The following is a 69392-nucleotide window of genomic DNA, read 5'->3' on the forward strand; positions in this document are numbered from 1 at the left end:
AGGTGATCAAAATGAGCCTTTGTTATAATTTTATATACGATTACAGTATACAGAATTATAATATACAGGTCAGATACTTGAGTTCTGACATGTTGTGTAGGATGCCTTTGAGCTGATATGGGTTTCAGAGTCTAAGCATTGCTTAACAGATAACTTCAAGCTGAAGAGCTTGAACCCCCTGTTCATAACAGCACCACCACTAGGGTTTGCCATACATAAGGTATCACAGACTGCTGTTTGAAGTGTCCATCAACCTGTCTATCTCCTTGCAAAGGAAAGCAGGTTCTCCTCAAAACAGCTAAAGTGGGATTGGAGACTTGAAACAGCATTATGAGTCGGGGGGGAGACAGAGTCATAGGGTTCACAGGTCTCTGAGAAGGCAGAAGGACAAGGATGGTTAGGGATCAAGGGGTTGGCTTCTTTCTTTAGAGAGCTGTAGCAAAGCTTTAGAAGACTAGGAAGGTTACAGCTTTACACCATATTTTAGTACTTGGATTGTAGCGTTAGGAGAAAGAGACCGAGTTCCCACAGTACCGGGGCTGCCAGCACTCCTCAAATTTGTTTGGCATCATCTCAAACTTTTCTTAATCTGTCACTTTCAAACATATCTCCCCAATCCACCTTTGTTTGGTCTTGCTATTCTGGTGCCTGTTTCCCCCACCTGCCCCTCATTTCCATCCCTCATGTACCTTGGTCTGGGCATGCAGAGCATCTCTGGAGTAGTTTTTAGGGAATAGAGAAAAATAAAAGAAGGAGGAGACGTTTTTAGTACATTCTTTCTTTCCTTGTCCTTGAGATGCTACTCAGATCACTTTGACTCCTCTGCCTCGGGTATCCTGGTTATCTTTGGGTCTTGGTTGCTATGACAACTGGTTGCGGCTGTATCCTATTCACTGACATCACACACTGTCAAAATTTGATTGCCACAGCAACACAGTGCCCTTTCTAAACATAGCTCCTCTGTTTATATCAGCACCAGGCACAACAGGGAGGGCTTAAGCAGGGGCAGAGTGGGGGCGACATGAGAAGGAATAACATCTATCTGCTCAATTCGGAAAAAAAAATGACAGAGACCACAGCCAGTGACTCATCAAAGGGCACTATTTTTCAAGGCTGGAGGTTCATGCAGTGACTGATGCAAGTCTCAGCAGACCTTTTTGAGAGGGACTTAACATGCATGTAAGTCTGTCTCTTCCATTCTCCATGAGACTCTGCTTCTTAGGCTCAGGTGTCATTCAGTTTAGGAGCTGAGAGCTCTGTTTCACTGTATTTCACTGCATTTTACTGATTAGTACCTCCAGTGAACCGAGCCATTTTAGGAAGCTGGATGTATATTCCTAGGTAATGTTAGCATCTGGGAAAATGCCAGTCCTGGCCACTGCTTCTGCAGGTCAGACATATGGCCCCACTGCTCTGGAGAAGCAGTCCCTGATTTACACCTTGTGAATTTTGTCTGGCTTCTGGACGTCAGAGGGGCTTTGTTGGAGTCAGGGGGTCTTTGCCTTTAAACACTGCTGAACTGGTCTGACCTAACTGATTATGAGGGACAGGTTGTTTCCAACCTTTCTATTGCTCTTTGGCCAACACAGTACTCCCTACCCATTTTCCTTCAGCTTCCCAGCCTGCTTTGGCCCTTCTACCTTCTTTTCCCTGAGTCCCCATTTTCCCCTCCAAGTTAGACTACCTGACTGATCCTTATGGTCAGCATGTGTCGTCCACAGTATCGGCTTGCTCCAGTCACTCCACACGCCTTTGTAGGTGCTTCTGGCACTTGGCCTTGCACGGACAGCTGCCTCATATTTCGAGTTGGGTGAGAGTCTCTCAAAATTTGCCCACATCTGGTCATGTTCAATGGGCAAGTTCATGGCCTCCTGGGAGTAGGGCAAATTTAGAACATCATCAACACCCTGGTTTACAGCCTCATGTAGTCATCTTTTCCAAAGCCCTCAGAGAAGACCTGTCTCAAATTGCTACACCTTGTGCACTGCTTTTTCACCCTGGAGGAAAATTTTTCTTCACTTTGCTTTTTTTCATCCCTTTCAGGTCTGTCCTGGAACTGTCTGAATTTCTTTGCGACAGCACTGAGTAAAATGGGATCCCCATCTGCCTCCTTGTCATCACCAAACACTGGCAGCAGGTGACAGAGATAAAAGGGTGGGGGTTGTCATCCACTCTCCAGCTTCACTAAAACTGGTTTCATCCTGAAGAGAGGCCCAGGAGCAAGTCTTGGGTGATATAAAGAAGACCAGGATTAGTATGGTAACAGGTCCCAGTATCCCACTCTGTACTCACCTCCCAGGACTGACTCATGTTTCGGTACCGCACTTGGTATTCCCGCTCCCCATTCAAATAGTGAGAGGAAATATTCAGGCTCCATGTTAAGTTGGAGGTGTTTTCAGTTATGTTAACCAGATGAAGATTTCCTGGAGGTCTCAGCTTTACTGGAAAGAGAGAAGGAGTAGGGCTGATATCTCCACTCTGTCCATAGCAGGACTGCACGCCAAGCCCCATGACAGCAAGGCTGGTGTCTTGACTGTGCTCACAGACTCTAGCAAGCTACAGCCACATGAGAGAGTTCATGAATTCCCCCTCTCTGTTCCTCCTTTTCCCCCACTGTCACTAATTGCAAAAGGCCTATTGCCTCTGGGCTATGTTAAAGGCAGCTCCTCCTGTGAGCCTGTGAGAGTGGCCCCTGCAGTCAGTGCAATCAATCCATGGGGCCAAGCATCCTGTCTTATATGGGTGATCTGCATGGCAACTGCATGGATAGGAACAGAACATGGCTGGGGAGACAGTTGCTTCCCAGATGCTTTTTCAGAGAGCTACAGCCACAGGGATGGAGTTACATGGACTGTCTAGGCTGAATCTTCCTGATCCTTGACTCCAGCCGTGCCCTCTTATACCTCATCTCACAGCAGCTCTATTGGACATCTCCTTGAGACAGATAAATTCACATATCCAGCAAAAAAATGTCCCAAGCAGATGTTTTGCTTTTGGATTAGTGAGGGGAATCCTTTCAGCAAAGACTGGTGCGTGCCAAAGCTGGCTTAAAGGAGGGTGGAAGCACACACCTAGTAGGAGAGCAAAGGAAGAGCTGCAAGACTCCTTGCAAAACATTTTTTGGAAGGGGAGCTGAGCTGCCATTGCCTGTTTGAAGCAGAACTTCTAGGGCAAAGCACTCTCATTTAACAGTGTCCCAGACACAGGACAGGACAGGATGGGATTGGCATGAATCTGCATGATAAAGGTGCAAGTGGCAGAAGTCAATGTGTTCCACCTGTACTCATAGCAGGGGACAAGCAAAAGACAGAAACCTAAAATCAGGTATGGGTATTGCATAGGGGTGGATGGGGAAGAAAAATTAACCATCCTTTCATGGGGAAGTTTCAGAAACTGGAAGACAGATGAGTACTCACTATTTGCAAGGGGACTGAAATTTTCTATTCTCGCAGGTACAGACTTATTCTCTCCAATCTGGCAATGGACAGACATGGCAAGACGGTCTGACCTGGTGAAGCATTGAGTCTGTAAGGAAAATTAACCACTAGTGACAATGAAGCCTCATGAATATGCATTCAAATTTCAAAGCATTGCCTGTGTATAAGATATTTAGGAATATTGGACAATAAATATGGAAGATATTTGTGGCTGAAAGGCATAAATCTCAGTGGTGAATGAGGAACCAAAGATTTATACTTTATGTAAGATTTATACTATATGTGGTCAGATTTTTTTTGTGTACTGCAAGAAGGGCACAAACTAATGTGATATGTTAGTTTGCTAAGATTCCTATATGTGCTGACTAAGCAGTAAAAAAAGTTACTTTCTATGAGTGACATTTATTGAGAAAAATTCTTTTTACTAAATCATTTTATGTTCACTGGTAAGATTGAAACCATTTTAGCATTAAATGTTACACTTGAAATGGAATGATACTGAAGGACCATGTGCATCATACACTATTGAATAAGCAATAGGGAAATTAGCTTGATTAGAAAGATAAGATTTTGGAACTATTTACCAACCCTGCAATTTGTCTTTGCGCATGATATGCAAATGTAAGAAAGCTTATCTATCATTAGAACTGGTTGTGGCTTTAACAATAAGGAGAATTAGCTCATATTTGGGTGGGCATTTTCTGAAATCACAGGGACTGCAGTAACTGGGTATGACTGAAGGAAGTACATAATGAGTCTAAAATAAGATTGATCCAAATAAAGAATAATACTTAGAAGGTTGGCATCACCATTAGCTCTAGTGATGTGTTGCTGTTGCATCTTGCAGCTGACACATCTAACCAGACTTCACAGTAGTTAATAATCTGGAAAATGATATTGACTTCTTCAAGGAAAATGAGATCAAGAGAGGACTTCAGAGCTGGTGGTGATGTCCTCCCTCCTCAGAGGAATGGGTTAGGGCCAAACCCAGCAAACTGAGACATGGGATACTGCATATGATCTGTCTGTCCTGCACCTTTTCTGCATAGTCAGGACAGCATGGCCCAGCTAACAATGAAGCCAATCCCTCTTGCAGTGGAACCCACAGGAGCAATGCATGTCAACAACACACAGCACCAAGCCCAACTCCAGAACTGGAGTCAGGGATTAGGTGTGGGCTTTTTATACTGCTCCTGAATGTCACACTCCTTTTACACCCAAAATACACATAGAAATCTTTTCCACCTTGTCATTAGCTAGGCCATCCCAGATGAATTACTCACATTACTGTCTTGGCTGAAGGTCTTGATGCATCTCCTCAGTCCTCTCTTGTGTTCTGCCTTGAGTAATTCACAGTCCTTCTTGTTTTTTCCGGGTAAGGGAGATGACATGAGACTCAAGGTAGAGAACAACAATGAGCTAGGGAGGTTGTTTTGTATTTAGTCAAACATTATGTAACACTAAAGGGCTCTCAAAGCATTTTGCATCCTCATGTATTTGCTCAAAAGGTTGCAGCAAAGATTTAATCCTACTTGCTCTCCCCACTGCACCACTCAAACAAATTTTATGTGCTGGCACATGGAGAGTCAGTGCATCCCAGTTATTTCAGGCCAAAGATAACAGTAGATTTCCAGTTTCAAAGACTTTACAAAACTCTCTTCCTACCCTCGCTGCATCCTGTTGATATCAGAGGGCATGCAGAGCTGCCCACAACCGCACCCTGCAGCCCTGGAAGACAGGTGCCTTTTCCAGCCCCTCTAGGATTTACAGGTCTCCTTCAAACCACTGAAACTCCTGTAGGATCTCAGATACTGAGTAACATGTACCTTCTGAACCAAGTCACATCCCAGTCAGTGAGGACTGTACATCACACATGGCAGCACCACACCATGACCTCTCTTCTGCTCTGACAAGCAGCTGGACAGCCTAAGCTGAGCTATGGCATGGCGGGGGACAGGATGGGAGAGCATCTGTAGGGCTGCAGCTGAAGGGGTATCTGACTGAGGTCCCTGATCCAGCTGTAAGGTCAGATCAGGCCTGAAACTTGCTGAGAGTGGGGAAAGGTGTTGTCCTAGGGCCCCGGTCAAGGATGGTATAGTGACAAATCCAGCCCAAGTTCCAGCCCCAGCCTCTGTGATTCACACCCATGGAACAACATAAATGTTTTAGCTTTCTAGGTCCATGCACCAGGCCACAGGATATACTTGCCCATCTAACCCCATTGGAGGCGTCTCTATGACAGTCACAAGTAACCCACCCCCTGCCAGAATCACACTGAGCCTCTCCTGATGACAGGCACCCAGGGAAGTTCTGGGGTTGGTTGGTAAACCTCTTGACTAGAGATGTCTTATTAGGAAATGACACAGACTCAGCCAGCCTCCACTACAGCACTGGCCACACACCTCCCCTCTGCTGGGAGGCATATGGGAGAGGAAAACATCATGAACTGAGAGAGATAAAAGGGCCAGGAAAGGAAAGGGGGATAGTATTTTTCTTCATTTGTTCTTACCCAGGGTGAAACATTGCAGTTATTTCTGGCAATGGGCAAATGGCCTCTGCATAACTTCAAATCCACCCTTCTCCACCCCCATGTCTATACATCCTCCTTTTCCATTTAAAATGTCTTTCAGTCCAGAGGGTGGCTAACAAGACATGAAAGAGGGATTTTTTTTTTCAATGAAACATGGATAGAGCCGTGGAGCTGGAAGATGGGTCATGCAAGACAGTTTGTGACTGTCAGATGGCAAACATTAAGCACTGGCTGCCAGCATCTTAGCCCACATGGGTTAGAGACAGAGTACAAGACAAAGCACCTCAGCTCTGTGACTCCACTACACCTGGCTTGGGACGGGGTAGCCTACATTTTTGTTAAGTGGCATTGGCTTTCCTCAGCCTCTCCAATCACCTACCTGTCACAAAAACCTTGATTTGATAAAATCTCCAGCTGACACGATGCTTCAACCAGGTCCCTGCCTGGGTCCCAGTCGCAGAAGAGAGCCGCCCGTGAGTCATACCAGCAAGTTAGGCTGGAGGCACCTGCCAGCAGAGAAGAGATGGACAGCAATGTGGTTCAGTTAGCTTGGCATTAGTTAGTCAGCCATCACCCTGAACAATTCTGCCCCATCCCAAACCACAGACTCCTCTGCTGGATAACTCCAACAAAAAAGAAAGGCAGAGCCACTCACTTCTCTGTGTCCTTGGAGGCTGATGTGCTCATAAGAGACCTGTGACTCTTGCAGCCTCCTCTAGCTGTATGTTACAACAAGAACATTGCACAGCAACATACCATGGCACACACATGCCTTCGGCTGACTCCCCTCCCTGCCCACCCAGCCGGCACAGGTCAAAGGAATTGCTTCTTACCTTGTACTGAGTCTGATGCCCACAAGGGATGCGTGAGGCTGAACAGGCAGAGGTGAGACACAAGCAGCAATGAGGGCTTCATCTGTACTGGTGACACACTGAAAGAGAGAAGACACCCCCACAACATAGCTCAGCAGCGTAAGTAAGGAAGATGTCAAGAAGTCATCTCACAGGAGGCATCCACTGTCCTGGGGCAGGGCTCAAAGCCACTACCAGTCTTCTAGGCTCAGAAACCTATATCCCTTCCACTCTGGAGTCTGTGCTCTTCCCTCAGCACCTCACTGTTTTCCAGCCTTGGGTGCTTTTCTCAGCAGTGAAACTGTTCACAGGGCAGCACAGATAGGCTGTTTGCAGGAATCGCGCCTTCTGAAAACGCGTGAGTGAGTGCACAGCAGTCCGTGTGTGTTGTTTCAGGCTGCTTGCTGACTCAGGTAGAGAGTGCTGCCTTGGTTGCGCATGTATTGTGCTTTGAAGAGCTTCTTTTTTTGGTAAGCCCGAAGGCTGAAATAACTAGGTGCTTGATGAGTAAGAGGGGTCTCTGTAACAGATAAAAGTTAGTTGCAGAGCCCATGGCTTAGAAGGCAGATTTTGAACAGCACGTTTGGACCAGCAGGGAAATCAGGAAGAAGAAAGAGTTTTCCAGGTTCTAGAAATTCAAGGCTTTACCATATCAAAAAATATTACAGAGTCATACACAAACTACATACCATCTGAGTAGACCTTGCTTTGCCTTGGAAGGAGTCGTGCTTTCAGGCATATCAGAAAATTTGGGCTTTGTAATAAGGAAACTGCAGCACCCCTCATGCACCCCTGGCACCCAGGGAGCCTCACTGTAATACAAAGCCTGTACAGTCATGCTCCGTATTAGACAGACTGGTATGGACTTCTCTCTCTCTCTCTCTCTCCCCGCATCCACCTGGACACCTGTCTCTTGAGATCTGCCTCTGCCCGCAGGAGAAGGAACTACCCTCACCTCACACCAACCCTGGAGCCCAGGCAGACCTGAGCAAAACAAGCTGGAGTCCCACTAGACCTTGCTGGGACTGCCAGAGGAGCGGGAAGAGAGGGTTTATAAATACCAATTCCCGTTGCGATAAAAGATTAGGTTCAGAGGAAGAAAAACATGATGATGATACATGAGCAGACAAAGTGAAGAGAAAGAGAGAGAAAGCTGGTGGTGTGGTTGTGAGATGTGGGGTATGATTTGAGAAGATTGCGGACAGACAGGGAGATAAATACGTGTTCAGCCCTCCCCAACGGCAAGATTCAGTTTGTCAGACTGAAACTCCTTCAAAGATGCTTTTCAGATCAGCCACCCCCATGTGGGAGAGAGCTGGCATTGCCCCCTTTACCTTCCAGTTCTAGTCACCAAGTGGTCCAGATGAAGGAAGTCGCTGGGGTCGTGATGTTGGATGGAATCAGATGTTGAATGTCAATGGGAATGGTGAGTGCAAAAAGGGAGAGAGATGAAGGCAGATATCCGAGCTCAGTGTAAGTCCATAAGAGGAGAGGTGCCTCCAGCCCAGCAGTTCTACTCCAGAGCTCTTCCTCTCATATGTGCATGGTCTCTGTCTTCTCCCTCTCACCTTTGCACAGGAAGCTGCTGCTTGCTTGCCTTGTCAGACTGAGACAAGGCCCTGAAGTATCGAAAAGGCTAGCGAGGCCAAGAATAAAAAGCCCCAAACCACGTCCTACTTCCTGCTGGTAAAGCAATAGGTGCAGAAACAAGGGTGGAGGGGTCAGGTGTTAGCTTGAAGTGCTCAGATATACTGGGACCAGTTTCAAACCATTGCTGTGAGGCAAAAGAGTGAGTGGAAAGGACTTATCCTCTTGAGACACTGGCAAGTGACCCATAGCTTCCTCTTTCAGACACCCAAACTGATCACTCATATTGCTTTCAGGGTCTGCACAAGTTTACAGATTGCTTTGAAACTGGGGACAGGAGTCTGTATAGAGTAGAAATACCACAGACCACTTTGTGAAAAATAATCTGAGTTGTTGACCTGAGCAATACAGAATGAAACCAGATTCCACATCAGTGTCCCAGTTTCAGAGGATCCATCCTGGGTCAGAGCAGGAGTGGAATGAGGGCAGTGCTGACAAAGATTGAAACACACCCTCACACTTGCAGATGGTGTGACACCACAAGAACACCCATCCCACGGCCTCCCTACCCAGCCAAGCACCCCACTCTCTCCAGAGAAGGAAGAATCAACCCCTCCCACCTGAGACTTGCAGCTAGTCCAGATAGGCAACACTGCCCTGCAGTAGCTGCAGTGCCTGTTCAGCAGACAAGGATGCAAAAAATATTTTCCACCTTCCAAAGCTTCGTGTGCCCTCACCTTTGCAGAAAGACAACCCCTTAATTTGCCTTCACATCCAAAGCTGAGACAGACACACAAATGCAAATCTACAGTCTGATAGCTACCTCATTCGAGGATAGATATGGACCTGCATGTGTCCCCACACCCCTCTCTTTTTTCCATACATGAATACGATTCTCTGAAGTGCAGCATATCACATTTCCTGTTGGTCTGGGCTGCATGATGATGGCCGCTGGTGTGGGGCCAGATGATGAGAATCTCTTACATATACAGTGGTCACCACACTCTGTGCTCCTCATCTTTCTCTCCCAGGGCAGTTCAAAGCCCAAGCTCAGGTCTGGCAAGAAGGTTTAGCTGACCAGAAGTTGCAGGAGGCTAATCTCAAGTTTCCAGGCAGTTTCTTTTTGAGGACTCTATAAACCTGGAGGATGGAACCTCCTTTAACAACAAAGGGATCTTACATTCAGGTAGTGGAAAAAGGGTATGGGAGGAGGATGAGCTTTTAGCCACAAGAAACCCGGCCCAGAGACTGAATCTCAGAAGATATCAGACCTCAAAAAGAAATAGCGTTGGAGGAAAACAGTAGTTTGAACACGTGGGCAGAGCCATTTTGCAGGAGGCTGCAATAGTGGATCCTCATGGCAATTTCTGGGGAAGCACTGCGGTTAATCCAGACCAAGCCCTCACTTAGCCAGCGGTATTGGAACACAACACCTTTTTCTTCACCACATACAACAAGGACTGAGAGTCTGAGAGATGACATCTGGATTCTCTTGCTAGTCATCTGAAGACCCTTGTCGTGGCCAATCTTTGGGAAGACAACCAGGGAATCAGAACCAGTCAGCCTCGGTTGAAGAGGAGCAGGAGAAAGGATGGGCTGCGTACTCCCCTGCTCTGGTAATCACTGCCTGTGTATGTTGGGCCTTGGAGGCTCTACCGGGGTGGAGCAGTAATGGCATAGATCATCAGGCCACAGCCCACCTTTCCCAGGAACTCTTAAAATGAATGCAGCTTATTCTGGCACAAAGTCCTAAACTGAAACCATGAAGTCCTCTGTGAGTAAGTTCTTGGTATCACCAGTGTTGCAGCTGCAAAGGAGCATTCATGTTAACCATATATTTTCCTGTTTATCCTTCAGACTAGAGAAATCTGCAGCTTCCTTAAGACCAGAGATAACTTTGGGAAAGGAAGAGCACAAAGCACCCACTTTTATTGCTCAGTTGATTTGTTTTTAGTGTATAAGAATCAGATTAGGTTGGTTGTGCACTGTGGTACCTGAAATAGCAGAAGAGGAAAACTTACAATGCAGTTACTTCTTATAGAAGATGAGGGGTTGCAGCAGTTGGAAACAAGGATTTATCTGGTCAGCCACTGGAGACTGGTTTTTTATGGATCCATGTCTCTATGATAGATGCTTATGCAGATTTTTTGCTATCTAGTAAGAACTGATGTCACATTGAAGACTTGCCCAATGAGGCTCCCAATGGAGAGCCAGAACTCTTCTATTCAGCCATCCTTGCTTAACAGTAGTAAGGGCAACTTTCTCAAGGGCAACTGGAATTGATTGACTTTTCCAAAATTGTGAAGGGAGAAGGAATGGTCCGATGGATCAGACAGCAGACAGCCAAATCCCAATGTGTGAAGACACAAACTGCCTCAACATATTTTCATTGGAAACACAGTTTACAAGGTACTAAAGCAACAACTCTGTGGCATAAATAATGGTATTAAGTCCAGACCCCATTTGGCACGGATAAATATGCTTGCTGTCAGCACAGTTTTTGGACTTGATTGCCCAAGACATTGTACTACTGAGAATTTGGAAGTTTTTATCTCCTTTACACCAATATTGTTAGGAATTGTGCCATTTGCAATGTGAGAAGCCAAACAAAACCACACTATCAGCAACACATGTGAGGTGTTCTTGTTACCACCTTCCTGTCCCCATAATGGTGACTGAGATGGGTGAACTCCGTAGTCAGCGTTGTTGTTCAGTGTTAAAGTGGCAGGTAAAAGTGTGGTAATGGAGGTTTGGTTAAAGGTGTTGTTTGGGCCAGATCAGTGTTTCAGGGGCAATGTAAGTTTTAAAAATATTCAAGACTGAGGCATGTGCTTACGCACATTTTTTTACACACAAGCTTGTTTTTTCCCCTCACAGAGAGGGGAGCAGTGCTGCTGAAACTGCTCATTTTCAGTTGCGTGTCTACTGAGAGTCTGCACAAAATGGCAGAGGTGAAGACAAGAACAGAGACAGTGAAGAAGTGTGAAGTGCAAAAGTATTGTGTGGTGTCAAACTACCCCACAATTCATCAATTCATCAGGTGTCATCAGGCTGGGCACATCCCTTCCCTTTGCTGGCTCCCAGTTGGAACCAGAGTGCCAGGCTAACTGGGATGCCTTGCCTGTGGTTTGTAAACCACCCAGCTCACCAGGAGTGAGCTCAGTGAAGGGCTCAGTAGATCCATCCTGGTGTCCTGTCTACAGGGCCCTCCGAAGTGGAGCAGTGGAAAGGGTCCAGAACCAGCAGGAGGTGAAGGGATGAGGGCAGAGATGCCCTGATGGACACTAAAATTCACTTCCTGACAGGATACACAGTGAAATCTCTAGAAGCTGTGTTAGTTATTTTTGGTACTTTCCAAATAATGTTGTTTTAACTATAACCTTTACATTGAATTTCCTGCCAATCGTATATGTGCGCTTCTCAAAACTCTGCCATTGTTCTACAACTGCACTTATTTTCCCCTTAAATTGCGGTTCTACTCCGAAAAAAGTCTGTAAAAATGGCCTTGCAGGAAACCACTGTTTAGTGTATCAGTGAGCTCTTTACTGAATTTGTTCACATTACCAATCTAAAAGAGGCTTTGCTTTGTATCAAAATGGCAAATTTGCTCCGATGTTTTTTTCTCCCGCTCCATCATCCCAAGGGATATTGCTGCTACAGGCTAAACACTGCCCTCAGGTTAATCTCCATCATTGTGTTTAAGTGGAGAGGTATTTAAGCAATGGAGTTTAAGTTCTGGAATCAGGTACCACAACAAACGATGCTGGGCAGCAAGTACTAAGCCTAACTATGCAGTGGATGATGTTCCTGCACTTCTTCCCTTTCAGCTTCTGCCCTACAGAGGGTGTCCTGATAGATCTGACCGATAAAAGCAGTAGGCATCAAATATACACATGAATACACAAAATGTTCAAAAGTAGGAATTCCCTAGCCCTGTAGGCTATAGAAGAAAATGGACAAAATTGGTAGGAAGCTGAGGCATTCACAGTCACTCATTTGAGGCAAGTCTGGGGCCACAGGTGGGAGGCAATGGAGGAGGTGTTCACTTTCACTCCTTGACAGTGATGGCCACAGGCCCAGAGAAGTGGGGAAACAAGGGTGGGAGGGAAAGCATGCTACTTTCAAGCAGTTTCACTCTTAGCTTGCCTGGCTGTGAAAATGCTGCTATGACTTCATGAGCAGGGGCATGAGACAGTCACGAGATGCCCCCGCCCAGGATCTGAGCCCTAACTGCTCATAATGTTTGGGTTGAACTAGACAGTGTCAGGACTTTGGTCAGAGAGGCTGGAGCCCAGCAGTAAAGTCAAGCCTTAAGAAAGCTCTTAGGAGCTTCCCTGATGAATGCTTGTGGTGCCACAAGGGCTGCTCAGACCCAGAGTCCCTCCCTAGAGATACTCAGTGAAGACCTGGGCTGTCACCCTGGGCTTGTCACTCTGTGTCTCTCAATACCCTTAAGCATAGCAACATGAAGGCCAGTACCTACACTCTTGTCTGAGCCTGTGGATGTGGTGCATGAGGCACTGCAGGCATTTGAGCCACAGCAGTGTGGCAAGTGTTCTCTGTCAGCATAATCATGGTGCCTGTGTATGCAGATGGTCTTATCCTGGCACACTTGCCATGGAAAACTCAGCAGTGTGAACTGGAAGGAAGGCAGCATACCCTTGGAACTATCACCGTATATGTACAGCTCTCACATCCTCTCTGCATCTCAATTTCTGCAGCACAGAGAGGGGCATAATTGACATCCTTCCATCTTCAGAAACAAATTCACAGACCAGGCACCAGGTCCTGCATCACAGGTGTCCATTGCCAGGGCCTGTAGGGCCATTATTGACTTCTAGTATTAAAACATGCCCATGCAAGTTCTTAAGGGTTCTCCTGGCATTGAATGTTGATGATGCATGGCTAGAGTGCCTACAGAACTTTCTCACTGACCTGTATTGAAGAGGGAGGGCCTGTGCAAGTTATATGTTGTACAGGAAGGCAGCACTGAACTCAGAGAACAGCCTTACACCAAATCTATGACCAAGCAAGGTAATGAGCTGAATGCTGCCTGATTTGCTATTCAGCATCAGCGACTGCTTTCATCCTTGAGGGAAATCATTACCTTGTTACCTGGGCAGTCTTGAAGAGATAAAGCCCTGCTCTGTTTTTCAGCCTGACAATGTGTTACATCTCTCTCTATTTAAAGTTAGAGGGTACAAATGCTTGACAAGCCAAATATGAAGCAATGATGGCTTCCAGACCTAATAAATTGAGAAAAATTCAGAGATTTATTGTACATTCAAAATTGCTTGGAGGCAAGACACGAAACTGTAAGGAGATTCTTGAGAATAAACCCTCAGGTACTTTGATTAGCGAGGCTTGGTCCCAATTTAATCACATTTCCCTTCCTTCTCTAGAGGAAAAAATCATTACAACCACCACCCCCATTCTGCTTAGAGCTCTCCTTCCTCCTCCATTTTCTTCATCTCTTTGCCTGAGCAGTTTCTAGAAAGGGAGTTAATTAGATTGTTGATTTTGTTTTAAAATATGCTTGATGATGTCATGCTTACCCAAAGGCCAACTTCCTGCTCCCCCTTAAGCCCTTACAAGGGTTACTGATTTGTGACTGTGGCAATTATTAACTTTCACGTTATTAAAATGCTTGTACAGAAATTACTTGTTTGGAGACAGCTTCCTGTCTCCTTACAGCTCGCTGCTCAGGAATTGCGTTCCTGTCTCTCCCCTGGGATCAGACAGGAGAGCCATTTTTCCCCTGCTCTGTGATTTCCCAGGTTCAGCTCTCCCCCCATTTGCCCTCTAGTGTCGCTGCTCCCACCTTGGGAGGCAGAAGGCATGCTGAGAAAGGCACAATCCGTGTGCCTGGTTGTAAGGAGTGGAAGGGAAGGGTGATGTTCAGGTCCATCACCTGACCCAAAGACTTGAGGTCACTTCAAGGTGATGTACCACCTTGTGAAACAGGTCAACCCAAGGGGCTCCTCAACCCTCTCGAGAGACTATCTCTCAAGGGTTTCAGCTGTGGGCTTCCTCCTCTAAGGACTTTTCCTACTAGGGAGCCTACTCTGAGGTGAACTGCCTGTATCACAGTGGCTCTGCAGCTTGATGAGGCTTTTGGATATGGCTGCACACAAGTGAAAAGCCCATTTTTTTGGCTATAGGTAGGCAAGACTGCTTGTTAGTGGAGATTACTGGCCAGATCCTGGTGAACACTGCAAAACCACTACTTGAAAAAAAAAACAAGCAGTGTGGACGTTACTATTTTCACCACTATGGTCTCTGAGGAGCCTGTAGTTTCTCCTTGAGAGATGCAACACAGAGCCCTGTACATGTGGTATTTCTCAGGTTTGTTGCCATAGCACAAAGTGCAAGCCACATCTCCCCACATCTGCCCCACTGGTTGTGCCTGTATTTAGAAAATGGGATGTAGAGGTCTCAGGGGAAACGGGACTTGGTTCCCTGGTAGAAAGACTTGCAGGGTGTCACTTTCCTCCTCTTCTATTCCTGACTGACATGCATGGGCAGAAGGGGAATCTCCTTTTGAGTATCACCATTCCCTGCTGCTCCAGTACCTCACACCGAAGAGGCAGGAAATGGCACAGAGCATTGAAGAAGTTGATAATTTCATCCTCCCTCTCCCTGCAGCTCTAAAGAGCAATTGCAGCCATCACAGGGATGGGAAGGCTATTTTAGGCAGGTTGCTGCGCCCCACAGTTGGGAGCAGACTGCGGGGAAGGTCCACGGAGGCACTGCCCTCCGCTTGCACCTGTGCACACATTTGTGCACACAAACACATACACACAGTTGGGACAAGTGGGGAAGCACAGAGGGCATCAAGCACTTGGCTCCACTCAAATGCTTACCCTGGAAACTGGCCAAGGACAATATGTGTCGGCAGGCAGCAGGGTCCTTTCACTTAGCCATGGTCTCAGGTGAGACTTATTCTAATAGGAAACATGCACTGTTGCTTTTATGTTTCAAGGATGAGGGTGTCACTACATTTCCCCAGTGCTGACCTTCTCTGCACCCCAAGAGAAAGGATCCCCCTCTTTCTTCTTACACTCGTGGTGACCTTCTCTGCACCCCAAGAGAAAGGATCCCCCTCTTTCTTCCTACTCTCCCAATGCTCTTTGCAGGCAGCAGGTTCCTTCATTAGAGATGCTCAGTGTTCAGAGGGAAAGATGCTGATGAAAAGGACCGGTCAGGGCTTTTCTCCCTGCGGTCTTGGAAATTATGCTGGCAGCCTGGTTCAGTCTCTCTCCCTCCTCCCCTCCTCCCCTGCCTCAGCCCCCGTGATGGGGGAGGGAAGAGCGTGGGTGGTGGAAGGAGTTGTGGTCCGCAGATGTGTGAATTGTTGCTGAGTAGAAATAACACACCACGGACAAACAGAGCAGCTCAGCTGAGAGCCATCGCTTTGGGCTTGCATCACTGACCTTTTCCTTTTGCCCTTCTCAGTCCTCACCTGACCCTCCCCCTGCTTCCCCTGCACTTTGCACTCAGAGAGCTCTCTGCACAGTGCTTCGAAATGGTGAGGAGAGCTGGCACAAGAATGTTAAGGTGGGGGGAGGGAGTAAAATAAAAAAAAAGCTCTGCAGCAAAGAGAAAGCTATGCATTGATCCTCTCTCCATATCCTCAGGGCTCAGGTTGCCATTCTGCAGGACAAGAGAGTTGTGGTCTGAGCCAATGCACCACTGTCCCTGTCTGGTCAAGCTATTGAAATGAAGGCACAGCTGTTCTGCCTCCACAACTGGCACGTTTGGTATGAGGGAGGAGAAGCAAGCCTGTCTGAGGGTCAGGGGAGTGCTTCAGTCTCTGGTGTATCACGAACAAATGGAATTACAAAAAAAACATTTTAAAGCCTTGATGGACCAAGACTGAAAATGTGGTACAGCTGTAAAAACCTGCATAAGTATTTTTGAGTCAAACAATGCCACCAGCATACCACACAGAGAGAAAGTGGGAGTTGGGGCAAAGCAAGGGCTTGGGAGGTGTTTTGGGCTGCGTGTGGAATGGTAATCCTGTGGGCCCTAAAGATCTGCTGAATTGCTGGCTGTGACTGAAGGTGACAGGACTTGGTTGCCTGGGACATGTGATCTAGTGATCTGCCCCACTCCACTACTTCAGAGGAAGAACTGAGGACATGTGAGGAAAAAAAAAGTGTCTGTAGGAGTGAATGTGAGAATGCCATGAGCCCAGGAAAGCATGTGTGGGGGCAAACGAGAGAATGCAGTGACCATCAGGCACCTCACGGAAGATGCTTGGCCCGGGTGTTGCTCTAGGACATCATTTTGTCAAACACCTGAAAGGTGGTTGGGGCTTCAGAGCAGGGGACCAGAACAGTGAAAATGATGCCTGGAGGATGAAGGTCAGTCTGATAGGAGACCCATTGTCCTCCTTCCTCTAACATGGACCTTTTCTTCCTCTGGCTACTTTGAAGCCACAAAGTGGACACATCTTCCCCCTCAGAGGTGCACTGCAGTTCACACTGTCTGGGTTCCCCAGTTGTGCAGGCACCTCAGCAGCTCTGAGACTGATGCAGGTCAGCCCTCAGTTCTCCATCCTCACCCACACTGGCATGGGTGCAAGTATTTTAAAATGAATCAAGAAAGAACCCATCCTCCTGCCTCCCACTCACCCAGGGCTGGATTTCCAGCCACCCCAGGTGGATGGAGAGTTCCCTACTCCTTAGCTTCTCCCAGCCAAAAGCTCTCCATCCTTCTTCCTTCCATTTTAACTGTTGCAAACTGAGGGTGGGACAGGTGTGAGACTTTGCAATAATTCCAAAGTCATTTGTGAGTTAAGGGACACAAACTCAAGAGATGGAACAGTCTGTGGATTGAAAAACTGTCAGAAGCCTTTGATTTAAACCTTCTGCCCTGGCACACAATTGTGGTATAACTGCAGGTCGAGAGATCACAGAAAGCTTGTGGGTGAAGGATAAAGCATATCATTAGGTGAGGGAGCTGTGCTTGTACCAAAGAGGCCTGGAACCTCAGCCCCCCTTTGCCCACCTCCTGATAGCATCTTCAGAGCGAGCCAGGCTTGCAAAGGGCAACAGTTTCCGTCGGCAGGAAGGTGAGAGATGTCCATCTGGGGTTGGTGTGTGTGTACACATGTGTGGGTGTCATAGCAGAGTGTGCACTGAGCTGGCCTCTGAAGCCTGGCATGGCTGGGCAAAGGCCTGTTTTCTCACTGTGGTCAGAGAACGGCCCTGCCACACAAGGTAGTGGAACATTTGCTGTCAGATGTGCAGCTGTGCTGCATCACCCATGCAGCAGGGTCCACTTCCTGCCCTATGGCATCTCCCAGCCAGCAATGGGAAAGCGAGTTCGAGAAAAAGGAGTTCTGGGGCAGGTTGAACACACTGCTGGCATCTGGCTTCAATGTGCCAGATGGAGGGAGGCAGTGGCTCTGCTTGTGGCACTGGGTGATGCTGGCTGGGGTGTTGCATCACCCCTTCTCCCTCCCTGGACTCTGGGAGATAAACAAGACTGAGTTGTAAGTGAAGCAGGTTGTCTAGGTGGTTTGGGAGAGGAGGAGGGACACCAGGCTGAGGCAGAGGGGAAACCTGCTATGATACAGTGTGGCAGCCCCCTGAATAGTGCACTGATGTGGGGCAAATCTTGCACTATTGCTGGCAGCTGGTGCAAGGCCTGAGGGGCTGCCAGAGATGCTTCTCATGACTGCACTCCCTATGCTGTGTCCCTGTTCTCCCTGGTGCTTTGAGTGCAGGCACATTCACCTGTGCCCATCTGAGTGCCCCCAGCAGGGTCAAATATCTCCTTTTATGTTCCTTTTCTTGCCCTGTTTCTCTTTTCTCCTTTCCCACAGCTATCACGGGGCAAGGAGCTATTCAGCTTCTCCTGAGTTTTCCCTCACGTGCTTTCTTCCTGAGAGACAGCACCATATACTGCCCTTCACCTCCTCTCTCCCACTCCCCTCCTTTTATACCTGCAAGACCACAAACCTGCAGGAAGCCCGTTTAAAGGACCAGGCCCGTGGCAGACACCTTGAACAAGCCTGAGATGCAGCCACAGAGCCCCTTGCAGCAGAGTTTGGACCAGTCTTTCAGGGGAAAAGAGAGGCACAGCTACAGAGGTAGTGCTATAGCTGCACACCCCAGGGCACACTTGCTTTGCCCAGGAGAGATACTAGCTGTCACCAACCCCTGAATCACATTCCCCAGGGCAGCTCCGTTGCATGGAAAAGAACACATACTTGTGGTGAAAGAATTGGATGGAGGTTTTGTGGCCTTCAGGGCATGGGTGCACTCACTGGCAGGGCAGCAGGGCTAGTCTGACCCAGTCTAGACCTTGTTCCTTGTACAGCATTACAGGGTCCACCTTGCCTGAGCTGAGCCTGACCTACAGTTCTGACTCCCCAGTCAGGCATCCGTGGTGTGATGGGTGGCACCAGCTACAGACCCTGCCTGTCACCATGCATCTAAGCCCCAATGGATTTGGCTGAAGAGACTCTTCAGGTGGCAAGCTGCAGGACTGAATCACAGAAAACTTTTCTTGAAGGTCTGGCTGCACATTTCCGGTCCCCCCTCCTCTCTCACTCCTCACCTTTTGTAAGCGTGACAAAATCACCTCCAATCTAACATCATCTCAGCTCAAGGGGCCAGGAACATGCACAAACACAACCACTGCACTTCCTGAGGACATGTTTCTATCTGCTTCCTCAGAAATAAATAAAAAATGGGAAGAAGGCTGGGCTCTGACATGAGAGAGTATTGCATTTGCTAGGATATATATAGCCCTAACTTTGGGCCTAACACAGGACCAAAGATGCATATGATTATGTTTTCCACCCCTTATCAAATGATGTGTCTGGTACACATCAAACCACAGGAGAAGCTGTGTAAAGACAAATTAAACTCAAAACAGAATGGCCTATATGGGCACCTTGTCGTATTTTCATGTCTATTCTTCCACCTCAGCAGGAGACCTCTCAGTCCAAAGATGATAAAGAAAATCCCATGTACCTCTTTGACTTGCATTGAGACCTCCAAAAGGTATCTCCCTGTCCTTAGGATTCTAATCCTTCTAGATCGTCCACTCAAGCTTCCAAGACTCCACTCCCTGCTCATGTTTCCCCTTTTTCCCCAACTTCATGGGCAATTACTACTTGCCTTTCCACCTCTGACCTGAACCTCAAGCCTTTCTCATCACACACAGGTCTTCCAAATATGCATGTCCAGCTTAACTCTGGAAATCCTACTCACCCCAGTGTTAGGGAGCACAAGTGTTCAATCAACAGTTTAATGTCCCTCTTTTGTCTGTACTTTCTGGCCTTTACCTCTTGGCAGAGACAAAAGAAATGCTACAGGGAAAACAGAAAACACACATGCTTACTAAGTACTTGATAGAAGGATGTGCTAAAAATTTCACAAGATAGAGGGTCTGATCTCCCTTAAGAGAACTCCCACGGTAGCCCAGCCTTCTTCAATATAATTAAGTACTTGAAGCCTACTCCTATAACCCATTGTATTGTCTTGGGTTTTTTGTAATTTCCAAAGATTCCTTCTTTGAATTTGCTTAAAGTTTTCCCAGAAAAGAGGAGAGGGTCATCATAATTAGAAGTGTTCAAGCAGTAAATATCTTCAAGGTAATGGTTCTTCATAAAGGAAACAGACACAAGACTGCCAAGGATTACCCAGGGAAGTTTCAGAGCTGTTAGACTTTGTACCTGTCTCTTTAGACCTTGTACCTGTCTCTTTTGGGTCCACATCTTTTACATCACACCATTCAGCAATAACCAGTGCTAGAAGGAATGGGTTAGGAGAGAAAAACAGATTTAAGTGCAAAACAACCAAGGAAAAAAGTTTAATACCACTGAAAAAAAAATATATATACAAAAGTTCTTGTAGTTTTTTTTGTTTTGTAATATAAAGCACCATTAATTCCAGAGTACATCACAACTCAGCCTACTACACCTTCCAGAAAGCACCCAATACTCCTGAAATCTGATTTAGCACCAAGGGAATGCTGTCTTATTTAGCACCAAGAAGCCTGTTAAACACACCCTTTGGTCCCCCTGCCCTCCTCTCTCATGTGCATCAGGCACCATCTGGCTGCTCATGGGTAGCACATGAGACCTGTTACCAGCATTCAATCACCAAATAGAAAAAAGGAGGAAGAATGAAGCTTGTTTCTGGAGATATTCAGTGTTAGAGAGACTTTCTTCGCTTCAGGGAGGCATGGGGCTCAATACACTGTAAAGAGACAATATCTCATTTGCAGCCTGTTGAGGAAGAGAGAAAGAAATTCGGTCCTGAGCATCACTGCCAGCACGCTGCTTCCTCTGTGCTGTCTGAAATCCTCTCTCTCAGCAATTTCACACGCTTGGCCTGCTAAGGTAGGGGAAGAAACTCACAGTCTCCTTTAGTTCCCATGATCCCATAATCAATGTTTCTCTGTGAAAAAAACAGGCTTGCCTCAGAGAAACTTTGTTTTTATACCCATTGCCTCATTGACAATGGTGGGTAGGATCCACAGTAGAAAGTTCCTGAAACTCGTTAGAGTCTGTACAGCTTCCTTAGCAAAGAAGGGAGGGTAAGTAAACAGGACAAGAGAGAAAATGTCCTGCAATTTTCTCAAGTTCATTTTTAATATTTGGCCTGAGTCCCTGTTGCTTTGCCATCTCCAGCTGAGTGTACCAGACCTAGTCCTGTATAATGATGCACATCTCCTATGGGAGAGCTCTGGTAGTCCCAGGTGCTATAGGCAAAGATCGTGGTTAATCAAGAGACTTTAGAAGCTAGGTAAGTCAGAAGATTTCATTATCAGTGATGGGCAGAAGAGAAATACAGTTTCTCCTGCTTGTCCTGCCCTGATACTCAAAAAAGAGACAACTCTTGGGAGTTTATGGAAGCATTACAACATGCGGAAGTAGGTTTCCTAAAGTGCTGAGCCAGCCTCACCTGCTCCCAACAAGACTGTAGCATACCCCACAGAGGGATGCAAGTGAGAGCAGTGTGAGACGAGTATAAATAGTAATAGAAAACCCAACCACTGACATTCCTTTCTCACTGCAACATCTCCAACCTGACAAGAAGAGCGAGGGTTTGTTTTAGTCACATGCTTTTCTAAGTTGCTCTGATGAGATTGCCAGAAAAGGGCACAGAGCATAAGGCAGGGAAGCTTTTAACCCTGGGGTGAGGTGCTGTAGTCTCACCTCTATCTCTTTTCCATCACAGAGGCAAAGAGGTGGCAGTCTGTCCAGGTTTGGAATTGACTTAACTGCAATTGCCCCTCCAGTCTCAAGCTCGGGTCCTGAAACAGCAGTCCTTGAATACCAGTGTGGGAGAACCACCTTCGGGGGGACAACGAAATGGCACCTCTGCCAAAGAAGAGAGCAGATTCTAGTTCACTATCTGGACTAGCTTTCCACAGCTGGGGAGCCAAGATCAAGTAGCACACCAGGGGAGGTGTGGGAGGGAGGTTTTCGAGGGTTGTCTCTCTCTCTCTCTCTTTCTCTCTCCTTCTTTACTTGTGATCTGTAGTGGTAACGGAATGGTGGGCTCTACTGATTCAACAGCAGATGTGCATAAGGGGTCTGGCCAAGTGTCTGGCCCTTTATCTCTTCAAAGAGCTAGAGCTGGCACAGAGGAGGACAATCCCACCAGGCCTAGATTTGACAGCCAACCCGGACTCTGTGACACAGAAGGGCGTCTAAGGATAGCCAGTGACACACTTCAGAAGGCCAACAGTTCCCTTTTTGGAAAGACACTGTCCTCTCTTACCGGTCCTACAACTTTCTTGTGCTACAGGAGACCATCAGACCCCAGTCCGCTCTCCAGACTACAGGTGTCAGAGGTGACATTAAAACCATGTTTCAGGCTGCAAAACTGGTATGTCTAGTTAGGAAAGAGAGGAGCCAAGATGTACATGGGCAATGGGGACTTTCTAGGCCTTTCTACAGGAGTCCTTTGTGAATGAAGCCCCAAAGAGGGACACATCCTCAGGAGCAGCATTTTAGCTTTCTTCTTGCTCTAGGACTCCAAATTCCAGAGCCAACTTGCTGGCAGATTGGGAAGCCAATAACCTAAGCTGGTTTAGGAGGTAAGGCATGAGAGATGGCAGTGTCACGATGTAAGTGGACAGACACAAGTCTGGCTACAAGAGGGCATGAGGTGGGAGCTGGTGTGGCAAGTTTCACACTCAGTGCCTGAGACTTGACAGGCTCATTTCCAAGCGGTTTGCAGTGTTTGTGGGCAGTAAAGAGAGAGAGAGAGAGAGAGAGAAAGAAGGAAAAGGCCAAAGAGGCCCCAAGCAAGAGGAGAGGCAGTTATTCAAGACTAGGCTTGACCAAGTACCCACTAAAGGTGATGTACACATCAACATCATCACTGTAAATGGCATTCTCCCGCTCCCGCTTGTAGAGCCTCACCCAGATCTCATCATTTTCCTGAAGCTCTAGCATGAGGCTCTGGCTTTGCATGATGCTGCGGTCACTGGGTTGGGCATACAAGATGACTGCCTCTTCTTCATTGTGCATGATGTGCATGTAGGTCTCCTTGAAGTTCCAGGTGTGGACATTGAGGCTGAAATAGTAAAGTCCACCTACTGAGCAGTAGAATTTGCCATTGAACATGTCAAAGTGGCTGTAGAGGTTGACAAAGACGGTGTCGAAGATCAGGACCTGGAAGCCCTCACTGCTGTGCAGAGCTTTCTTGCGACCGACGGAGAATGCAGCGTACTGATGCTTGCAGGGGTCTCCCGCTGTGCCCATCTGTCCTTTACTGCCTTTCTGGCCCTGGGCACCCCGCTCACCTCGTGGTCCTTCTTTGCCCCATTTCCCTGGCATTCCAGGCTCTCCCCGGTCTCCTTTCTCTCCTACAAGAGGAAGCAGAGGACACAATTCCTGTGTGATACCAGAAGGAGATGTGGAAGTGGTGGTGAGAAAGCCTAATGAGGAGGCAGAGAACTGCACAAGAATGGGGCAATGCCAGGAGAAGGAACAGTCCTGAGGGTCGTGATATCATTGCTCTTCATGGGAAAGCAGCTAGCAGAGCTTGGGGTGTGACTGGAGTCTCTTCTCTTACGAGTCTCCTGCCCATAAAAGTGATATGGTCCTGCTGGAGGCACCAGGACCTGTCCCTAGGAGACTTCAGCCTGAGAGGGAGCTCAGCAGTGCAAAATACTACTGGGGCTCTTGACCTCTTCTCCCTTCCCCACACTCCTTTACCGCCATCAGAGATCCTACCCTCATACCCACCTCTCCTATGACCTAATTATCCACCTAAGATGCACACTTCTTTCTGTAGGCTGGAGAAGGAAAAGAAATGCTAACCCCTGTGGGGAAATATGACTAGAGACAGACAATGAGGTGGGTCAGAGGGAAAAGATCCAAGCTGGACTAGGCAGATGGAGCAGTGCAAGTTAGAGGGCTGGTACTTGGACAATACTGGCATGCTTAGGGCATCCTATATAATTAATATTGCAGCTCTACCCTGGGGTGTGTGCACTGCCTGTCCCACACTTTGCCAGGCATCAATACAGAGAGAGACCAGCACCAGAATGTACTTTGTGTGTAGAGAGAAGAGATAGGGTCAGAGCAGCCTCCAGCACAAGTGACAGCATCCCAAATTTGTGTCTTGTTGTTTTCCTTCTCTCCCTCCCCTGCATGGTATTGCAGGTCCTGCTACAACACCCCCACTCTAGGCCTCTATCTGCCCCGCACACCCTTCTGAATGTTGATGGAATGCAGTTATTTCCAGGCTGGGCAGTTAACCCAGAGGAACCACAGAGCTACAAGGAGTGAGTGGAGCAGCATCCAGCTGGGAACAGGCTTTTGCCCACAGCAAAGGCTAAAAGGGGAGCCCTGAAGGGAGGAGCTGATCTAAAATAGAGAGCCTTTTCCCGTTAGCCAAGCCAGCCACAGCAGGGTGGAATGAGCTGGGGGTCACTGCCAGTTTAGCCTGGAGGTGCTTGCAAATAGCTGCTGCCTCCCTTTGCCCTCCTCCATGTGACCCATGGATCTGGAGAAGGTTTCCCCACAACCTTTCTGAGTGAGGGATATGCACTGACTTCCTTCCCCCCAGACTACTCCTCATAACAGCACAAAACATCTAAACCCTGGGCACATATCCTCAAGGATGGCACCTGGCAGCCTGTTAGCATAACCAGCATGCCAGCAATCCAGTTGTCACCTCCAGTGCAGTGCTGTCAGCCCCTGAGCAGGCCTTGGCATCCTGAGGCCAAAATGGGCACTTACCCTTCAGTATGGTGATGTTGATATAGGGACGGACCTCTGGCATTGGGTATGGAAAGTGGTGGTGGCTGGGAGGGAGCGGTCGGGCATCTGTGGAAGAGTCCAGTGGGTCACAACAGCGCTTGCAAGCACCAGGGGCTGGTTCTTTGAGATTGGGTTCATCAGTGGGTGCCCCAAACACAACAAGAGGGAGAAGAAGGAAGGTCAGGGATGTGCGCAGGTAAATTACGTCCATGGTGACCTAGGAAGACATGGGGAAGTGCCAGAGTGAGGTATAAGAAGGGGAGGACACAAGGGATGGAACAGAGGTTACCACAAAACATCTTTCTGTGGTTAGAGCCAGGGATGGGATGAAATAGCATTGTCCCATGGAGGCAGTTTACATGCTTGTAGTGCGTGGATGTTCAAGGCTGCAATCTGAGCAGAAACCACATGGCCCAAGAGGATGTCCCACGCCCTTCTGCCCAGGCCAGTGGAGATTAGGTGCTGACCCTGGAAGAAGACTTGATGCTGACTAGGCAAACCATTGGAGCCACTAAAAGATTCAGTCTCCAGGCTGGGATAGAGGAAGGAGGCGTAGAATCGTGAAATCATTAAGGTTGAATAAGACTTCTAATATTATTTCGTCCAACCTCAACAGTCCTTTAGCAAAAGCATGCTGTGGTAGGCTGCTGAATCTGCAAGAAGGGCTGTAAAAAATTCTCCAACCCTCCAGTCACTGCACATCAACTCTTTACGGGAATCTGATCCAACAACACCCATGTCCCAGAGTCTGACCCACATCTCTTGGCAGAGAGGTCTCTCCTGTGGGCTGGGAACTTAACTTCAGCCTCTCCTTTTTCCCACTCAATCCCCCCCCTCTCTGTGCCTCAGCCCCCTCCCAACAATGCCCAGGGGATTCTCAGGCAAAGCCCAGCACCTTCCCAAGGGAACAGTTGGCTCCCTGACTGCAGCCTTTGCAGGCAGACCAGAGGCGAGAGCTTCTTTGTTGCCGAGAGTGAAGGACGTGGAGCTGGGAGCAGGCAGCTTGCATAGAAGTATGCTTACGAAAGACAGACACGCCAACAAGCTGAGAAAGCCCCTGCCCCAGCCTGTGCCCCCCATCCCGCTGCCTGCCCCCGGCGCAGCGCGGCAGCTCACCCCGGGGGCCGAGGGCTCCCCTCTCTGCTTTCCGGCCCCTGCTCGCCGGCTCCCCTCCGCCTGCGGGGCCGGCCCCCGGGCCCATGGCTTTAAGGAAGCCGGCTCTTGGCACAGGCACTGCTCAGCGCTGGCTGGGTGCGCAATCCGGGCTTGGACCGGCTCCCTCCCCTCTCCTCTCCCTCCTTCTCCCTCCCTGGCTTTGGGCGCTCTCCATCGCAAACCGGCTTGGGTTTCGGCGCCTTTTAACTCTTTCCTAGGTAGTGCCTTTTCCTTGTATGTGTTGTTGGGTTGGTTTCTTTTCCTCTGCCTTTTTGCTTCCAACCAGCACAGCCCTGCTCAGCAAAATGCAGGCAACACAGATTTGCACCCTCTGCAAAGGGTGGGCAGGCAGCAGGGCAGTGTCCCACCTCTGGCAGCTCAGGATGGGCAAGGTGAGGTGCATCCATGCAAGAGACACTCTCCTTCAGGTGGGAGGCTACAGGACCCTGCCTTCACTCCTGTGCACTAGTCCTTTGTCCCATGTATTAGCCCTTCACTTGGCTGGCCATGCTCTCTCCCCAGCTGTGCCTTTCCCACTCCTAGTCTCCAAACTTCATCTTTCATTCTCTCCCACATTTTTTTTTCTACACATCACTGTGGCCTCTTGCCCCAGGCATGATATTTGTAGCAGACGCATCTGCCAGCTGGGAGAGGCATCAGTATTTTCCCTCTCTGGTCATCCCCTCTGCCTGGGCAGAGCCCCAAGCCTTGCACTCCTGCTCATGTCATCCCCTGGTCATGTCCCCTTCTTAGGTCCTGGGCTGAGCATTTTTGATGGGAGGGGTGTGCCTGACCTGAAGCATAGCCTGGCTGCTGGGAGCTGCCTGCCAGAAAAACTGGGGATCTGGAAGCAAACCCTGGATGTGACCTTTGCCCCCAGCCTGGCGCTGAGCTGACGAGCTTGTGTTGTTGGGGTAAGCACGATGTGGCTGCACCAGAACTTGGGAACAAAGGGCATTTTGGAGGACAGAAGAGTGCAGGGTGGGACAGATAGGAGACTTTTCTCATGCTGCAGAATCTGTTAGGAAGAGAATTTGAGGATTCTATGCTGTAGTAAAACTGATCTGTGAATTTATACCCCCTGTGTGTGTATGTGTGTGTACATATGTATCTTTGGGAGGCAGAAGGAAGGATGGACAATAGCTCTTTTCTGCAGGGACCAGAAGTGCCAAGTCAGCACTGTGCCTCCCACAATTTCCAAGAGAAGCTGGAGAAGGCTCCAAGGTTTCTGAGGGGGAAAGGGTTCTGTGTGTGTCTACGTGTGCTTGGACTTTTTTTTTCCTGTTTCCTTTCTCCCATTTGTTTGGTTTGGGAATGGGAGGCCCCGCTTCCCAGAGAGTGGCTGGCGTTTGGCAGGACCCCAGCACCACTGGAGAAGCAAGCGGAAAACTCTGGGAAAATATGTGCTATGAGCTAGGGGGGGAAGGGAGGAAGGGGGGCTGGGAGGCCTGGAGATATTCTCAGGCTGCCTGTCAGCCTGGAGCTCAATGAACATGGAGTGGACATGCTTCTTAGCCAGGGTAAGAAGAGGACCAAAAAATTCACTCCAGTACTGACATGCAATGAAACCCACTGCAAGTTGCCCACATTTTCCTGTGCCTCAGTTTTCCCTTTTGGGAAATACGTCTTGCTAATGGAGCCTTGCCAGCTGACAGAAGTGGGGGTTTGTGATCAGTTGTGTTGTCTTCTCCTGACTGCTGCTGGTGGGGATTTTGGCAGCTGGCAGTACTATTAAAGGCAAATAAATTTTCTGGGGTGCATGAAAACTCAGAGATTGACACTGAAGACAGTTCCTCTCTGTCCCAAAAAAGCTGCTGCAGTTCCTTACTTTCTCAGCTTTTCCTGCCTGGCTTATTTCCAAACATGACATTACCCATTTTTGCAGTTCTTGGCCCTATGCCTGGCCTCCTCCACCTTTCCAAGGGGAACAGGTAGCAGGGAGTCCATTGTCCTCATTTCCGTCCCACATTTCCATCTGCATTCCTGAGTTGCTCTCAGCCAAGCAGATGTTCTTCATGGGGGACCTCATCAGCTGGAGTCTTTGCCTGTGCCTCATCAGACTGCAAGAACAGCTCACAGTGGGCAGTGAACAGGACTTTGTCTCATCTGGGCTCAGTAGGGACTCACTGGTTGCCAGCAAACAAGGGCTTGCCCTAGTGGCATTGTCCAGCTGAGCAGAAGTTTACGCCAGTAAAGACACTTTTGCCTGGGTAATATTGCCCTGTTCTCTGAAGAGAACTGTCTGTACCAGCAATATTTTGCCAGGGCAGCCACATTTGCAGGAAGTTTTGAGAATTGTATCCAGTAAACCTGTGCCAGCCACACTTTTAAGTGTAATCCAAGTCTGAAGGGACACTGTGTGTCCAACAATCTTCCTTCTCCCTCATCACACACTTTGCCTTGGAAGCAGCCCAGGGATGCACTGGTTGGATTGTACCACAACAATCTCTGCTCAAAAGCAGCTGCTTCCTCCTTCTTCTACATTTCCTCCTTTGTCCTGTAACCCCTACCACACAGGTGAAGTAGGGGAACAAAACCTGACTCTCCTCCAGTGGCTGCATCCATCCTACTGACCCTCTCTGCCACAGGTATAGAAGGAAGGAAGTTGATGTTTTCTCCCCTTTCTAGCCCCTGTGTACAGCTCAGCTCCCCTGTGATACCTGTGGATCATCTGTCCTGTCTCACATACACACCTACTCACATCTACCCACAAACACCCACACACTCACCCTTCACAGCTCCTCCCTCGCCAAAACCTCAGGAGCAAAGGTATCATTCACACCAAGAGGCAGAGAAACAGCTCCTTCTCTTCCCCTTCCTGGCTGCTTCCCCTCCACCACAGCTGTCTTTCCTTTCCCTTCCCTATTTTCCACTCCTCTGCCCCCACTCTCCAAGAGCACCGCAAACCAGGAGGGGAAGTAGAGGACCTCTTACCTACGCTCCCCTCCGGAGGGGTCCCACGCTGAGTTATGTGTATCCTCAGCTGCTCCTGGTTAGCAGTGCGGGAGGGAGGGCAGGCAGGGCCCAGCTGACTCCAGCCAGATGCTCGCCAAGTGCTCTTATGTAATTACTGTCTTTTCCATCCTGCCTCCAAGGCCTTTGTGAGTGCCTCCCCTCCTGCTCTGGCCCGTGTCAGGCTTGGCTCTCCCTCCCTTCCTCCCGCCCTTCTTCCACCCACCCTGCACAGCATCACAATTTGCTCAGCTCAACAGCTGATCCCTTCTGGAAGCAAAGTTCAGGCTTTTGGCTACTGCTGTTGCTACCCTTGGAAGGAGAGCTCGTGTGTTTCAGGAGCTGGGAAGTGATGAGCAGCACGGCTCTGTGCTCACCTCCTCTCCATCGCAGCCCGACTGCTGCTGGGTACCTTCGCCTTGCACTTCCATAGTGCCTGCAAACACGGGGAGGGGGACATCTGAGACAAGGAAAGGTGGCAATGTGTTTTCATGCTTCAGTACTTTGTGATGCCCTCAGATTATCCTGTAACAGCAGCTGTCACTCTTCCATACTGGGATCACTGATCACCTCTGGACAGGAAGCAGAGGAGGGTGGGAAGAATAGATGACCTTTAAAGGTCCCTTCAACCCCAAAATATTCTGTGGTTCTATGATTAGACAAATCTTTTCCAGCTGGTGGACTACATGGCTGTGCACGAGGCTTGTGTAACAGCCAGCTCTTGTTACTCAAGAGCACCAATCCGGTAAAAAATTACTGGCTTACAATACTTTCTACGTCTCTGAGGATGGGCAGGCCTATTGGATGTCAGCTGTATGGCTACATTCCTCTTGAAACTTCTGCCCATGTGGGGCCTGGATAAAGCAGGAATGACACGTTCTCTGGCTTTATGCAGGCTTCTGCTGAGTTTGAGGGCACTTGTGCCAGCAGAGATTTCTGCTGTGGGCTGCTTGGCGGCCTGGACTGTCTCACACAGAGATCAAGGCCTGGCAAAGACTCTGCTTTTTTTCCTTTTTTTTTTTTTTTTTTCACTGTGCATTGCTGAAATGCCACGTGGCTGAGGAGCAGCTGGAAGAGCCCTTCATCTGGACTCATCACTTGAGCAAAGCTGTTTCTAGACCTGGTAGTCTCTGTTAATGAGCATGAAAGCATGAGCTTGTCTCCCACCAGTGCCCCCACAGCCAGTCCGAGACACTGTGCGTCTGCCAGCCACAGCTGAGCAGTGTATCAGACAGTGGCTGACAAGCTGCATCAGTTGGAGATGTCTCACAGCTAAAGGTGTATCATCCTGGCTCCCTTTCCCCATCAGTAGCTTTTCCAGCTTGAGTGTCCCACTTCTTACCCCCGCCTTGAGACTCTGCCTGTGAGACCATCGAGACAAGAAACCATTGTGGTATTCACCCCAAACTCTGGCACACGACTACAAGGACTAACCCTACTGCAACCAGAAAGAGTTTGCTGCCTTGTGAACATCTAGAGCCAGCAGTTTGGCTGGGTAGGAGATACCAAGTGACACTGCAGCCTGTTTGAACCAGTCCTTAAAAATAACCTTCAGCCAAGCCTACTGCCTTCTGCTTCTATGCATCTGAGTGCATCTGAATGCCTCCTCCTCCCATCCACTCCTGTGTAGGCCCAGAAGTATTTACTCCTGTGCTGTCATCTTCTGTACACACTCCTAGCCCTGCCCTGATCAATTATCGACAGCAGACCACTACTGGGGGCATAACAACTCTCATGAGGAGTGCTGAGAAAGGTGAATGGTGGTTAGGCAAGAAAACTTTCTTCAGTGGTACCCATGAGCTTTCTCACCAAAGAAATAAACACTTTGTGGCGGGATGTTGGGGCAGTGGAGATGGAGTGGCGTAGGTGGACAGGTAGACGGGGAAAGAAGCTGGTGTTTAAGAGCTCACAGAAACTCTTGGATCTGTGACAGGTACTTTCCACTAAGGGAACCACACTGACACCATAGAATCATAGAATCACAGGATTGCTTGGGTTGGAAGGGACCTTCAAGGTCATCTAATTCCAACTCCCCTGCCATGGGCAGGGACACTTTCCGCTTAGACTAGATTGATCAAAGCTCTATCCAGCCTGGCCTAGAACACTGACAGGGATGGGGCAGCCACAACTTCTCTGGGCAACTTGTTCCAGTGCCTCACCATCCTCACATTTTCCTAATCTCTAATCTAAACCTACTCTCTTCCAGTTTAAACCCATTCCCCTTTGTCCCCTCACTACATGTCCTTGTGAAAAGTTCCTCTCCAACTCTCCTGTAGGCTCCCTGTAGGTACTGGAAGGGGCTATAAGGTCTCCCCAGAGCCTTTTCTTATCTTAGCATGTTTTCATAGGAGAGGTGCTCCAGCCCTCTGATTTTCCTCATTGCTCTCCTCTGGATCCGATCCAAGAGGTCCACACCATTTTTATGTTGGAGGCCCCAGGGCTGGACGCAGCACTATAGGTGGGGTCTCACCAGAGAGGAGTAGAAGGGCAGGGTCACCTCCCTCGACCCGCTGGCCACGTTTCTTTTGGCGCAGCCCAGGATACGGCCGGCTCTCAGGGCTGCGAGCGCACACCTCTCGTGCTCGCACATGTCCCCCCTCAACAGCGGGGGTTTGGCACGGAGGGGCTCCACCGCCGCTTGGTAGCACTGTCCTGAGCCTGGTCCTGACACCAGCTACCAGGGCAGGAGTCCTGCCGCGTTCTCCGTCTCCCTGCATCTCCGTCCCCCTCCGTCCCCCTCCGGGCACGGACACCCCTCTGCAGGACGCACCGCGCAGCGATCTCCTCCCCGCCTGCTCCCGCCCGCCCGCTCGGCACCACCCGCGCCCCTCCCGTCCGTCTGGGGTCCCGCCCGCGGGTGTCCCGAGTCCCCGACGGTAGTCGGGACCGGGACGGCCTCTCGCGTTCCTCCCGCCCGCAGCTTCGCGGCCGCTCCGGTTGGTGGTTCCGCGGTGGTTCCAGGGAGCCGCGGTGGGGGCGCAGCCCGCGGAGGCTCAGTTTGTCGGTCAGGGCAGCCGTATTTCCGTGCCCCGCGGCCTTGTTTGTCATGCAGGGAAGGCTGCGTGCTGCAGCCCAGGCACGTGTCTTTGGCTGGCTGCATTGACGTACTGGGAATGCGTGTGTGCCTGTTTGTGCGTGACGTGGTGAGTGTGAGATCTGCGTGAGCCGGCTGCGGTGTGCGTGGCGTTTGCATATTTTATGCTTGGGAAGGCAAAAACCAGCAATTTTTCATGAGCAAATATTTGCATATTTTCCACTCGTTCGAGCAGATAAAGCATTTCAATTCTCTGCTGGATCCTCAGGAGAGCCAGGAGCATCTTCTCTTCAAAGGTGTTTCCATTTCTTCTATCTCCCCATCTCTACAGGCTACCCTATTCCAACAACAATTAACTGCTTCCTGCCCCCTCCACCCCCTTGTTCCGTATCCGTGTAGAACAGCTGAATCAGAATGTGGCCTGGACCGTTTTGCTGTTGCCTGATCCGAGCTGCTGTGATTCCCTGCTGATGACAAATACAGTGGCTCCCTAACAACAGCTCCAAATGACATAAGTGTGGGCTGCGTTGGTAACAGCCTGGAATGCACCCTCACTTCTCCACACTGAAGCCCCTCCGCCATCGCCTTTCACTGCCCTTCCAGATTCTCTCCTGAAGATCCATCGCAGAGCAGAAGGGTCACACTAAGTGGGTCCAAAGCTGCCGCGGACCACCATTGTGTACTTGGGTTTGCAGGTATGGTGGGTGGGTACGTGTGGGGGGAAGGTCATTTGGAAGGTCCAGATGTCATCTCCCAGTTTGAGCCCATGCCTGGGCTATGTGCATTAAGGTGCGTGTGCTGCATTCTTGGCGTTCATGCTTAGGCCAAGAGATATGTGCATGTCTGGGTCCGTGTGCGTCTGTGCGGGTGGCCACATGTGATCTCATACATACATCTAGATGCCCTTGAATCAGTGTACCCACAGAACACGAATATGTACATATATTTATACACATTCACGCAGTTGCAGGTAGCCACACATACAGGCATGCAATCACGTAAACACACTTGTATGCACGCATGCACAACAGATAGGAATGCCTCTCTGTATCTGCTCTTGTGCACTCTGACGTGTACATGTGAACTCTCTGAGCAGCTGACACAACACGTTCCCTGTGTCTCTAACCCCCCATTTATGATCACACGTTTACTGGGAGGAGGCACTGCACAATGCTGCTGAAATCATTGCGGCCCTTTCTGGTCTTGCAGCTCCGATCGCTACGTGACAAGAATAAAATCTTTTGTGCAACACGGGGCTTGATGGAGCCCTTATCTCTGTGTCTCTGCACTCAGAATAGTAAACTCCATTTCCATATCTGACTGGAAAAAATCCCCCTGAACATGTCCAGAATTTCACTTAGCCACTGCGCATGGTCCCTGTGGCCTCTGGGTTGCCTGGAGTCAACTGCACCATTGTTAAGGAGAGAGAGGGATCACAGAGGCAGTCAGATTAATGCTATTACTACAGGAAAAGCTGGGGATTCACCAACAGGGAAACGGAGATGAGGAGAGAGCAGGGGTCAGAAGGCAGCAGGTTACTGTCCATCATTCCAAACACCTGTTCCTATGAAAAACAGCCTTTTAATCAGTGGTGATATTTTGCAGAATTTTGTAGCATTTGTTTTCTCCTCATGAATTTTGGACAAAAAAAGCCCCTTTTTTTTTCCCCTCCTCCAGTCTTATTTTCTGTTCATCTTCATTTTTTTCAGCAATTTGTCACTGCAAAATAGGATGCAGCATAGGGGGGCGAAGAAAACACAAGACAGAAAAATATGATGCTTGTTTCTTTTCTTTTAATCTCCTATTTAAACCTCAGGGTTTTTTGCAGGTCTCCCTGGAAGGTATCTTGTTTTCCCCAGCAGGCTCCCCTGCAGAGCTGCCTTGGTGGGGGCTCAGATTCTGTGTATCAAAATAATGTCTCCTTGGCACAATTGCTTGGTGCTGGCATTGCAGTGCTTGGGCTCTAACGGATGTCAGTATTTTAAGAAGCCAACCAGTCGATGGAGTTTCTTGAATGGTGATTTACAGCAGATGGAGCTGCAAAGGCGTGTGCAATGAAGTCTCATCCTGATTTGGTGAAGGAGACTGTCTCTGTTAATTGTGTTGGCAGCTGGGGAACTCCCCCATCTCCCCACAGCAGCTGGATAGCCACTCCACGGATAAGGAAACCCACCCTTTATCTGCCCCCCACCCACTTGAGCTGCCTCCTACAAGGTCCTCAGTCACTGTCACATGCCTTCTTCAATGCCTGGTCGTCAAACACAGTGCTACAAGCTTCCCAGATAACACCATTTTTCCTCTATTCTACAGGGATTGCTGTGCCAGTGGAGTCCAGCATTCACCTTGCTCTGCTCCTCATTGCAAGAGGAGCAATGCAGATTCCTGTTTAAAGGTCTGTGTTGTCCATCTGTCTGACCACTTGGTAGTCAGACCTTTTACTCTTCCTACTGCTTGTTGCCCCTTACAGAGGCAGAAGCTTTGGCAGTCCATCCTCAGTCTGCTAGGATTGCTTGATTGTGCTTCATCCAATAGATGTTGCAGGAGCTCCCCAAGAAAATAAAACAGAGGCTTTTTTTAGTTCAACAGATTGTATCCCACGCCCATGAATAGTTTGGCTGCCTTTCTCACTGGGGCCCACAGTGTGGGAACCTGATGCATGGATGGAAGGAGGAGGAGATGTAAAGAGGTAGCAGAGGATAGAATCTGGCTACCAAGCACTTTTTTTCCCCTGTGAGTTGAGCCCGCACTCCTGGGTGATGGCCCATGCTCAGGGGGCAAGTAGCACTTTGTAAGAGGAGCTAAGCAATTGCTGTATGGTATCACTGGTAGCTCAGCTACTCGGGCTGAGCCTGCAGGCATGAACAGCTTGGTGTTCCAGGCTTAAAGAGGAAACATGAGGATGTAGGTTTCCTCCTTTCTCGTGGAGGTGATGGCAGTACCCGTGGCTGAGCGCACAGCTGAATGTCTTTGGTTGTGTTTGCAGTCCCTTCTCTGCCTTCCTGAGCTAACATGGCTAGGAGATGTCTCTTCTCCTCATGCCCTGTGACAGTCCTTTCCTGAACTCAGGTGTCCTGCACTGCAGTTCCTCTAGTGCCTGCCAGGCCTTCACTTCTCACATTGCCTTTATGTGACTTTGACTCCTGCTTCCTCATAAAGTGGTTCTGTTGCCACCATCCTCAGCTGCTGCAGCTTGTTCTGCTGCCCAGCCCAGGGCTTTTGGCTTCTGTCCAAGCACACCTGTTCCCATGCCACCCCTTCACTTCTCTTGCCTTCTCTCAAATGACCCATGAGACATCTTTCTATCACTCAGCCAACTCTCATAACTGACTCTCCATAGACTACCTCCTCCAACATCTCCTGACCTCAGGGAGACACGTCTCCTTCTGGTGTGTGCCTCCTTCCCATTTCTCAAAATTATTTATAGACAAAAGTGCCCAAATATAACCAAGGGCTCTGGTATGAGGACCATTTTGGTGGCTGTAGCTTAGCAATAGTATTCATGGAGAAGTTAAAGGTGTGGGAGGAATGAAGCCAAAGCAAAGAAGGAGACCTTCATCCCACCCACCCTTGTACATTGCTGCTGTTCTAACCTACATGTTCACATGGACCCACTACAGCTTCCCTCCAACAACCAATGCACAGGAGCAAGCACTGGTCCAACTCAACACACATATTCTCACACTGTTACCCAAGCATTCACATGTGCACACACACTTTCCATAAATACTTGCATGCCTGCAAAACTATACCTGCACTGAAACGTTCCACAATTACATTAACACATTCCCCCATCTGTGTTTGTATACACTTATACACATGCATACCCCCTTATGTATGCCTGTACACATTTACCTACACTACACAGATTAGCATCAGTGCCCAACCCACACACATCTCCCACCAATCTGACTCCTCTGTCTTCCATCCTCTGCAGCCATTCTCAGACATGTACAGTCCAGGGAATAAACTTTTGCATACGACAATCTTTGTGCACATGCAAACATATGAACATCATTTCTTCACCATCCCGAACTAAATACCATTTCCCACAAGATGAATCAGTTCCTAGTATTGCCCAGACTCTCTGCAACCATAGCTCTTACACACTGGAGATCCCCTGACCTCCCTCTGCTTCCTGCCCCCATCCTGTACTGATAGATGCCTTGATCTCTTGTATCAGCCAAACAGTACTCCATACAGAGATCAACTCAACCCAAAGACAATGTATATTCTCAGGAGAGCCGAATCTGTGGCACCCCCCTCCCCTAAACACACAGAATGTTTCTGTCCTGTTGGCCTTTTATGTCCAAAGGCTTTTTTTTTTATTTACAGTAAGGCTTAGGGAGAGGAAAAGGGAAAGGGCATTTCAGCTTGTAAGAAACACTGCCTCTGATTCATGTCGCATTGTCTTTTTCTCTACCTTTGTTACACCTCCCACCGGGGTGCAGAGGCACCAGGAAAACCCTGAAGAATGTGAGATGCAGGAAAGAAATGTTCCATTTTTTTCTCCCAGGTAAGTCCCATCAGCCTGCCCAGAGTCCATGAGAGCCTTAAAAAGAAAGAGGAGGTTTTGAGCAATTAGTAGTCTCCAGCCATGACCAGCATGGGCAGGAAATCTGTCCCCAAGGCATTTTTAAGAGCTAGAGAGGGGTCAGCCATGCATGCAACTGGCTGGTATGTCTTTGCTGCAGACATTTTTCCTCCCTGTTTGTCTTTCAGGGTAAACCACTTCTTGTGTTTGTAAGGAGGATAATCAAGGCACTGGGATGCCTACGTGTAGTATATGCCATTTGGGAACTTCCTTGACATGCTACAATCAGATGGCAGCTGATGCCCTCCACAGCTGAGTCATTTAAGGACAGATCATGCAATCTAGGGCTGATCTTGCTCTCTCTGTATTGTCAGTGCCCAGCACCTCTTCAGCTCCCCCTGGATGCAGTCCATTCTTTATCCAGTACCACATAAACCTCAGGTGTCTTTTCCAAAGCCAAGAAAAATGTCTTGCTTTTTCTACAAGTTCATGGAGCCCTCTTCATCTTTAAAACAGACTCTTGGACTTTAATATGCCTTTGTCTCCCATTGCCTTTGAGGTTGAAAAGCAGATAAGGTGAAGGGGACCTCATGTTCCGATGTCTCTTTCCCCTACACCATCCCTTTCATCACAAATAACTGACATGCAACTTGTTGCTCTTTTCACATCCCACAGGCTGCTCAGGGAGTGGTTTTTGCTCATTGCTCTCTCCTTCTTCACCGCTTAGAGGGCGCTCCTGCCTGCCATTTCCATTCTGGGTGATCTTGCTGATCTCACCCTCTTCCCCTTCATCATTGGTCTTCTCTGGGGGGCCCGCTGGCACCTCCTGGCTCTGGACTCGGCGGGATGGCCTGAAGATGGCCCTCTGGAAGCCCTGCTTGAAGCGGTAGGAGAGGAAGCCATAGATGATAGGATTGGCACAGCTATTGGCATACGGCAGCACCACCACAAGGAAGTAGACACCAAAGAGGGACGGCTCCTCTGGCAGTGGGCAAACAACATTGATTATGTTGAGGACATAGAAGGGGAGCCAGCAAAGGACGAAGACAGCCACAACAGTCACCACCATGCGGGTCACTCTGCGCTCTGAAAGCTTGTGCTTGGAGGACAGAGCCCTCACCCGCCTGCCAGAGGAACGAACCTTCACAACAATCAGAAGATAGCAGAGACAAATCACCAGCAGTGGTCCAAAGAAGCCCAGCGTAGCAGTGTAGATGATGAAGCCAGCTCTCCACACCGAGGCTGGCTCTGGCCACTGGATGTGGCACGTACTCATCCCTAAAGGGACGTCTGAGAAGACAACCACAGGCAGCACCACTATTGAAGACAGCACCCACACCGTTGCACTCACAGCCTTGGCCACTCGTGCTGTCCGCCATTTGGAGGACTTCCCTGGGTGGACCACTGCCAAGTAGCGATCAACACTCATCACCGTCAGGCAGAAGATGCTGGTGAACTGGTTGATGGCATCCACGGCCATCACCAGGCGGCACATGAAAGAACCAAACGGCCAGTAGGAGAGGGCATTTTGGGCAGCCAGGAATGGCAGGCCCAGCATGAAGAGCTCATCAGCTAGGGCCAGGTTCAGGATGTAGACGTTGGTCACTGACTCACTCACTGAGTGCCGCAGGACCACATAAATGACCAGAGAATTTCCAGCCAGCCCCACCACACAGACAATGAGGTAGACCACAGGGATGAGGACACCGCTGACAACTACACCAGGGCTGACAGTAGTGGAGCTGTTGGGGGTGGTGAAGCCTTCCCAGCTGCTAGAGGCATTCCCCTCCTCCGACACTGCCGGTGTGGGGAGGCTGAAAGCAGAAGTGTTCATAGCAGAGGGAGGGCAGGGGGCAGTGTCCTCGCAGGATCAGTTAGCAATCTGGAAATGAGAGGGGGAGAAAAAAACACATTGATACTGGGGACATGACAGCTGAACAAGCCACAGATAAAATCACTACATTAACTGTGTTTTAGATATGGGCAGGCATGGGAAGTCAAGGTGAGTTTGTGGATGCTGGCAGCCACTGGAAAATCTAGGACAATATCAAACCCATCTAGTCCTGTGAGGCACAGTGGGCATGGAGGGACAAACAATGATATGGCTCAGTGTGGGCCAATGGATTGTCTCTCCTACAGAAAGATCCTCTAGGGAAATAACAACAGACTAGGATAAGAGCAAGGAAATTTCTCATTTTCTGCTAATAGCTCCAATAGTGAGGACATGGTCACCAGAGGCCTGATTCTCATTTATGAGTGGCAGGTACCTTAGAAACCAAAGAGGGAAAAGCATCCAGTGACAAAGCCATTCCAGTTCTGACTCTGAGTATCCTCTTGCTTTCTGAAACTCTTTTTGGACTGGCCAGTTTATTGTTGGCTCTACCAGCAGAAGCAAAAGCACCTTCACCCTCAGTAGAGGCTGAAGTCAGCACCTGGGCTGGAGGGTAGCTGTTTTGTGTTATGGCAGTTTGAGAGCAAAGGAAGAGCCAGATTATTTTGAGTATAGTAAGAGGGATCAGTCCAGGTCTCTCTTTATCTCTCTCCCATTTTCTGCCTTATTGTCTCTCTCTCATTCTCTCTCTCTCTCCCTCCCTCTCTCTCTCTCTCTCCCTGCCTCTCTCTTTCCTTCTGCACCCTGCAACACACTGCTAATGACAGAGGCCCTGCCTGCCCACCTGTTTGCAACACCAAAGCAGCGTCCCAGCCCTCCTAATCTGAGGTGCCCAATTGCCCATCACGTCAGGGTTTGGCATGGAAACAGCGCTCGGCTCACTTAGAGAGAGAGCCTTGAGCAAACAAGTTCTCCATTCACCATGAGGTCACTGCTGACACTGGGTGAGAAGCTGCAGGGAGAGAAGAGACAGTTAAGGGACAGACGTGCCTTTTGTGAGGGCTCCAGATATGTGAAATACAGAGCCCAGCACATACTACAGACCAGAGATACCCTGGTAAACCTTATGCAGGGGAGATCTGTGATGCTTTCAGAATCAGTCTAGCTCTGGTAAAATCTTCTGGAGGTGTAGACTGACAGGGTCATCCTCCTGATGAATTAGCTTGTTGGAAGGGAGGATGACTTAGTAGTAGGGAACAAGGACCCTGAGGTTCACCTTTACGCATCTCAACAAATCTCCTAGGACTCTGAAGCTCTTTTTCTATTGAAATTAAAACTGGGAATCTCAAAGGAAAGGAATCCCAATCTTAACTACATTCAGGAGGCCAGAAACACTCCAAAGACTATTCTCCCAAATGTGTTGGCATCACAACTTCCTTCACAAATGTCTTAATATTACAGCTTTTATTCTGTTTTTTTGTAGATGTCATCCCAAGTTCTGGAAACACTGGGGGAGACCTGAGCTTTAGATGGATATCAGACAAGCAAACCCAACAAACTCCACAGATGTATCCAATCTTATACTGAAGGAACCTCATCTGGTAGGCCCCATAAAAACAGTTGGGCAACTATGTCTTAAGGCCATTTCTACAGGCTATTGCATGAATGTTTCCTGCTTTGAAGCATTTGAGCTTTGGAGGACTGGAATTGTTTAAATTTTCTTTATTTGCAGGTGCCTTGGGCTGTGACACACTGTCCTGATAGCAGCCCATCTACTGAGGTCCTGCAGCACTGGATTGTCCCACACATCATGAGTGGCTGTAATGAATGGGCAGAGTAGAAAGTGGTTTGAAACTCTAAACTGAGGGGTCTTTCCTCTGATATTTTTTCCAATGCTGTTCTAGTGACACAAATCACTTGTTGGAGGAAAAAGGAGGGCAATGGCTGCTCTAGGTACAAAGATCCCTGAAAAGGGTGGCAGAGGCCAGAACAGTATGTTCATAAAAAGATGGTCCTCTAAAAGGTGAGGACGTAGTTAGGAATTCCTTTGGATATTCCTCCTGCATGCAAATGAATTAAAAAAAAAAGCCAAACATTTGAAAAGAGAGCCCTCCAAATACCAAATGGGGATAAAGATTCTGATGCTGGGGCTAAAGAGCATTTGGAGAAGTATCTGGGGTCCAGACCTCGAAGCTTGTTGTTCAGGCTGTGGTTTAGCAATAAAGTAAACCCAGCTTCAGGGCCCCAGAAAACCTATCAAAAATGATAGGGCATGCAGCAAAACCCATGGATTTTCTATAAACTCAATTTTCCTGCTCAGAGAGATGCAGTGAAGAAACTTTAAGCAGATATGGTCTGTCTCTGCCGTTCTAACTTAACTTTGTTAAGTACTTAACTTTGTTAAGTACTATGCACCAGCTCAAACACCATGTCATCCATTCTGGATAGTTTGACAGAACAATCACTGGATACCGGTGCCTCATCTATCTTAGATCTACTCTGCTGGCTGCTTTGGCAGCACATAGCATAGGTAGGAATTGGGGAGGAACCTTGGCCTCAGACTGATAGTGTTTTGGCATCCACTTGGAGTCTGTCCCTTATGTGGACAGCACCTGTTGCAAGAGGCTTGGGATCTGCTAACAGGTGCTACCAGAATGTACCTGGCTCATGCAGCCGGAGAGCAGAAGGAAGGCAGAGAGGTAGGAAGAGATGATAAATTGGTGCTATTGCTTTCTTTAGAAAAAACAAATAAATTACATATATATATTATATATATATATATCTGCATTGACTAAAAGGAGGAGGTGGATGCTCAGAGCTGAGCCTCGACCTGGTTACAATACATGAATAGAAGCTGGGAGGGACCACAGAGACCAATAACCTGCAGCCCCTCTTGTCCCCCTCCCCACCTGTCCCCCCCGGTTTCCCATGGCCCTGCTCCAGCTCAGGACTCCGCCGTCTCACCTTGAGGCTGAGCTGTCTCGTACGGACCAGGCATGGACTGGCAGAGTTGGAGGGTGGGAGCGGGGGGAGATGTCGGCAGGTTTCCTTCTCTGGGACTGCAGAGTTAACTTCTGCGTGGACTCACGCCCACGGGTGTCATCTGGGAAACGCGGGCAGAGCCGCCGGGTACTTACATGTCGTCGGGATGTACATTTTCCTCTGCTTCACCGGGAGAATCCGTGTCATGTTTTTCGCCTTCCCCTTTCTTAAGAGCGGTAGAGCAGAGCGGTCCCGGAGGGAACGCGCCCACCGTGCTCTACCGGAGACGCGAGTCTTATCTTTCCAGCGCTTGCCCATTCGCCCAGCTCGTTGGCTGGCTTGGAGCGGCCCCGGCCGTGCCCGCGGCGCGGCGGCGGGTTTGCGCGGATCCCTCAGCCCCACCGCCGGAGGGGTCTGTCCCCTCGCTGCCCCGCCATCTGGGGGCTCGGGCAGAGGCGAGCGGGCGGCGGACGGGGGACGGGTGCCGGCAGCCAATGGGCGCCACGCACGGAAACACCGGCAGGAGAAGGAGGAGAAGGAGGGGATGGACGACAGGGCAGGAGAACGAGGAGCGGGAGGAGACACCGGGATGGAGAATAGAAGGAGGAGAGAGAGGTGCAAGGAGAGGGGCAAAAGGATAGAGGAGCGTGGAAGACGGGGAGGATGAAGGAATGAGGAGTGCGGTAAAAGAAGCTGAAGACAGTGTAGGGGAGAGGGAGAGGAAGAAGAGGGATAGAGAGAGCAGCTATGTGGTGGGAGAGTGGTGTGCAGTAGGGGGTGACTTGACTCGGCTTCCCTAGGCAGGCACCCAGGAGACAGCCTCCCTGTTCTGAGGGTCGTGCAAGCAGGACTCATGTTGCTCAGAGCTGCAGGGACACGGCAAAACCTTCTGGCTGGCAAGATGCTCAGAAATCGAGGTAGATGTTAAGCACACAAACCCTTGTCCCTTCTATTCTGCCCTATGAGCATCTCCAGATGGATGGAGATGAGGGCAGACGGCCAAATAGGGGGCTGTATGTTTCAACTCCTTCCCTTATCTGACTCCATGAACAATCTCTTGTCTTTTGCACTTTCATTGGGAAAATGCACTAGTTCAACAGCCCTGAACTCTCCTACTAGATTTCATCTCTGCTAGAACATGTAGACCCAGAAGAAATGGGTCTAGAAAGAAAATTAATCTCCTTTGTTTGAGCAGTTCTCCCAGGAAGGACATGAGGATTTTCCCATTCCATTCCCTGCACAAAGGCCTTTCCTGTCATTCTCACCTCCTTCCCGGCCCTGCAGCCAACATCAGTGACTGTTCGTGCAGTCACCCACTTCTTGACATTTGGCAGTGCTGTTGCAAGCATTTGAGGCCCCTAGGGCCAATTCCAGTCTTAACAGAAGAAGGCAGTATCTCTGCGAGCAGAACATAGCCAGGGTTTAATCTGGCATTCCAAATCTATTTGAGCAACTTTATGTTCAGCCAGTGTTGATCATAGGTGAGCTGATGAAGGCAGTACAGGACTTCAAAGCTGTCAGGCTGCCTTAGGCCGGAACTTCACCACAATGCTGTCTGGAGACACACAAGAGATATGACGCCTCATTGTGGAAAAAATGGCATGGGTAGCACCCAGAGGTTTTCTTTGCCATGGCAGAGCAGGTATCTGTAGCACCATGCAGGAGCCCCTCAGTTCCTATCTTAGAAGAAACAGAGCCAAACAACAGCAGAGCTCTACGAAGGCCTGCTAACCCTTGCAGGACTTGCTAGCGTAAGCACAGTCACAGGATCACAAATTCCAGGTCTCCAGATCACTTTCCCAGTGCTCCAAGTCCTGCCCCATTCTCAGCTCTAACAGGGTTGTGCAAACTGCTTAAATTTTGTTGGGGTGAGAGCTCAGCCTGTGCACCTCCACAGGTAGGAAGATACATAAATTTTGTTTCACGCACATGGTCAGTATTGCTGTTTGTGGGGACGAGGCAGATTGAGAAGGTAAAAGCCAAGGCTTGAAAACTAGAGAGAAAGTAATAAACCACTGGGAATACATTGGTTTGAGCAATGCTTAGAATTTTTAAAGGAGATTAGATCCCATTCTCAAGGGCTTTGTGTCCCTTGCCCTTCCACAGGTATATGCCCATACCAGAGACTTAATTTTTGTGCATCTGGACTTACGCTGACATAATTTACATTACCTTTGGATGGGCCCTGAGCAATTCATCCAGCAGCCCATGTGCAATGCAGATATTTGTGGGACTTACTGCCACAGGATGCCCTCCAGGGTTGCTCTGGACTTTATCAGTAGGCAATGTGTCACATCACTGAGTTAACTGCCTTATTTAGATCCAACCATGAATTGAAATTGCAGAAATTTCCCTGGCAGCAGGGTACCTCGGGGGCTTCACTGTGGTGGTTGTAGCTGGCACTACCCATGCACCTCCTCAGTGCAGGAAGCAGCCTGTGAAGCTCAGAAGTGTTGCTGCATCCAGGAATGATAACCTGGCCCAACTCCATAGTTTCTCTGTGCCCTCCTAAGACTGCAGGATTTTGCAGTGCCAATCATTGCACCCTGAGCCCTCCTCCCTCCTGCAAGCAGTGGCAGTGGCAGCCACCCTGTAACACTTACTCTCAAGTCCCTGCAATGCATCAGGAAGGCAGGTGCTCACAGCTGCCAGATCCATAGTACCTCTGGGACCACTCTCTTCAGCTTAATTTTAGTGTCTTGGAGGCAATTTGTCTGGACTGGTGACTCATTCCTCCCTCTTTAATTTTTTTCCCTGCCCTCCCCCTCCCTATTCTCTTTCTGACTGTGCCTAGCAGTATGCGTGAATGCTAGTACTGATATGACTCCTTGGGATGTGAGCTTAGGAAGATTAATGCAGCAGTGTTTTGGTGAAAGGATGTCCACAGCAACCTGCAGGGGCAGTCCTCGCGGAGAGGAATCTGGGTCCGGGTGTCCCATCCCAAAGCCTGCACCCCATCCTCTGTGGATCTTGGAGGGGAGACAACTCTTCCTTTGGACACATGGAGACTGAGAAGAGGATAGGCAAAAGCAAAGATGTAATCACCCCACTGCACACAATATTTGCACTTTACTGAGGAACGCAGGGGGCTCAGCTGAGAACTTAGCAACTTGGTGCATGAATCATGCTGTGTCTCTTCATCGAATAGTGGCTGGGGCTCATGAAGCTCAGTGTGGTTCTGCCTGGCTTGTTGTTGCTGAAGGAGGGGCACAGCTGGTAGGTGCCTCCACCCAGCTGTCCCATTGCTCACTGCTTCAGGGCTGTCCCCCCCCCATGGTGCAACACTTCGCAGACATAGCAAGAATATGGTCTGTTTATTGGGTCTTATTCACTATGCTGTAACCTCAGGGGCCCAGGAAGAAGGGCAGGAGCAGGTAGGGTGAGGTGAGTGTGGGGAAGTTGTGCAAACTAACACACCAGTGCTACAGACCCACAACAGTCTTTCAAGCTGGCAGAAGTAAAAAAAGCACAATGACCGCCACAAGGTGCTGAGCTCTGGGAAGCTGGAGCCGTCACTCTCCTGTGTGCTGGGCAGCACCTGAGGTCAGGATGGGGCCAGGATCTATAGCCAAAAACACAACAGACCTCCTAATACCAGCTCAACTATTTTCCTGCCCTCCCTCCCTCCCTCTGCCCTGGTGAGGGTGGGAGTATGAAGGGGCGGGGTCCCAATTAGGAAGCTCCCACTCTTCTCTCCCATCAAGTTTGGCCAGCTTTGCCTCTCATGCTGAAGCCTCTCTCCTCCCTCTGTTGACTTGAGCTGAAGTGGAAGGGCAATTAGGGACAATATGAGGAGTAAAGGAGTTCTGGAGGAAAAGCTGCTGCCTGCCAATGAACGGCAACACAATAACCCCCTTGAGGTGAGCGGGGCTTGGTAAGAGGAAGGGCCATTGGGCAGCTGCCATGAATACAGAACAGATTTTTCTTTTTTTTTAATTATTTCTCCTTTTTTTTTTCCATTCCTCTAGACAAAGGCTACGGCTTCGTAGCTCTCAGAGCAGGTCATGCCCAGGGCAGCCTGGATGTAGTTCCCTCTGTGGTAGAAGGACAGACAGTTCTTGTCTGTGAGGACAAATGTGGAAAATCCTAGGCAGCCCTGCACCAGGAGATGGGAGCAAACTTGCCCATAGTCAAACAGAAAGGAGGGGGAAGTTGTTTTGGGGTCCATCATCCTATGTCCTGTCCTTTCCCCAAGCAGGACTGCTGTCTGCCTCTCTCTCTTTGAGGATGACCCATTCCACCAGGCTCAGCAGGTCACAGGAACCCAGCAGCCCTGACCATCTAGGTCCAGGAACAGGAAAGTGTCACTGGTGTCACTCCCTGGAATCCCTGTCAGACTTACTTGCTTAGAGGAGGCTGCATGCGCGTTTCTTTGTCCGGGTGGGCTGTGGACAGAGGACTGCTCGGATGGCCTCATCGAACACCGTCTTGAGGCCGCGCTGCGTCAAAGCCGAGCACTCGAGGTATTTCACAGAGTCTGTTGGGAGGAAGCCGGGTGTTGTAATGGGGAGGAAGGGAGCTGGGGTAGGCAGTGGGGTACCCAGGTTTCTGTTGCTTGTGCTAGAAAGCAAGGCACCCGCCTCTTGCCCGAATTGAATAAATATATGTCAAGTGATCAAGGACATTACTCATTGTCAGGACACACTTCGCTCACTCACAGTCTTTTCTTTAGGGCAAACCTTGTCAGCTGTACAAGACCAAGGTTTCCCTATTCTCCACCTTTGTAGCCAGGGCAGAGCCATTGTCTGGCTATGTTATCCTGGCCAGACATCCCCTCTGCTGAACTCCTGATTGAAAACTTCTCTCTTAAACTGTTTCCCACCCTCTCTCCTACCTCTGTGTGCCACCTCTGAGAAGAGAGGAGCAGGCATTTATGCATGTTCTGAGGTATAGAGGGGAGCTGATGCCCCTGAGCTGAATGGTAGCTCATACCTGGGGCTGCATGTATAAGCCCCAGAAGAACAGAAGCAGAGAGGGGAAGTTGCAGTTGCAACTCTTCCTGAGATGCTAAAAACTTCACTCTTCTACCTCTTTCCGGATGTAGAGGAGAGGCCTCTGCCCACAAGGCAGCTGTGGCTTTCACAGAAAAATATTGTCCCAGATAGAAGTAGCAGAGTAAAAGGGGAGGGGAATGTAAAAGTGTGTATTTGTGTGTGTATGTGGAGGATGGTGACCAGAGAGAACATTGCCAGACTGAGTCTTCCTCAATAAGCAGATGTTCTTCCTGATTCTCCCAAAATACATTTTGTCCCATGACCTTTGATGTGTCTCCCGGTGTCTCTCAGAGATTCCACTGTGAGATACCTCTACAAAAGCTTTAGTAGGTTGAGGGGAAGCCCTTATCTTCTGTCTCTCTCCTTTCAGTAGGTTCAAGATGTTTCCCCAAACACGTACCAATTTCCTTGGCCAGAGCAAGGCCCTGAGGATATGTAATGGGGGATAGCTTCTTCTCCTTCAGCTTCTCAATGGTGTCCTTGTCATCACGAAGATCCAGCTTTGTGCCCACAAGGATGATGGGAGTGCTAGGGCAGTGGTGCCGCACCTCGGGGAACCACTATCAGTGGAGCAAAATAGCAAAGATGTGAGAAGAGGTCATACATATGGGCATGCACAAGGGAAACAAAGAGGCACTCCAGAAAAAATGTCAGCAAGACAGCTAACAGCCTGTCCTTCCTCACATATATTGTTGGACCTTAAAACCTGGTCCAGGCCACTCCCTATTGCTGAATCCTCAGGCAAAACCTGACATGGAGCTCAAATTTTGTTAAGCAGAAGCAAAATCTGCTCTCTACCCTTCAACCTCCCATCCAGGAGGAACCTGAAAGTGGTAGGAAGGAGATACTGCTGTTCTCCTCTTCATTAGTCTCTCCCTTACTCCCTCACTTCTCATCTAAAGGCTGTGGGTACCTGCTTCTCATACCCTATAGACTGATCCTGCATGTCTGTGCTTTGACAGTCTTGGCTGAAAGATGCCATCAGAATATAAGTCTGTGGTCTGACAGCAAAACAGCCCAGCAAGATGAATACTAGCCCATTAGTAGGATTGGCCACCTTCTTTGAGGTGAACCAGAAAAGGCATCTGAAGGAGGCCGATATTTTAGTTCCTCCTGACCCACAGAAAAAAAGATATGACCACTTTAAACCTAGACGTCCTATTGGTAGTCTCTTCCCACAGTCACTGTCTTTGCAAGACCACCACCAACCTCATCCCCCTTGCCCCCTGATGGACCAGGATACTTTGTCTCACCTTAGCACGGACGTTTTCATAAGATGCCGGGCTGACAAGGGAGAAACAGATCAGGAAGACATCCTGTAGGCATACAACCATGGTGCAGTTAGGATGAGAGCATGGGATGGCATGAGGAGTCAGGGAGGGAAGAGAAGATCTGTGTGGGAAGCACACTCTCTCTGCAGCAGAGGGTCATGCCAGGGGAAGCTGTCTCTCACAATGTAACACAGTCCTAGTCCTGACTGCTGCTTCTTGCTGCTGGAGGAGAGAAGGATGTTTGCTCCCATGACTCATGGTAACCATAGCCACCACTATCAGAAGAGCCAAATGGTCAGCTATGAGGATGGGGTTTTTGTGGTTGGCACACTCATCCTCATGGGAAATGGCCTGACAGCGTCCTGCTCATTTCTCACAGAACACGAGAGAGCTTTCAGGCCAAAATAATATTTTGCCTACAGTTGAGACAGAGCTAGGCTCAATCCAAAAAGTGCACATGCAGGACTCAGATGAGATGGAGTTTCAGTTCTCCAGGTAAGAGATACATGGCATGGCATGGCAGAGTTTAGACTTCCATTATAACCAAACCAAACCAAACAAAACCAGCTCATCAAGGTAATAATTATTTCATCCAGCTTCACCTAGCTGGAACAGTGGTGTCAGACCCACCTATCCATTTCCATATTTCTAGAACCATAAGAGACAACAACCTAGGAGAACCATTCCCCCACCTTCCCTTGAGATGCATCCTAGAGCAGGTGCGAGCATGTTGTTAACTATGCCTGCTTGTACTGACTGCAGAAAGCAGCTTAAGCAAACAGCTTATTCCTGGTTTCTGATTTTTAGGTGACTGAACCTAGCCCAAACAAATAGTGGCCTCAATTGCTAACCTTTTCAATTGCAGTGGCAACCTTCAGACCAGCACCTGATGCAGCAGGGTCTTTCTGAGCTTGCTAACTGACTACTTGAAACAACATTCTCTAGGGAAGATGATCTTTAAACCCTGAAATCACTCTGTCGGTGTGATGAAAAAATGGTGAACACAGTATCTGAGGCATCCATTTGTTCTGCTCCAGGCATTAGCAGATCAAACAGGTGTCCACACATCAGATATCTTTTAAAAGGCAGAATCCAGAATAGTGGGTTCACAAAAATGTGAGAAGATCCTGCCTCAGCTCCTAAATTCCTCAAGCCACTCTAACTTTACAAAAGGAGATTTTTTTTTACCAGGCCTGTGTAAGGCATCTGCCCCACACTGAAATCAGTGTCAGCTGGCTTCAAAAGGATGTCTCGCTTTGAATGTCTCGCTTTTCTTGCTCAGTTATACCAGTAATGGAAGTTTAGATAAAGGCTCCAAAATATCCTTAGCTGCCTTTTAACTTTTGGGTTTCAAGGCACTTGTATATCAATAGAGATATTCTCAGAAAAATGCAGAGATAGTAACAGTCCTGTCACTGTTTCATGGGACGTGTTGTTTTTTGCAGTGAGGAATGGAGGTGTGTCTGAGGGAGGAAGGCAGGAGGGGCATGGAGTGTGACCCACCGTCTGCGGGTAAGAGAGTGGCCTCAGCCTGTCATAGTCTTCTTGTCCAGCAGTATCCCATAGTCCCAGATTTACAGGCTTGCTGTCAACCATCACGTTGGCAGAATAGTTATCAAACCTGAAATTCAGAGACGTAGACCATGAAACAGGAGAAGAGGGAGCCCTTCCAGTAGTGTAGGTGGGGTTCACTAGATACATTCAGGAGCAAAGGGTAGAGATTCCTCTTCTCAGCTCACCTGAGTGATGCTGTGAGCCTCCCTCTTATGGATTTCCCACTCAGCATCAACCTTCTCCCTATCATTCAGCTGTCCTGGACAGGTCCTTGGCTGCAGCTCCACCTTTGATACCTTACATGCAGATCCACAAACCCTTTCATTTGCCCTTTCTTTCCCTGATATCCTTCCCACAACTATGTCTACCCTTGCACCAAGCCCCTATCTTTTTTTTATTCTCTTTTTTTTATGCTTTAAAACCTAGTTTTAAACCTAGTTTAAAAGTGAAGAACTCATGTCTCTGTAGCTCCCCCAGAGCCCTGCACTCCTGAACAGCCCTGCTGGAATTGAGGACAATGTGTCCCCTTACTCTTTGACGACTCAGCTTGAAATATTTGAGAACAGCTGTCAGGATTGCACACTTGGGACTAAAGACTTAATGGGGAAAAAAGGACATTAAAACAATAGAGATGTTCTTAGAAATTTTTATTTCCTGGTCCCTTTGGTGTTTTTTTTTCAGACTAAGGCAAGGGAAACCAGTGATAGGAAGGAACCAGCACAAAGGCCTTGTGAATGTGTTCGTGGTGTATGCTGACATTGTGTTCATGGTGTATGCTGACATTGTAAGGGACATGATTTAGTAGTGGACTTGGCAGTGCTAGGCTAATGGCTGGACTTAGTGATCTTAGAGGTCTTTTCCAACCAAATCAATGACTGCTCTAATGACAGCAAGTGCCTTGTACAAGGAAGGAAGTGGGGACCCTCGTCCATCTAACTGCATTCTCTGGGATCCAGCCCAATTCCTGTAGCCTAGTGCCTGTTTGTTTTGCCTAGCAGGATCCCATCTATTACTTGTAAACTTAGCAAGCAGATAGACCTTGAGTTGGCTTGAGTCTCCCAAATATTCCATTTATACCAGCGTTTTATGAGGTCACTCATGCTGAAAGGTAACAGATCCAAAGTGTAAAGCTCCCTTGCAGGTTTGTCAGACCTTCCTCTACTTGGCATGGAGACAGTGACCAATGGAGCACGCAACAAAGGGTTACTGCACTCCTTTGCATCCTGCTTGCCATGACTCCCACCCACTCCAGGACCTGTTTATGCGTTACTCACACAGTGGGGATGTATTCTCCTGGGAATGCATTAGTGGTGTAGCTGATAAGGAGGCAAGTTTTTCCCACAGCTCTGGAAGAGAAAGAAAAAATAGCAGGAAATTGTTACAGTGCAGGCAGTCTTGCTAGGGTGAGATGGAGATGGGGCAATCCTTCCACACTTCTAAACTAGTCCTGTCAGGTGACCCCTAGAAGCAGAAACACATTCACAGGACCAGACAGCGCGTAACCATAGGTTAGACAACCAGCAGGAAGAAAGACAGGATGTCACCCAGAAATGTTTGTTGTCTTCGAGCATGAAGGCTTGTTTTTACAGTCTACTACAGAGATCACTCAGCTAAAACACATCCACTCTGAGATGGAGGTGAGAGCCTCACATTTTCCAGAGCATGCATAGTGCTGTATACTCACAACCAGGGCTGGTGCACTGATTCAGTGCCATGACAAAGCTGCAGAGCCAGCCTCAGCACTCAGATACAGGCACTCCAGCCTGCTTTTGAAGGTCTTGTGGCCAGGAACTGGTAGCAACTTTTCCTGACGTAGCCATGGCATGTCTCAGCTACAGTAAGCTGCAGCATCACCCACGCAGACAGCTGTAAGCAGCCAGCAAGGTGCCTGTACCCCATGGCTGACAGAGGCTGCTGCTGATGTTTCTGAGCTAAAAGCTGGTGCTTCCTCTCTCCTTAGCCACCTACACACCCATGCTGCAGCAGGGTGGAGCGCGAATAAGCCAGGGTAGCAGCACAATCCAGACCGAGTGAGAGTATTGGTGGGATAAGGAGGAATAAGGCTATGAAGTGGAGGAGGAGTCGTCATGAGCAAGGCGAAGACTGTGGTGAGCAAAAGAATAAGTGAAAAGAAATTGGTAGAAAAAAAAGCAGCCAGGACAGGTGCAGGAAAGAAAATCCTTCTCCTTCTGGGATCCTATTTCTCAAGTTTTTGTGGCCTGGGAAAGCCCTGCCATGTTTCAGCTACAGAACACTTGAGGTGGAGGTAATGAGAGTAACCTGCCTCTGCTAGCACAGCCACCGGATGTGGGAGATGTCTTTCCTGGGGCAAAGGCTGGAATTCTGCTGCTGGGGATGCTGGAACCATCTCACCTGTACCTGCAAAGTCCCTGTCACAGAGCTGCAGCCCTGTCTTTTTGTGTGCCCTTGACAGGCAGGGCTGGTATCTTCACTATGGTCACAAGGCACCTGTCTCAGTCACTGGACTGTGAGGCAGCTGAGGAGAAGCTGAGCTCTTTGGTGTGCTCTGACATTTGTTTCTTCCTCCTGCCACTCCAATTTCTTAGATCCTCCTCTCTCAGTCCCTGCATTTTCCCCAGCTCCATTGCTTCCCTGTTATCACAGAGATATTGAGGGAGGGCCAAGGATGCTTGTTGAAACTTTACAGGTGATATTTCAGGAGATCTATGGGCTTGTGAGTGGATCAGTCATGGAAGAGGGGGAGCTTCTGAATTGGTGTGGTTGAACAGAGAGGAGCACAAAGGGTCAATGAAGGATTGAAGGTTAAAACAGAGCCAAGGTTAGTGACACCTGCAGGTTCCTGTGACTGAACTCAGGGAGTGTTAAGAGGACAGCGATGTGCGATGGAGGGGTCAATGGGGGCACAACAGCTATGAGGCAACATGCAGGTTTAGCTGAGTAATGTGGTTGGTAGGGTTGAGGCAAGAGGGAACAATGGCTGGTATGGCTGGGGGGTAGGTGAGGGGTGGTGAACCAAGAGCTCAGAGCAATGGGGGGATGACTGGACTGCTGTGTTGCAAGATGGTGAAAGGTGTACAGAGAAGCAAAACGATGGGACAGAAGACATTTAAGAGGAACTGAGGTCAGAGGGGTTGAGAGCAGGACATGTTGTGAGGTTAGCCATGATATGAGGGGAATACTGCCTTGAGGGAAGGCTACAGATTTAGCGCAATGTGTGAGGGGCAAACTAGGGGGGTGGGTAACAGGGCAACAGAGAAATGCACAGTGGAGTTGTTCATCCAGCTCTAGTTTGAAGCCTTCAGGGGACTTTTCTTAGAGGTAAAGTTTTTTTATTTGGGGCTCTTTCCTTGTCCCTTCTCCCCATTCCCTTACTCAAGCCCCTGAGAACATGTCTGACATGTACTGTTATGTTTGCAGACGACTTCTTCCCCAGGCGAGTTTTGAAGGAGGAAGTGACTGTGGGGAGCAGGACTGCTGCAAATGTCTCTTCATTTGCTACCTTATAGCTGCCCCAGTTAACAGCCTGGACAGCTTCCAGATGGGAAATGAATTAAGCTACTCCATCCCAAATGTGGACTTTCCTCTCTCCCTTCGTTACATCTATTCATCCCACAGGGCAAGAAGAGGCCCTGTCCACTCCATCCCTCCTGCCCCAAGCGGTGATGACTGTTTCACTTGTTGATGGCTTGGATCAGGCCATTTCCAGGAATCATGGGCAGTGAAGCCACCATGATGTGAAGGCAAGGTTTTGTTACCTCCCACCCCCGAAGTGGCCTGTACTTGTGCCTGTCTCAGTGGAAAGGGCTCCTCCTCCTCGTGCCCACAGAAACTCCTTGCCAACAATCTCCACTATACCTCAATAGAGAGATTATGCACTGAGAAAAGCTGAACACATAGATCCTGGTGGACATCTCATCAGGACCGTAGTGCCATTCCCTCTCCCAGTCATTCCCAGTGAGCAGATGGCTTTCAAGGAAGGAGCCATTCACCTGCAGGACAGCACTTGCACCTCTCAGGTTTTAAATCTGACCCCTACCTACAAGGCTGAATCTGGCAGGAACACCATCACCTCCTGTGCATGGGACAGGATGGCCTTCAAAATGCCCTCTTCCATACTCTCCCCAGAGGAAAGTCCCTTGCCCTGGGGAGGGAGGGGCGAGCAAGTAGTAGCAAGCCTGCAGGAGGTCAGAAGCAAAGTTGGGGAAGTTTCATGAGGCAGACACCTTTTTCTCATGCCCCTTGTCCCCTCCCCACAACCACAGCAAACCCGCAGGGTACCTACCCGTCTCCTACCACGACACACTTGATGGCTTGCATGGCTCTGGACCCGTAGTGGAGGACAGTGCCCGGGGCAAAGGAAAGTCAGGCCGAGGCAAACAGCAGGGAGAGATGGGCAAATGTGGGTATCAGCCCTTGTGCTGCAGTGAATAGCAGGTTGCAAGGAGGGAGGAAGTGGAAGAGGGAACTTTACTCGACAATCACCCTCTGGGCCCTCCTCCCCTCCCACCGCAAGGCAGCTCTGTGGCAGAGGCCGTTAGCTGAAGGCGGAGCAGGCGTGGCTTCATGGCTTCATGGGATGATGACTACTGTAATAATTTTTGTTCTCACACACAACCTCTTCCCATCTCATTGCAGTGAGCGGCTGAGGGCACCAAACTGCTTTTCCAGGGTAGCTGAACAAGGGTTAGAAGTGGGGTGAGAAAGCAGACAGGTGGATTTTTCTCTTCCCTCCTTTATTATCCAAACTTTGGAGGAGATATAAGCAGAGAAGGGCATCTGAAGTGGGAGTAGTGGGGTGATGAGGGCTAATGAAGGTTTTTCAGGTTTTCCCAGGGCCCCTAAGCATCAAGGGCGAAACATCACAAGGAACAATTCCTCTGTGACAGCTGAACAGGGAATTTATGCATCCCCTAGGAAGCAACTGCCTCCATATGGCTGGCTGCTCTATCCCTCCTCTCCTGTGGGGAAAAGGTACTCCCTCACTTTCTCGCCTGCCCAGACTTCTAGTACAAAGAAGCGTTGTGTGAACCTGTGTGTTCACCATGAAGGTGAGCAAATGCATCAAGGGATGCAATTAACTGTTTTCTCTCCCCTGACAGTACCGTGAGAGCCAATACTGGTGGATGAGAGAAGCCCCTGCAAACCAGTCTCTCCTGTCCAACCTTTCCTCTACTCTTGTGCAAAAGCAGCCAGTGAAAACTTCTGCCAGACCCCTCCTTTCTTGTCATAGAATAGTTTGGGTTGGAAGGGACCATTAAAGGCCATCTAATCCAACCTCCTGCAATGAGCAGGGACACCTTCAACTAGATCAGGTTGCTCAGAGTCCTGTCCAACCTGACCTTGAATGTTTCCAGGGATGGGGCATCCACCACTTCTCTGGGCAACTTGTTTCAGTGTTTAACCACCCTCAACATAAAAGAACTTCTTTCTTATATCTAGTCTGAATCTACCCTCTTTTAGTTTAAAACTATAACCTATTGTCCTGTCACTACAGGCCCTACCAAAAAGCCTATACTTGTCTTTCTTATAGGTCCCCTTAGTGTATTGAAAGGCTGCAATAAGGTCTCCCCAGATCTTTCTCTTCTTCAGGCTGAACGACCCCAACTCTCTAAGGCAGTCCTCATTGTCCTCAGAAGATAAAAGATTTGTAGAGCTAATCATCAAGGGAAGCAAGCACGCTAAGAAAGAAGAGACAAAGAGCATAATGATCCCAGGAAGCTCTACCCCTTCCTCTCCCTTATCGAAATAGGGTCTGCCTCCTCTTCCTTCCTTCTCCTCCATGCAACATTAAGCCTGGAAAAGCATGTATGTATGAATATCTGTGTGCTCCAGCCTGAACTGAGGAGTGGATGGGCAGGAGATGCATTTTATAGAAGATAGGGTATGGTGGCACAGAATTAATTAGAATTTCCAGGCTTAGTTGGGAGGCCAGTAAGACCAAGAACAGTGAGTTTGCAGCTGGGATATTCCTGAAGGAAGGATCTCTGAATAAAAGCATTTCTCCAAAGGCTGATGGACTTTGCGCTGCTGCAGCCATGGGAGGCTATTGTGACTGACCTGCTCTGGAGGAGAACTCTCCCATCTGTCACTCAGCACTGGCCACAACCCAGAAATCTTCAACCATGGAATGTTTCCAAGTCTTACAGCTATTTCAGAAGCACAAAGTGACCAACTGTACTAGGTGTTCCCTCTGTGGGGGGTAGGGAAAGGGGCGGAAGGAAACCCAATGACACTTCTGCAAGTGAGAGCAGGAACAGGCCACAGGAATACAGGTCAGAGAAGGATATAAGGGAGAGGGACAAAGGCTGTTACAGAGGGGAGCTGGAAAGGACAAGCAGACACAGAATGTAATGGGCCAGGAGATGGGGACTCAGAAGAGAAGGCAGGTGTATCTGGTTCTAGAGAATGCTACTGGTGGATGGAGAACAACCATTATAACTCCCTGGGCAGTCAGACACATTGAGAGCTCTCTGTGGGAAACATCTGGGTGCCAAGTGAGGGCTCAGGGAGCTGGAGCTGATAGAGTATCTGCAGATTCAAGGAACTCTAGGTTGGGCAGGCAGCCTGGAACAGGCACTCAGCAACTTAACCCCTTTCTTGTAATACTACAGTTGGAATCATCTTCTCCAAAGGAACAGTTCACTTTTCCCCATATATTTGGTCTGAAGGTTTTCAATAAATCTTACGTGTCTGGGGAGAAGCAGGTGGGAAGAAAAGAGAGTGAACACCTGGAGTGAGAAGGATGGCGACTGAGGGGAAAAGAGCTGGGGAGAGCTGAAGAATACATTGAGTCTTACCTGGGAGAGAGTAAGTCATATGACAGTGCTAGGGATGGGATTCAGGCTAACGCAGACTGGATGGAAAACTGACCAGTGGCCCAATAGGACCTGGTGGCAGGGATAAACAAGGACCACTGACCTGCTGAATGCCAGTGTGTGCTTTTGTCCTTGTCTAGCACATGGGCTTATGGGACTGGCAGTGTAGAAGGGACTGGAGAAGAAGAAAACCAGTTAAATTGGTCAGGTGGGAGGGATTGTTCAGGTGAGCCTCATGTCAAAGAAACTGTAAATTCTGCATGGCCGACAATGAGCTGTGGAAGTCCCGGCAAGAACCCATTTCTGGGCAAATTACTTTTGGAAGATGATTCCCTGCAACCACTATGGAATCAGTTCTTGTCCAGTCAGAGGTCTATGCTGGGAATCCTTCCTCCACTGGTGCCTCTGTAGGGGGACGATAGGGATCCACATAAAAACTGCTAGGGTGTTTCTTTCCATTACATTTAAATTATTAAAAATGGTATATTACATTCAAATAGCATATATAGTAATCACTCTGAGAACCACTGGCACCTGCTGCATTAAAATATCTCATTTGTACATGCTGCAGAAAAAAGAAGGAACCTGCAGGAAGGAGGCACATAACCTCAAAATGAGCACATACAGATCAGTTGCTGCTGCTCTGATGTCCTCTTACACCACCAAGAGGTGCTCTTCACATGAGTTTCCTTCTGTATGTGCAGTGGGGCTGAGGGAAGGCAGGCACACATTTAGGGTTTCTTGTTCCCTTCACTGAGTTTGAGGGAGACACTTACAGGAAAGAACTGCTCAGTGAGATAGTTTTACTCTGAGAGACTTCAGGGTCCTGAGCTGGGTCACAAGGGAGGAAATGTATGATACCATTTTTCCCCCCACGAGGACCTAAAGCAGTGAGGATCACTTATATCTCCCTCTCTTTCTCTGGTGTTTTGCTTCCTCAAGGATTACGGGCAAAGGGTAAGAGGGAGTCTTTCAGAAATGGTGTCTGCACATCACAGCCCTGCACAGGAGGGCAGGAACTGAGCAGGAGGCTTGTTCTTCAGCACAGAGTAGCAGGGAGGATTCTTTCATGGAGGAAGCACAAGGCTCATTTCTTTGCACACAAAGCACATGGTCACAGCATGTATTCTCATTACCCTGGATCCTGATAGGATTTATTTGAAGTGAGCTCTTTCTCAGGCAATCCTGAGTGGCCATGAGAACTTTTCTCTGTATGTTGAGCCCCCACCGGGGTAAAGAGCAATTTGCTTCAGCCTGACTGGGCTGCAAACTTGCAATATACCCTTTCTGCACCTTCCCACTTCCCCATTGACACAGCTTCATGCCATCTGTCCCCTGCTTTTAGTTCTTGCTTTGCCACTTCTCTTTTCCAAAATTCCCCCCCCCCCAACTGCTGCAGTTTCTCAGACTGCCACACTTCTTTGAAAAGCCTACCCTAACTTCAGAGCTCAGATCATAACTGAAGTGGGTGATGATGTTCTGCAGTCCCTGTTAGAGAGGTTGCGGAGTTGTTTCATACCAGGTCTGTTTTCTGACATGGCCATACCAAAGGCCTCTCTAGCCAAAATTTATCATGTTAAGGAAAAGCTTAGAAAAAGAATGAAGTTTCCAATCCTGAACACAAACTATTTACATTTACATCCATCATAAGCAAGTCAGCTTGCAAATGGTGTTTACTGAGTTTTGAACCTGTCTTACTCATGGGCTTTTCTGGACACCAGGCCTACTGCAATCAAGGACAGGTGGTCCATTCCTGATACCCTGTGTTATGGAGGCTCCTCTATCTCCAGTGAGTGCTCTCAGCCTTTCTGCTTTGGGACAAAACAGCAGGTCCACTGCCATTCTCCTACCTGGCGCAGTGAAAGCAGTTCCCCTCCTCTACCCCTTCTGTATCTGGGTAAGCAGAAGACCATGGCGCAGACCTTTGGGCATCAAGGTCTTTGTGATCGCTTTTTCACACTTGCATTTCCCTCGATTAAGAAATTGTTCACAAACTCTCTATCATACTGGATTTTTTATGGCTTGGCCCTGTCTGATTCTCTGTACTTCTGCAGGTCCCCAGTGATTCTGATATGGGCTTCCATTCCCACAGACATTTTACTCTCAGACAGTGACAACCCCATCTCACTAATACCAGCCTGCTACAGTAATGGCAATAAATACAGATCAATATCTGACTGTGCATTCTTTCCCACAAGGTGCTTAGCTTATTCAACATTTTTCACCTGCCTGTTGTAGAGCAGAGTAACAGGGACTAGAAATCACATGTGTATATTCTAACCGGAGTGGCAACTTGACTCCCCTGCCTGCTAGCACTCTTTATACATTATGAGATGTTAGATATACTATGTTTTGTAAAACCAGATCTAATACGTATTTTTACTGGTAAGTGATGGTGTCTTCTAGGAAGGCTGCATCAAGGAAGTGAAAAGAAATGTTTAGAGGACTAAGGAAATCTATAGCTACTCTGTTTTACAAGACTAATATTTCCTGAGCTACCAAAGTAAAATATTGTGCTTCCCTTTTACCATTTTATTTCAAAGGCATAAACCTTCAGTCTTGCTGCACTTCCAAGTCCAACAAAAAAATCCCTCTGGCTCTTCATTCGGGTTTATCAGACTCTAAGTGACCCTTCTGTAATCTTTATAAGAGGGGATTTTTTTGCCTGCAGCCTTTCAAAATCATCATTTTTCTACCTTTAAAATAGACTCCAGTCCCCTCCATACCCAACCTGAATGTCAGCATAAACCTCCTGAAGGAGCTATTGAATTTGTACAGACCTGTACTTTGTTTCTGTGTGGATAGTTGTGGGAATACAGTTGACATGTTCAGCACAGAAAAATACAAGGCACTTTGTCACTGTCTTTATCCCCTTGAAAGTATCCCTTTGAAAGTAGTAAGAAATAGTTTTTTTAATTTATTTACAAAATTATTTTAAGCCTGTACAAGGTAGTAGAAAAGTGCGCCCACATTGTTGGTTTGATATTTTCCTTTGTAAACACCAGAACAACAGATATTTCCAGCTCAAATTTGTGTCTCTGTACAGTCTGAGAGCATCTGGGGAGAAAAATTGGTCCCTGGCACAGGAGGCACAGGGAACAGCCTGGAGTATTGATCTGTAGCAGTCTGTCTAATCTGAGTATGCTTGACGAGGTGAGAACTGCTGCACCATTGCACACACACTCACCTTTTGCCTGTATAGCCCCAGCCTGAGATAACCACAGCTGGGAAGGATGTGCAGTGGCAGAAAAAATTACGAGATCTACCCCCAGTCCTGTATCAGAAGTGCTGATTTCCAGAGATCTGTTTCTTCCCGATCCTGTTCCAAACAGCTCATTCATCCCTTCCTTCCTTTCCTTCCTTCTCCCTCATTCTCTCTGTCATTGTATTTTCCTTTGGTTTCACCCCCGCCCATTTTCACTTGAAATAACACGGGCTGTTTTGTAGCCCATTCATAGTCTTTTCATGCCACAACCACAGAACGTGTTACTTACCTTAAGGGTGTTTCCAGACATATTGCTGGCTGGGGTAGTATGGGTATCCACTTGAGTTCACTACAGATCCATATTGCTGGTCTGGGATGCTCAAGCAGACTGATCTCTCACCTGGTTCTAGGTTTCCTCAAGAGAGGAACTGGTTGTTTTTCTCCAGGGTAAGCCTGGATTCAAACTAGTTTTTCCACCATGTGAATCAGTGGGGAACTAAGGACCTGGAAAGGGAGACATACTTAAACCCTACACTTTGGAAAGAATGGGAAATGCTCTAGGCTTAGCTTAGTTTTATGATCCTATCTCTGTTGTATACCTTCATGAGAAAACATCTCACAGGTGTTTCATTTTTACATGAAATAGACTTATGCAGTTTTTTAACTGTATGTTTCCCATTCAGACTCCTCTGGCTGAAATAACTGAAAACATTTAAAGGGCATCAAGGCCGGCCACTGTTACCAGCAAGGCTACCAGAACAGGGGAATGCAAGTAGTGGAAGTGATCGTCGAACTGAAATGGTAGTAAGGTCTCAAACAGGGCAGTCAGACATTTCAACAGGCAGGCAGGAAAAGCTGTGAGAAGGAAGCATCAAGGAGCTGGAAAGATGAAGCAAATATGGACTAGAGACACAGGGGCAGGTTTTGCCCTCTGTTCCAGTGGCTGAGAGTACTTTGCAGTGCACATAGGCATCCATTTTGGTATTTGTAGGGTGCTTGTGGTTTGACTCGCCCACAGATGCATGTGTAACAACAGCCCTTATCAAGCTGTCTGTATACGTCTCCTACCTTTGAGGCAGGCAAGATCAGGTCTTTCAAGGGAGTATTTTAGGTTGACATGTCTGCTTGATGTCAGTTGCAATACTGCTGACATGATTTTTTTGTGGAAAACAGTGATGGAAGGAAGGACTAGAAGTGATGCACCAGACCCAGTCTCAATGCAGGAACTGGGGCTCTGGGCTGGACTGTGGGGCAGTGAGTTCTCCTCTTATGTGGCCCAGAATCTCAACACAGAAATTTAGTTTACAAAGGGCGAGCTTTTGGCAATTTGCGTCCCAAAGGCAGGCCTCTGATAACTTTTAAGCATGGACATTGGGTGTAATGAAGGTCCAGACAGATTCTCTTCTCCTTCCTTTTACCACTCCTGAATAAGTTTCTAGTTGCTTCTTTGTAAATATAGACACTGACCATGGAAAGTGAGTCCTAAATGTTTGCCACTGACTGTTCCAAAAGGTCACAGGTTGTTTGCAAGCCTGGCTGTTTAAACTGATTCTGGATTTCTGCCACCACTTGTCATCTTTCAGGTGGGGATACCTCCCATTCTTCACTGGAGGTTCATCAGAATGCTTGTCCTCTCCAGTAACAGCAGTGAACCTACAGCATAACCACAGGTTAGAGCAAATGGAAGAGACTGGGAGGAAAGGAGGGCAACCTGTGTTTTTCTTTCTGAGGTTGAATGGCCCTAAAGCAATGGAGCTTAGCCAGAGTGTTCAGGCATCAAGCCTTTTAAAGGGCCAGTTATTCTCTCCAGAGGAACTTCAGACCAGACTCAGTTAATAGGAGTGTAGGAATGTAATAGCTCTTCCTTTCCTAGCGAGTCAAGGACCTTCAGCCTCACAGGAGCCGCTCCTAAATGGTGATAAGTGTACGTACATGCTGGCTCCATCTGCATAACAAGTTAGAAAGCCTTTTCTTATTTTTCTACATGCGCAATGCTCTTGCAAACTCTACCTTGCTGTCTCATGGAAAGAAGGTAGCTAGAAGTCTGGCCCTGTTTTTTTCTGCCCTGCTTAAGGGCCGATGTGAGTACAGCACCAGGTCAGGCAGTTAAGGATGTAGAGTGCTTCAGAGTTAAGTGTTCACACATGGAGAGGAGCCGACCCTCTACAGCTTCACTCCTGCTAGAGGAGGCAAGAGCCCTGTTTGGGCATCACACCTGTTTTGAATTTTGCCCTTGACCTATTTATTCAATCACCAGTTCTTCTGGGTCTAACATGGTCCTCTCCTGCATGCTTCTAATTTTCCTCACATTGCCTACATCACAGGTCTACCACATAAATCACATGGTAACCAAAAGCAACTCAAGGGGAAGCATATAGTCTTCTAGAGCTGTGTGAAGGAGTTGGAGGAGAAAGAGCACCTCTCTGCTTCACAGCAAAACAGAGCAGCAGAAATGCCTTCAAAATAGTCCTGCTAATGCCAGCTCTCTCACCAGCAGGAATATTGCTAAACCTGAGAGAAGTCTTAATTTCTTCATAGTTCACTCTATCCTGACTTACAAGGTTTCCAAGAAAAACAGTTTGTTAGTGAGTTAGTGGGCACTGAGGGAGGAAGAAGAAGCTGACAGCTTTATTCTCCCCTCTATCAACCATCCTCCAATTTTGGAGTGTTCATTCCCATCCCTACCCCCTCCACCTGCTGCAGAATTAACACAGGAAGAATCTTTCCTTTAGAATGAAACCACTTCCCCAGTCAGATGGGTTTTCTGAATCAAGAACTTCCTTTTTTCCCCCCTCTCTCCTCAGAGTATTTCAGACAAAAACCCAAAGTACTATCAGCCTCTCACAGTTCATTTCGGTCCCCTCAAAGAGAGATTCTCAAAAAAGCTGCTGGGATGGAAATGCATCTGTGCATTTGTATTTCAGAAGTGGCCAGTGAGCCCCTGTTAGGTCACAGAAGTATGCACATACAGTTTACTTCTCTGAGGCAAGCTCATGACATGTGATCAGAGGGACAAGGAGAGGAAGGGAGGAGTCACAGGGCAACCCGCCCCCCATAATTCTGCTGCGGTCTTGGTCACTGACTCGAAGTTGTTTCAGTTCTGTGAAGCATCTGAACAAGCAGAAGGCAAGGACAAACAAAACCCCACGTTTTCAACACATCTGAAACACATTTGTGTTGAAAATATATCTCACTCTTCAGGATGGACTTTTGTCCTTCTGGTAAGCCTTGACCATTGTGTATCTTTTTTTGGGTGAGGGCTGTGCACTCAGTTTGACAGAGTCGAGCACTCCACGAAATCCCAGCATCTAGAGTGGATACTGTGGCTGGTGGCTGGAGGGATGAGATGCTGGAAGATCCCTGGGGCTGCAGTAGATTGCTTGTCAGCCTTCAGGATTAGGCATGGGTTTCTTTTTACTTGCTCTCCTTTCACACTGGGAGAAAATTTCCCACTGATTCAAATGGCTTTGGTACTGAGAGTGTCTACTGCTGGGATCCCTTGGGCTGGTGATCCTGGACTGAGCTGGGAACTGACTCAGGGGCATCAAGGGTTTATATGACACTTAGGATGAACACTTGTAAGCTTTGGCTTCTCTTCATGAAACTCTGGCATGGCTTGCAAGCTCCAAAATGGTGTTTCCCTGCAGATCCCAGGAGCTGGTTTGCCTCTGGGGAGCCTCTCATGCAGTTGGGTATCTCAGTGCAACACTCTTGCAAGGCTTTTGGTACTGGGGTGTCTCTTGCTTATGTCCATGTTAAAGGTGAATAACTGTATTAGGATCCTACAAACTCCAAGTGACCTGCAGGTGGGCCTGCCTGGTCCTGAAATAATTTCAATGGGCAGATGTGGGTGGGGGGAGATAAGCCATACCTGAGGAACTGAGAGAGATCTTAGGTTTTATTTCCTTCTTTGGCAGGTGGTGGGAAAAGTGTTTGGGATTCAGCAGGGAAAGGCACACTTCCAGACTGAACATTTCTAGCCTCTGGCTGAGGAAGCTCTGAGCATGTGTCTGTGCAAAGCCAGCAGAGAGGGAGAGCTGAATAGCAATAGACTGAACGAGGGCCGGGAAGAAGAAGGATCACTTTGCAATGACCTTTCTCGATCTGATTCTGTCCTATCAGGCTTTTGTATATAGGTTATGGAGCAGAGAGTGAAAGCAAAAAGCAGTGCCCAGTTTCAATGACTGCTGTGCACATTTTAGCTTTGAGGTGTGTAGCCAAGGAAGGGGCACACTCAAACAACATACTTCCTTGTCAGGGAAATTTGTAGTACCTGTAGGAACTGAGCTCTTGCCAGCATCTGACTATGAATGTTGGTGAAGGTGGGTCTCTTCAGATCACCCAGCCCTCCCCACTGGAAAGCAACTGTGGTAAAAGATTCTGCAGGACAAACTGGACAGGAGGAGGGATAACTCATGTTTTACTATTTATTTTGGAGTGTGCCTCCCTCCTCACAGAAGGTCTGACACAGTCATTCATTCAAGTTATGTGTTATGAGTTAATTATATCTTGAAAGTTACACATTCAAGTAAGTATACTTTGAATAAAGTATACACACTGCAATAGCACAATGAGATCCTGTTCAGGGAGAATGCAGGTTTGCTCAGTTTTGGCTAGAGGCAGAGCCCAGAGGCAGGCAAGGCCTGGAGAGATGTGCTGGCTCTGACTGATGTTTTTGCTCAGTCCCATCCTGTCACTCCACAGCTGGGTGAGAAAGAGGGTTTGTTTGATGTTGAGCTCCCTTGAGAGCCCAGGCTGCTACCAGACAGAGTTTTCCAGGGAGCTTTAGGGTACTGAATGCATTTGAAATTGCTAAGTTGTGGCTTGATTGTCCTGAAGGTCAGATGTGCATGTACACCTTTTCCTGGGGTCACTCCTACCTTGAGGTGTGATGGTCCTGTTAGGTACATATCTGTGCGAGATGACCTATATCTGTGGGGAGGTTACTCTCCCTGCAGTGTATGTCCTCTTCCAGATTCCTTCAAAACCATCTCACGATTGTCAGGGTGAGGCCACAGAGCCATTATGCCCAATCCTTGAGCTGAGTGTGCGAAATATGGGAGAGCATATGGGTGCCATGGTATCCTGTGCTAGGATGTGTGGGGTAGGAGCCATAGTCAAAAGTGGCTAGAAGCTACCCTGATTGATGTAAGTTGTCATGTGGGATAAGGGGACAAGGAAGCAACATGAATTCTTCTTCACACCTTTTCCCCATAACTAAAATGTGCAAATTAAACCTGTTGGGATCTGTGTTGAATTTCTTCTGACACAAGCTGGAAGATAACTGTGTAGTGGCTGCAGGAAGGAGACAGATAGGGTTGGAGGGAACTGAGGAGCTGCAAGGCTTCCTGTCATCTGCCTGTTGCCAGCCTGTTACCTGGTTGTGGAGGTGGTGGTCTGTACTGCAGATGACACAACAGCCATATTGAAAAAGAAAAGGAATTTCAGGTGAAAATTTTCCACCAGACAGCCTTCTTCAGGCAGAAGGTGCCCATCAGGCTGCTCTGCTTGTGTGTTGCCATGGGTGGAGGTGCTCAAACCCTTTGGTGTCTACACTCAGAGCCCTACACTGCCTTGCAAATGGGCCTGATAAACCTCTGCTGTCATTCTGTGGGTGTGTAGCACATGGATGGTTTGCCACAGTGCTACAGATACAGTCATTCTTCGTAACCTTCCCCCACAGCTTCTGCAGTCCATTCTTCCAACTGTCCTGGATGGTCAACTTCCCACTTATTCTATGCTTCAAAAGCTGTCTTCCTATTCATATAATTTTGCTTGGGTTTGAAGCAAAACAGTGCCCATTGCCTATTCTGAAAATTGAAGAGAGAAGAACCACACACAAGCAAATGACATGCACATACATTTATCATCTGTTTAGTTACTGTCTGGATGGTTCTGCACAGCCCTTTGCAATGGGAAATGAGACCAGTAGACACAGTACTCCCTGCTGGCCACGTAAGTACCCAGATGTTTGGGTAACTCCAACCTGCCCTCCAGATGGGAAGGCTGGAGGCATAAGTCACCACAACTGGAATTGAAGTCTGTGTACTGTTTTGAGTGACAACACTGAAAATACAAGCCTGGACAGTTCATGAGAAATTGGCAGGTCTTTCTCTTAGGTTCTGCCCTAAGAGTGGGGAAACAACCTCAAGAGCAGGTGTAAGAACAACAGATGTAATGCTGATGCACTTTCCTTTCAACATTTGCTCTCTGAAAATAAATTTCAAGCAGCAACTTCATGTCCTCTCTGGAGAGGATGCCAGACATTCCTTTTTTTTTGGTGTCTGAACCGTGAAACTTCAGCATTGGTTTGGCTGGTAGTATCCTCCTGAAATGTGTGGGTGTTTTCATGGTGTGTTCTTCACCAGGGTGAAATTTCCCCCTGTGCAGAGAAGCCTGACCAGGGCTATGCTTCATCTGTGTCCTCACCTAGCTCTAGAGGGAAGTGTAACTTGGTGGTACTGAGGACTTTGACAAGGCTGAAGCTGTTCCTCAATCCCCTGGTGCAGGGCTGAACTGCCTCTGCCATTACAAGTGTCTAGAGTGAGCCAGGTGGTGCTTTACTCAGTGTCCTCCTGTTGGCTCAGCTTGTTCTCAATGTGGTGAGTGAAGGAAAGGCTCTCAGTAACTCACCTCCTGCTTGCCCTGATGCCTCTGCTGCCTTCACTGCCTTTCTGCGGATGGTTCCCCAAACAAGCCCTTTGTGTTCACTTCCCCTGACTGCAGTGTGGTCAATAACATTGATGAATGGCCTCAGAACACCCTGAGCAGAGCATCAGGCCGCCTGTTACGACAGAGGAATAACATGAATGCACTGACATCAGAATTATTTTCCAAGGCAATCAAGGACTTAAGCTATTCAGGAAACTTAGGAAACCTAACAAGGACCCTCTCTGCAGCTTAAAGTTGCCCTGAAAGTTTGATCCATCAATTTTTTTTAATACTATGTTAAACTTTCCTGCTTATTTACCCTTTTATTCCTTCCCCATGACTCATGCTTTTTCTCTCCCACCCTCCCCACACACAGTCCTTCCCACACTTTTCTCATTCTGACAAACTGGACAGGTGAATCATTTGGGAGTTGGGGTTTTCAGATGTTCAGGAGGAAGGGGGACTGCATTATTTACAATCTTGGTGGGGGTCATGTGGGTGAGATGGTGTCCTCTGGGAGCCTCATGCCTCTTTGAGATGCTTCAGGCTGCTTCAATAGACAAAGAACAACTGAAGCAAAGCAACCAGCCACACCACAGAGTTTGCTGATGAGGTGGGGGAAGGTGAGGTTCCTCAGGTATGTCGTGCTATGGTGCTTTTGTGGAAAGAAATACAGGGCAAAAGATCTTAGTGGTAATTTGTCAAGGATTCACCCCAGTGATTCCACAATTACAAGCCCCTGCAGGAGTGAGAGAGATAAAGCTGGGTAGACTGAGAGACTGGCCTCGTCTCCCGCAGATGCCAGAACAATGGGAGACATAAATTAAGCTGAAGCCCAGGCACTGCTCAGAGGCATAGGGCTGACATTCAAAGGGAAGTTAGCAACCTGCCTAATAAGTAGCTGAGCTGTTGCATGGGTTTTTTTGGTTGTGGTTTCTTTTTGTTTGTTTATTTTTTGTTTGCCTTCTTGGTTGCTTGCTTGGTGTTATGCTTGTTTACTTGGTTGTTTGTTTTCCTCTCACATACAGATTTGTCTGTTGCAAGGCTTCTGGATGCCACCAGTTTTCCTTCTATCTTGACTGGCTTCAGCAATCAGTCAGCTTCTTTCAGCTCTTCACAAGGGCTGCTTCCAGGACTGGGAGGGCACATGGGTCCATCCCACTCCTGGCTTCATGCTGGCTCTTTGTCCAGTGCTTTACTCCCACAGATTCAGCAGACTCTCCCCAGGGAATGCAATGCTTGAAACCAGCAGGAAGAGAGGCTGCAGCCTGAGAAGAGTAACAGGAACATACTTAGCTCATGAGGGAAAGATTAGGATTATGGAAGGGAGATCTCTCTGAGCTGTTGTGGCCATGACAGGAAAAAAGCATGTGGACTCCAAGATGATCGCCCTTGTCCCCTTTTCCTTCTGTCTGTCGTGGCTGCTTCCTTCCCCTTTTTTCCTCCAGTCATATTTATAACAGTTGTTTTGCATGTGAGATCCACACCAAGAGAATTTCCAATGCAACTGGTGCTACTTCCCCTTTTTCCAGGAAGACAGGAGGCCCAGGGGATTATGGCTCATGAAACAGTGAAGCAGGACATCCAGTGACTTGACATAGCTTCCTGGGAAAGCTTTGTCTTGCAGTATTTAGGTGCAGCAAGGGCCCTGTCTGCCACTTCAGGAGTGACCTTCAGTGCTCTCAGCCTTTTGTGAGTGCCTTTTTTTTTTCCTGGGGCCTTGTCATCTGCTTTGCCTCCTCTCTATGGCTGCAGCCTTCTCCTTGCTGAAGAGACTACGTTTCACCTGGATTATATTTAGCAACAATGCTGTCTCCCCAATTGTTCTGGGTGTTTTATGAATCATGTTGTGGTTGCCTTGGCTCTACTGCTATCTGTTCAACTTCCTGTACATTAGAAGAAAGCCTACTCATATTTCTGTGTTGTCTGCGGTCCACAGAACAACAGCCTTCCAAAGACATTCCTTCTTCAGCAAGGCTTTCATCCCCCCAGATCCTGCCTTCAGATTTGAAAAACCTTGATTCTCTCTCTTAAGTCACTTCTGACCCCCCACTAGCTGTGGGGGATCAATCCATGAAGCCAGTGGCTCTTCATGGGAGGTTTGGATGTAGGTGAAGTGTTTAGGTCACAGATTTTCAGTACATAAAGATGACTGACATGAAAACCACCAGAGAGCATTTGGTGAGACCTCCTCATTGTGCTCACAGCAAGCAGAATTGCTTGAGTGGGCGAGTGGGTTGCTGCAGGTTTAGATAAGAGGGCTACCAACACGTCTGACTGTAAGGAGGGGTGTATGGGTCTGTGCTGCTTGCTCTGGACTGAGAACCATTTGCAGGCCAAAGGTGAGGTGCAGTGGCTGCAACAGCAGGGAGTATAGATGCTGAAACACAGAAGTCAGAGTTGCTATGACATGACCCTAGGAGAGGGTACCTACTGGGAGGTCGAGGCAGCTTTTTCTGTGATATGTTGGCCCTGGTACTATTGTCATGGGCATCTTTATTCTTCCAGAGTCAACTGATTTGAGCGAGGCTGAAGAGACTGAAATAGAGACAATCAGGCAGCACAAACAGGGGCTTTTGGAGGACATAAAGGTAAGGACCATCCTGTTTCTCTTGCCTGCCTAGCTTTCTAAAATCTGTCTTCACCAAGGAGCACCTTTGCATAACAGTCCAGGCCATGCAGAAGTGCTCTGGCACTGGAGACATTTTCTCTGTCATGATCCAACTTGAATTCTCAACTTCAGGCTACCCTGGCCTATTTGCCACCTGTGTACGTCCAACTCTCTGCTGCAGGAATCATCAGCTGCCCTAATGGGATATTTGAGAAAGGCCGGTCAAATTATGAGCAGGGATGAGCTGGGATTGCATATTTAGGATTAAGGTAACGAGTATGACTTCATTGTCATACTGGCAGGCACCTGGCTCAGCATTTATGATTATTTTTAATTACCGATTACCTGCAGCATCATTCTGTGTTTATCAAACTTTTGTTTTGTTTGTGGACCTCTAACAAGTCCTTCATGCAGGATCCCGTCTCTTCGAAGAGGTGTATTGGCAGGACCTTCCACACAAGTTTCTGTGGTTGAACTTGCTTTTCTTCTTTTCTTTTAACAGACCCAAACATTTCTACACTGACTCCTAAAAGTGTCTGAAAGTAACAGATTCAAAATCAGTCAGACTGCATCACAGTCATGCGTGGTGCTGTACACTTTCTATTCTGTTCTGCCTCCATCACCGTGGAATATGATTTCCCATTAGAGAGAACTTATTACACTGAATCATTGGACTTGGACTGATTTCCCAACAATATGAAGATGTCCAGATGTCTGGGAAATAGGTGCAATATTTCCTGGCATAAAGGATTAAGGCAAACTACAGACTCCCTCTTTCTGCTGCAAATCAGAATAGTGTCTTGTCTCCTCTTGCAAAACAGATGATGAATGTATGTGCATGTCATTTGCTTGTGTGTGGTTCTTCTCTCTTCAATTTTCAGAATAGGCAATGGGCACTGTAAGAGGAGTACTACATTTTTTTGCCCACTGTGGACAGAGAAATGTTGCTAGACTGCACAAACTCATATTTTATCTCCTAAATCCATTAAGCAATGCATTGTCCAATGGAACAGAATGAGTTTAGGTGAAAAGACTACCTTAGAATGAGAGACATTTTCCCCAGGGGATCTTTTCAGAAAGTGTCTAGCAATACCCTTAAACACAAACACTTGGGGGAATGTCTGGGGCAGGGGAGAGGGAGGAGAGGAAAGGATGGGTCTTTAGTTGCCAGTAACA

General features: G+C 48.3%; 5 protein-coding genes across 7 annotated transcripts in view; 1 reads left to right on the top strand and 4 right to left on the bottom strand.

The window, feature by feature from the left end:
• Window positions 1-8366, bottom strand: part of IL2RB (interleukin 2 receptor subunit beta) — a 14811-nt gene extending 6445 nt beyond the window's left edge. Inside the window, exons 1-7 of the mRNA XM_008931563.2 lie at window positions 8153-8366; window positions 6801-6898; window positions 6347-6473; window positions 4721-4832; window positions 3417-3525; window positions 2293-2441; window positions 1685-1871 (exon numbers count right to left, since the gene is read on the bottom strand). Coding sequence (XP_008929811.1) covers window positions 1685-1871; window positions 2293-2441; window positions 3417-3525; window positions 4721-4832; window positions 6347-6473; window positions 6801-6882 — 766 coding nt within the window. The 5' untranslated portion in view covers window positions 6883-6898; window positions 8153-8366. The remainder of the gene's footprint in view (window positions 1-1684; window positions 1872-2292; window positions 2442-3416; window positions 3526-4720; window positions 4833-6346; window positions 6474-6800; window positions 6899-8152) is intronic.
• A 14150-nt stretch (window positions 8367-22516) lies between these two features.
• C1QTNF6 (C1q and TNF related 6) lies at window positions 22517-28849 on the bottom strand. Of its 2 annotated transcripts, none has more exons than XM_018080222.1 (3): window positions 28738-28849; window positions 24628-24865; window positions 22517-23246 (listed from the first exon to the last, which is right to left on the bottom strand). In XM_018080222.1, exons 2-3 carry the CDS (start codon window positions 24857-24859, stop codon window positions 22699-22701), a joined length of 780 nt encoding a protein of 259 aa, XP_017935711.1. In that variant the 5' UTR covers window positions 24860-24865; window positions 28738-28849; the 3' UTR covers window positions 22517-22698. The 2 variants fall into 2 exon arrangements, with proteins under 2 accessions (XP_017935711.1, XP_017935710.1); XM_018080221.1 differs by lacking the exon at window positions 28738-28849 and adding an exon at window positions 25765-25938.
• Window positions 28850-36106: 7257 nt separating this feature from the next.
• Window positions 36107-41383, bottom strand: SSTR3 (somatostatin receptor 3). 2 transcript variants are annotated; one of them, XM_008931561.2, is made up of 2 exons: window positions 41289-41383; window positions 36107-38202 (listed from the first exon to the last, which is right to left on the bottom strand). In XM_008931561.2, exon 2 carries the CDS (start codon window positions 38152-38154, stop codon window positions 36949-36951), a length of 1206 nt encoding a protein of 401 aa, XP_008929809.1. In that variant the 5' UTR covers window positions 38155-38202; window positions 41289-41383; the 3' UTR covers window positions 36107-36948. The 2 variants fall into 2 exon arrangements, with proteins under 2 accessions (XP_008929809.1, XP_017935693.1); XM_018080204.1 differs by lacking the exon at window positions 41289-41383 and adding an exon at window positions 38996-39549.
• Window positions 41384-44244: 2861 nt separating this feature from the next.
• Window positions 44245-53429, bottom strand: RAC2 (Rac family small GTPase 2). Its single transcript, XM_008931560.2, has 7 exons — window positions 53217-53429; window positions 50227-50298; window positions 48902-49019; window positions 47381-47443; window positions 46528-46687; window positions 45476-45610; window positions 44245-44695 (listed from the first exon to the last, which is right to left on the bottom strand). The coding sequence occupies exons 1-6, from the start codon at window positions 53249-53251 to the stop codon at window positions 45480-45482; spliced, it is 579 nt and encodes a 192-aa protein (XP_008929808.1). The 5' UTR covers window positions 53252-53429; the 3' UTR covers window positions 44245-44695; window positions 45476-45479.
• Window positions 53430-62060: 8631 nt separating this feature from the next.
• Window positions 62061-69392, top strand: part of CYTH4 (cytohesin 4) — a 17751-nt gene continuing 10419 nt past the window's right edge. Inside the window, exons 1-2 of the mRNA XM_008931559.3 lie at window positions 62061-62175; window positions 68114-68196. Coding sequence (XP_008929807.1) covers window positions 62157-62175; window positions 68114-68196 — 102 coding nt within the window. The 5' untranslated portion in view covers window positions 62061-62156. The remainder of the gene's footprint in view (window positions 62176-68113; window positions 68197-69392) is intronic.

This window comes from Manacus vitellinus, unplaced genomic scaffold, assembly GCF_001715985.3.
Source record: "Manacus vitellinus isolate BGI_N305 unplaced genomic scaffold, ASM171598v3 scaffold_5_pilon, whole genome shotgun sequence".
NCBI classification, from domain to species: Eukaryota; Metazoa; Chordata; class Aves; order Passeriformes; family Pipridae; genus Manacus; species Manacus vitellinus.

Excerpts from the sequence above, each read along its gene's own strand:
- C1QTNF6 (XM_018080222.1), bottom strand. The coding sequence starts at position 24,859 with ATGGACGTAATTTACCTGCGCACATCCCTGACCTTCCTTCTTCTCCCT. Across the intron at positions 23,247-24,627 it reads CAACATCACCATACTGAAGG|GAGAGAAAGGAGACCGGGGA; the intron begins GTAAGTGCCCAT and ends TTCCTCTTGTAG.
- SSTR3 (XM_008931561.2), bottom strand. The coding sequence starts at position 38,154 with ATGAACACTTCTGCTTTCAGCCTCCCCACACCGGCAGTGTCGGAGGAG.
- RAC2 (XM_008931560.2), bottom strand. The coding sequence starts at position 53,251 with ATGCAAGCCATCAAGTGTGTCGTGGTAGGAGACGG. Across the intron at positions 47,444-48,901 it reads CACTCTCTTACCCGCAGACG|GATGTCTTCCTGATCTGTTT; the intron begins GTGGGTCACACT and ends GTATGCCTACAG. Across the intron at positions 45,611-46,527 it reads TGCTCTGGCCAAGGAAATTG|ACTCTGTGAAATACCTCGAG; the intron begins GTACGTGTTTGG and ends TCCTCCCAACAG.